General features: G+C 42.1%; 2 protein-coding genes, 2 long non-coding RNA genes and 2 pseudogenes across 7 annotated transcripts; 3 read left to right on the top strand and 3 right to left on the bottom strand.

Annotated features, from left to right (window-relative positions):
- Window positions 1–5809: 5809 nt before the first annotated feature.
- On the bottom strand, window positions 5810–9324 carry LOC128596614 (histo-blood group ABO system transferase-like). The gene is made up of 3 exons (XM_053606177.1): window positions 8399–9324; window positions 8121–8130; window positions 5810–5971 (listed from the first exon to the last, which is right to left on the bottom strand). The coding sequence occupies exons 1-3, from the start codon at window positions 9322–9324 to the stop codon at window positions 5810–5812; spliced, it is 1098 nt and encodes a 365-aa protein (XP_053462152.1).
- A 4001-nt stretch (window positions 9325–13325) lies between these two features.
- LOC128596613 (histo-blood group ABO system transferase-like) lies at window positions 13326–15415 on the bottom strand. The gene is made up of 2 exons (XM_053606175.1): window positions 15356–15415; window positions 13326–14162 (listed from the first exon to the last, which is right to left on the bottom strand). Exons 1-2 carry the CDS (start codon window positions 15413–15415, stop codon window positions 13326–13328), a joined length of 897 nt encoding a protein of 298 aa, XP_053462150.1.
- A 344-nt stretch (window positions 15416–15759) lies between these two features.
- On the top strand, window positions 15760–19354 carry LOC128596612 (histo-blood group ABO system transferase-like; annotated as a pseudogene).
- A 9386-nt stretch (window positions 19355–28740) lies between these two features.
- Window positions 28741–64316, bottom strand: LOC128596013 (uncharacterized). 4 transcript variants are annotated; one of them, XR_008383042.1, is made up of 7 exons: window positions 64206–64316; window positions 62118–62225; window positions 58625–58751; window positions 57655–58435; window positions 55459–57466; window positions 49852–50076; window positions 28741–34406 (listed from the first exon to the last, which is right to left on the bottom strand). It is a non-coding gene; the product is annotated as an uncharacterized LOC128596013 (long non-coding RNA). The 4 variants fall into 4 exon arrangements; XR_008383041.1 differs by lacking the exon at window positions 49852–50076; XR_008383044.1 differs by lacking the exon at window positions 49852–50076 and having other exon boundaries at window positions 57117–57466.
- LOC128596012 (syntaxin-2-like) lies at window positions 50071–55465 on the top strand (annotated as a pseudogene).
- A 246-nt stretch (window positions 64317–64562) lies between the features above and the next one.
- Window positions 64563–67944, top strand: LOC128596014 (uncharacterized). Its single transcript, XR_008383045.1, has 2 exons — window positions 64563–64699; window positions 66169–67944. It is a non-coding gene; the product is annotated as an uncharacterized LOC128596014 (long non-coding RNA).
- The last annotated feature ends 4145 nt before the right edge of the window (window positions 67945–72089 follow it).

Raw genomic sequence — 72089 nt, 5'->3', positions numbered from 1 at the left:
GTACCTGTGAATCTTCCTGGGGTCACCAGAAACCAGAGTGTCCCTTTTCCCTGGGGTTACCAGAGGCCAGAGTGCCCTAGATCCTGCCAGGGACCTCATGAGAGGTCAGGGTAGCAGTGATGGGAGTTGGGGCAACAGGGATCAACTCGGTCTCATACCAGTATTAGTGGGCTGGTGTGCTGAATCTAATTCAGCATCAGAGCAGGTGCTCCAGTGTGGAAGACAGAGACCAAGAAGTGTGGAGTATGATTTACCCTGGCCTCCTCCTTTTAGACGGCCTCCACAGAGGACACCAGTTTACCCCTTCCCACATCATAGGTCAGGGCTACCAGACACTGCCTCCTCCAGGGACCACTCTAGGGCTCCAGTCCTGGAGCAGGCACACCTTGCATGTGGCTGTCTAGAAAGGCACTAGTCAGCATGTGTCACCAGCTGGGCCTGGAAGGTTTCTGAGGGGGAGACCTGGTACCCAGGTGCTGCCCCACAACATCCCTCCCTGGCAGGCAGTTTCCCTTTTACATTCCATTTCTCCAATTACAGACAGCAGAACCTTTCTCAGGTCAGCCAGGTGACAGTGATGGGGAGTCAGGATTTGAACTCAGGCTGTCCGATTCCAGAGTTATTGACCACCTGGCTGCGGAGGTTCTTGCATTAACGTTTTTTTAATTGTCTGCAGGCTACTTGGTGCCATGGCACACCTTTTATGAGCGTGTGCATTGTCCATGCATCCAAAGACATGGGACAGAGAGAACCAACTGTCAGCGTAAACACTTCAGGCATTTCTTTGCTAAGTGAGTCTTGTACAAACTGCACAGCTGTCCATGATCTAGGTACAGGACAGATCACTTAAGTGCAGAAGTACCAAGGACACCAACATCTCTGGTCATCATTCTATAGACTCACTTTCAGGATCCTGACTGAAATTGCCAATTTGCCAATATTCAAGTGCTCACTCCACCAGGATAGTATATGGTTTTTTATGTTTAGAATTTTAAACTTTTCTCTCTCAGAATATTTTATAGTAGGGGCTGACAAATTACAGTCTGTGGGCCAAACATGCTTTAGTCGGTTGTCGTGGTGCCAATGAGCTTAGAATGGCTTAGAAATTCTTAAAGTTTGTAGAAAATGAAAAGAGAAAAAGAAAAACAGAGATGAATGCACAACAGGGACCATCTGTAATCTGCAAAGCCAATAATACAGGGTGTCCATAAAGTTTGTGTGCAATTTACACTGATAAACTATTTTAAATTGCACACGAACTTTATGTCCACCCTGTATTTACTATTTGCCCCTTTACAGAAAAATTCACCAACACCTCTTTCATAGTTTTCAGGGTAAATGTCTTACATGGCATTTGTCAATTTGTTCCTGAGTATTGTGTAAGTTTTATGCTGTTGTAAATGAAATCTTTAAAATTTTGGTTTTCAATCATCCATTGCTGGGAAAATCATAAAACATTAGAGAAAATCAACAAACCTGAAAGTGAATTTCTAAGAGATTATAAAAGATATTTAAAAATTGATAAACCTCCAGCAAGTTTGATAAAGAAATTAAAAGGAAAAACTCAGGAATAAAAAGGGGATCATCACTATTGTTCTGACAAATACTGAAAGGATCACAGGTTACTTATAAACACCTCTGCATGATTAAAACTGCTTATCCGGATGGTTATCCTGGAGAAATCTGTTAAACTTGCAAGGGCAATATTTTACTAGTGTTATACAACTCTTTCAGATAGGAAAAGATCACAGCCCACAGCAACCTCAAACTCTTGGGCTTAAGCAATCCTCTTGCTTCAGCCTCCCAAGTAGCTGGGACTACAAGCACCTGCCACAATGCCTGGCTATTTTTTGGTTGCAGTTGTCATTGCTGTTTGGCAGGCCTGGGCTGTATTCAAACCCGCCAGCTCCGGTGTATGTGGCTGGCGCCCTAACCACTGAGCTACAGGTGCCAAGGCTGAAGTCTGGCTCTTAGGTGCACAAACATTTAACATATTTGTATCTTCTCAATGAATCAACTCTTTTATTATTAGGACATGTCTCCATAGTAATTAATAATCCCATCTTTGAATCTAATTCAACTGATTTTACTTTCAGTACATCATATTTCAGAGTTCAGATACTATAATAACTCAAGAGATAAAACAAAATAATAAGGGTCAACCCAACAGGATGAACAAAAATCTACCACACATATCAATACTTTCAATAAATGTGAATGGCTTGACCTCCCCACTGAAGAGACATAGGCTGGCTGAGTGGATAAAAAAATACAAACCGAGTATCTGCTGTCCCCAGGAAATACATGTAACCCTTAAGGACTTATTTAGACTCAAGGTGAAAAGATCAAAAACAATATCCCAAACAAACGTAAACTAAAAGAAAGCTGGTATAGCAATTCTTATATCAGAAGATAACATTATACTTTAAATCAACAAAAGAAAAGAAAGGTAAAGAAGGTCACTATATAATGGCAAAGAGAACAATTCAGTAAGAAGACCTAAAAATCATAATTATTTATGCACCCATCAGAGGAGTGCCCAGATTCTTACGACAGTCTTTGCTTGAACTAATCAAAACAATAAACAGCAGCACAGTAGTCACTGGGGACTTCAACATCCCACTGACAGAACTGGGCAGATCCTCCAAACAGAAAATAAGTAGAGAAACCATGGACTTAAAACAGAACTTGAGAACAAATGGACTTAACAGACATTTACGGGACATTCTATCCCAAGCTGCTGAATGTATATTCTTGTCATTAGCTCATGGAACATTCTCTAAGATTAATCACATCCTGGACCAACAAACATATCTCAACAAATTTAAAAAAAGAAGAAATTATACCGTGTATCTTCCCAGACCACAGTGGAATAAAACTAGAAATCAATGCTGATATAAACACTCATTTGTACACAAAATTATGGAAACTAAACAACCTATTGATGACTAATAGTGGTTCAATGAGAAGATAGAAATAAAAAAATTCTTTGAACTAAATGACAATGGGGGCACAAGTTATCAAAATCTGTGGGATACAGCAAAGGCCATCCTAAGAGGACAGAAAGATCACCAATCAGCAACCTAATGAATCATCTCAAGGAACGAGAAAAGAAAAGGCCATCCAGAAGAAGAAAAGAAATAACCAAGATCAGGGCAGAACTAAATGAAATTGAGAACAAAAGAACTATTCAAAAGATTAATGAAGAAAGAAATGTTTTTTTGAGAAGATAAAATTGACAAGCCTCTTGCCAGGTTAACTACAAACAGAAAAGAAAGGATTCTAATAAGCTCAATCATACAAGAAAAAGGAGAAACTGTAACTGATATCATGGAAATACAGAACATCATCTCAGAATACTTTTTAAAACTTTATGCTTTTAAACTTGAAAATGTGAAAGAAATGGACAACTTCTTGGAAACACTCAAACTTCTAGGCTGAGTCAGGAAGAACCAGATCACCTGAACAGACTGATTTCAAGCACCAAAGCTAAAGCAGCAATAAAAAAATTTTCCAACTAAAAAAAGGCCCGGAATAGACAGTTGTATGTCCAAATTGTATTAAACCTACAAAGAGGATCTTTATCCTTTACTGCAGAAATTACTCCATAACATTGAGATGGAAGGAATCCTCCCCAAGTCATTCCACGAAGCCATATCACCTTGATAACAAAGACAGGGGAAAAAAAACCAACTACAGAATATGACTATGAATATAGATGCAAAAATTTTCATTAAAATCTTAGCAAACTGAATTCAGCTGCACATCAAAAAAATACCTCACCATGACCAAGTGAGCTTCATTTAAGGGTTGGAAAGGATGGTTTAACAAATGCAAATTTATAAATGTAATTCACCACGTTAATAGACCATATGATCTCTGTTGGCTGAAAGCAACCATATCAGAGATCCTGAGCCCAAACCACCCAGCCTAGCTGCTTCCGAAACTGCATGAGATGGTCGATGATAATGTTTTATGCTGTGTTACACAGCCGCAGATAAACACTACAGGTAACCTCCCCAAGATCATGCTGCTGATAAATGGTGGAGCTGAACTTTTAACTTGGGTTTGTGAGAGGTCAGAGCACAGGGCTGACCACGTTGCCATGGTGACCCCACAGCATCTACTCTGCTCAGCCTGGGCCTGTGGTGAACCTTAGCTGAGTCTAGGGGTTCCCTCTGGCCTGTATTGGACTCAGAGTGGGCCGAGAACTGACCCTTTGACTTCTGAGGCATCTTTCACTCATCCCCAGGATGGGAAATTTTCCCTATTTAACATTTTTCTGAATTATCTCTGTAAGCATCTGTGAAGAGCTCATTTGAGGTATGAGTTGTGACCTACAACTTGAACTAGCAGTCTAGACTTCTTTTTTAGACCAAACTTTTCTGTAAAAGGTCAGAGAGTAAATATTTTACAGTGTATATATATATCTATATATATGTATTTATTTATTTTGAGACAGAGTCTCACTCTGTTGCTCTCAGTAGAGTATTGTGGCATCATAGCTTACAGCAACTTCAAACTCTTGGGCTTGAGTAATCCTCTTGCCTCAGCCTCCCAAGTAGCTGGGATTACAGGCACCTACCACTACACCCAGCTAATTTTTGTTTTTGTTTTTGTTTTGCAGTTTTTGGCTGGGGCTGGGTTTGAACCCACTACCTCCGGTTCGAGCCACAGGCACTGCCCCAATTTTTGTATTTTTTTTTTTATTGTTGGGGATTCATTGAGGGTACAATAAGCCAGTTACACTGATTGCAATTGTTAGGTAAAGTCCCTCTTGCAATCATGTCTTGCCCCCATAAAGTGTGACACACACTAAGGCCCCACCCCCCTCCCTCCATCCCTCCAATTTTTGTATTTTTAATAGAGACAGGGTCTTGCTCTTGCTCAGGCTGGTCTTGACCTTCTGAGCTCAAGCTCACCACCTGCCTCAGTCTCCCAGAGTGCTAGGACTACAGGCACAAGCCACTGCGCTGGCCATAATATCGTTTTTGAAAAATGCCATCTTGACACAATTTTGAGGCCCTGGCCCCTTCTTAAGCTATTGGTTCACTCTATGCTGTATACTCATTGTAATTGTCCTATACCAGTGGTTCTCAACTTGTGGGTCGCGACCATCAGGAACTGTATTAAAGGGCTGCGGCATTAGGAAGGTTGAGAACCACTGCCCTGGACAATCAGGGACAGCCCATGAGCCCTAGAGCCTGCAGAAATATTCAAAACTGCCGACCCTGAGGCTGCTTGTCCTTGCCTAACCCTTTGCCCACCCCGCGACCCACATAAAGGCTCTTGTCCACAGCTCATGGTCTGTCTCTCCGTCTTCCTCCTGACCAGCTGTGCCCTCAGGTAATGCCCTGCAGCCCCAGGGAACTGTGAGGAGAAAGATGGAAACCAGAAGACTCAGCTCATCCCTGTTTCTCTGCATATGGCCTGACTGTCCCTCCCCTTCCCCCACCATTCACAAGGTTAACCTGCAGGGCCATATGGTTTTGGTCACAACCACTCAACTGCGTTGTTGTAGTGAAACTGTCCTTACAAACTGACAAAAGGGTACAAGGTGAGGACTAGGGTAAGGGCCCACAGAAAGTTGGCCTCCTTGGGAAGTGGCAGAAAATGGCAGATGCCCCCAGGAGACTAAAAGGGTTTGTGGAGAGCCTACTTAGGTCATCTTCAGAGTCCCCTCAATCACGGGCATGACCTTTCAGGCTCTGGGACGGAGAGAGGGCTTTCTTTCTGTGGCTGTTGACATCTTTCTAACCTCTCAGGCTGGTGAATCTTAGGGTGAGGCACCTGTTGTTTAATTGAATCCTCATTTCACGGACGAGGAAACAGTCTCAGAAAGATAAACTGGCTTGCTCTGGTTCCACCTGACTCCAGCCCCCACACTCTCAGTGGTCACGTGTGTCACGTGTCCATCATCCGTGACGTCCTGCCAGGCAGAGCTGAGCTGCAGTGCTTTGCTAGAATCAGCCTGGTGAGGGATGGGAAAGACAGTGTCGGGTGTGGTCAGGATTCCAGCTTTCAACATGAAAAAAGAAGGAAGATGGAGCTCAAGTCAGGACAGGGACACGAGTGGCAAAGATTCATTCCTACAATGGGATCCCATTCCAAGGTGATTCCATAACCTATGGCCTCAGGGAGCTCGTTCCTTGGTGTGTTCCTGGCTGGTGGTGACAATGTCCAAGGAGAGAGTAAGATGAGAACTGGAGGACCCTCCTGGGTGGGTCCTGAGCTCATGGTAGGACTTCCCAATCCCCTCAGAAGGGCAATCAGAACTCTGATCCACTCACTGCTCTTCTGTTCCTGAGATTTATTACTAACATGATTTTGGCATAACAGTGAAAAATGCATACTGAACATTAGAACTGTCTTCTTCCAAAATTAAAACATCCCCTTCATACTACATCCTCTGGGTATATCTATATGCTTGCAAATGACAGGATTTCATTGTTTTTTATGGATCAAATATTCCATCGTGTATCTACATGTATATCACATTTTATTTTGTTTTGTTTTATTTATTTATTTATTTTTTGAGCTAAAGTCTCACTCTGTTCCCCTAGGTAGAATGCCATGGTGTCATCGTAGCTCACAGCAATCTCAAACTCTTGGGCTCAACCAAGAGTTGAGCCCTCAGCCTTTTGCCTCAGCCTCCTGAATAGCTGGGACTACAGGTGCCCACCACAACACCTGGCTAGTTTCTCTATTTTCAGTAGAGATGGGGTTCTTTCTGTTGCTCAGGCTGGTTTCGAACTCATGAGCTCAAGGGATCCACCCACCTCAGCCTCCCAGAATGCTACATATACCACATTTTAAAAAATTCATCTATCCATTCTCGCCAAAGAGAAATGACATGTATTTGAGGTGAAAGACATGCTCATGGCTCTGACTACAACGTATTTATGTATTGAAACATCATATTACACCCCATAAATGCATAAAATTATGTTGTGTCGATTAAAAGCAAAATAAAACTTATAAAAAAGTTCAAAAATCTTCACGGGAAACACAGTGAAGGTGTGGAATGAGAACCTATCTTGTTCTAGATAAAGACTACATTTTAAACAGCACATGAGGATTTCCAATGGGAGATTTCCATACTTTACAATAACCACCACAGAAGAGTGATGTTTACAAACCAACAGATAAAACCAGAAACAACACAGCACACCACCTGTGTTCCTCTGCGGCTGATGGCAGTGAGGCCTCCGTTGGGACAGAGGGCTGAAAGTTTGGAGAGGCCAGCTCTGGGACACCCTGAACCCTGAAGCCATGGCCATGGGGTAGAGGGTGGACTGGGGCAGGACAAGGATGGCAGGATCTGTTCTGCTGCCTTGGCCAGCAATCAGGCCTCTGTGAGTCCCACCAGGGTAGTTTCATTTTTCATTAGGGAGAAAACATTTCCCCAGATTGTTTTTGTGTAAAAATGACTGCTCAACATGGACATGGAAAAACACACAAGTTAGAACTGGAGCCTTTTAAACGTGGAAAAGGTCCAAGTAATTATGAAAATTCTCTATGCACAGAAGAAAATTAAAGGTTACTAATGTGTGACTTCCTTCCTGCTTTTGCAAATGAGATAGAGAGTGGGGGGAGAAACTGAGCCAATAAAATACAGGATTTCTGGCCACCAAATGGTCTTGCCAAAGGGCACAGAAATCATTTCCAAGGGGAAAAAAAAGAGACAGGCTTTCATGACATAAGCAAACTTCCTATTATCATCTAGAAATAATTTTCTTCCGGTTGACAGGGAACTGACAATTCACAAAGAAATTGAAATTGGGCTGGAAGCAATCAGTGGGAGTGTGGTATTGGGGGAACCTTCCTTGCTCCCAGGGGACAGACAAGACCCAGAGCACCAAGAAAGTGTCCTGATTTGCCATCACACTCTTCTCTTGCCTGTACACTAAAGGGACCTTTCAACTTATACAAAGACTCTGAAAAGAAATTTGGCTTAAAACTGAAGTTTTCATGTGTTTGCTTGGCCAAGGGCCAAGGCAGGTCCTTTCGTGACTGTGTCATAGGAGGCGAAAGACTGTATGTCCAGGAGCTGTGTGTCCTTACTCTAGAATAGACCTCATCACTGATCCCCTACATTAGGACAGGTTGAGAGCACTCACCTCATGCGTCCTAAAACACATTAGGAGAAGCTCAAGGTAGTGGCAGTTCAGGAACTTCAGCCTGGGCCCAGGATGCCAGGAATCAGGCCTGCCTAAATGTGTATATGTGTGTGTGTGTGTTGGGGGTGGTGCTAGGCCTAATTCAGTTGGGGTTAGTGGGAATGGTGGTGTGTGCGCCAGGCCTAAGCAAATTTTCTCAACCAGACAGGAAAACAAAGTAGAGTAGTATACCTTTGCTGTGGTTCCGATTTAGAATACCAGATTTCTGAACGTTTCACCATAGCTCTTCTTCAAGCTCTTCCTGGACATACCCATCATTTGTTGCCAGTTGCTTGGTGATTCGGAGCATCCACAGATCCTCAATCATTCTCTCCTCATCCACAAGCAAGGTCAGCAGCTGCTTATCCCACATGTACTCAGGAGAGAGGACCTTGGTGGGTTTGCGGTGAAGCAGGTACTTGTTCAAGTAACTCTCGTCATGCCACCTGGCCTTGATGTCATTGGCTTGGTCAATCATCATCGCCTGGTGACAGGCCTTGGCCAGCCTGTAAACCTCTAGCACTGACCCCCCAAATAAGGCTCCCGTGTAGTAAAAGTCCCCCTCGTCCTCAGGAATGTAGGCCTGTGACTGAGGCCGGCGTTCATATGCAAAGCTTTCCCGCTGCAACCCGAGGTAGCCAGGATGGAGGGTCCCAAAGAGGGACGAGAGGATCTCCACACCCACGTGGTCATTGAACTTCACATCCACATCTGAGCACACCAGGTAATCCACCTCCCTGAGGAAGCGCTGCTGGGAAAAGTTGCTGATCACTTCCATGTGGCAGGCATAGCTCTGGGCCTCAAGGATGACCATCTGCCTTCCCTCACGGGGCTTAATGAGTGGCACGTGATCCGGTTGGTTCGTGAAGATGTAGTACTTCAGCCTGTGCCCCACCATGAAGTGTGCCTCTGCGGTCTCTAGGAACAGTTTCAGGAAATGCATATACTCTTCAAGGGCAAACACAGTTAATCCAATGGTGGCATTCTCAAGCCAGAACTGCTCATCGAGTATGTCGATGTTGAAGGTTCCCTCCCACACAATGGGAGCCAACCAAGGGGTGACAACAAGGACATCTATCTTAGAGGCCAGGAGCAGCTCCGGCTGGGGATACACCATCCTCGCCACGTTCACAGCTTGTAGGTGGTCAAGTTCTCTCACAGGCATGCCTGCCCTGGCTAGAATGCTTTCTAGCTGCTGGTTTTTCAAGTTCAAGAAAGTATAGCTCAAGAAGGCCACGGTGAGAGTCAGCAGGAAAAGAAAGGTTACACCATGAAGCGAGTAGAATTTTGATTTCCCAGGAAGATTCTGCACCACCTTGGCCATGGCTCTTTGCATCTCCTCCACACTGTGAGGACAACCCTTTGGACTGAGGCCAAATGTGAGGCTCTGTGGCAAGTAAGCTGCCCAGCCTAGTTGTCCCGAAGTCTCTCAAGCTCCCCAAGACCAATGTTAGTACCAGGGGCCACTTGGGCCCAGTAGAGGAAGACTTGGCATCTCAACAGAATGCTGATAAATTCAATTTTGGTTTGAGATGCTGTTAAGGTCACTAGGTGGCAAGATTCAGTCAACAGACAGCTAGAACTGAAGGACCAATGTGCACAGGAGAGAGGTCAGGGTTCCTGAAACAGGCTCAGGAGACTGGTTCAAGGGAGGCCATTGAGCAAGTCATAGGCAGACATTGTGATGAAAGCAGGGCAGGCCAGGAGCCATGGGCAGGGAGGGGGGCTTGTGTCTTTCCGTGACAGTCACTAGATATGAGACCTTTAACAGAGAATGACATTTCCTAGAAAAAACCAACTGTCTTCAGGGTCCCATCCAGATAGGCTGATTCAGAAAGCCTGATTGGGAACCATGGTGGAGGAGACAGATGTATGGATGTTTGTTTTCCTTTATTCTCCCAATGGTCACTTAAAATCCACTGAGCATTTATGTTTCAGGCATTAGTCCTTACAATGTTAGGATTGGGCTGCTAAGCTTGGTGTTCATTACCTTGGCAATTCTCAGCTCAAGCCTATACTCTTGATGTGTATGTGTCTGTTTTTAGGCCAGTATCATATCGTTTGATTACTATAATGTTGTAATATAATTTGAAAGTCTCCAACCTTGTTTTTCTTTCCCATTTATTACTTTACCTAATGGGGATCTTTCATGTTTTCATGTTCCACAAATGGTGCTCAGTAAACTGGGTATCACTTTGCCCACATGCCAAAGAATGAAGCTGAATCTTTAGCTTTACTTCATGTGAAAAAAATTAACTCAAAATGGATCAAATACTTATACCTTAAGAGCTAAATATCTTAGAAGAAAACACAGGGTGAAGCTTTATGGTATTGGGTTTAAGCCAGGAATTTCTGGATGACATTTAAAGAATAAGCAACAGAATTAAAAATTGAATTGAATTACATCAAAACGAGAAACTTTTCTCTATGGAAGGACACATCAAGAGAGTAAAAAGGGCCTGGCGCGGTGGTTCACACCTGTAATCCTACACTCTGGGAGGCCGAGGCAAGTGGATTCCTTGAGCTTAGGAATTCAAGACCAGCCCGAGCATGAGTGAGACCCTGTCCCTACTAAAAATAGAAAAACTAACTTGACATGGTGGCAGACACCCACAGTCCCAGCTACTTGGGAGGGTAAGACAAGAGGATTGCTTGAGCCTCAGAGTTGGAGGTTGCTGTGAGCTATGATGACGCCAGAACATTCTAGCCTGGGGCAACAAAGAGAGACTCTGTCTCAAAAAAAAAAAAAAATGAACCCTAATGTAATCTGCGTGTTTTAGTTAATAACGTATTACTATTAGCTAATTAACTGATAACAAATGAACCACAGTAATGCAAGAGGTTAATTACAGGTGAGATAGAGTGCATGGGGATCGGTGAAGGGAACAGTCATGTAAATTTCATATACTTTCCACACATTTTCCTGTAAACCAGTGAGCTATAATAGGAAGTCTATTTTAAAAAATAAGAAACCAGAAATTACACAGACAGCTCTTTTATTTTCAGTTGAGTTGAAGGGCCAGGCAGTGTCTATGGGGTCTCTGGCAGGACAGGAAGCACAAAGATTGAGAGGCTGTCTCTGGGACATCCTTTAACACTGAACCTGCGGCCTCAAGGTAGTGCGTGGCCTGGGAAGGCAGGCCCTGGACTACAGCACATGTTTTGCTGCCACAGTTGGTCCACTGCGAGCCCCACAAGGATATTTTCATTTTATATTAGAGAAATAACATCCCCTCCCCAGTTTGCTTGTGTAAAAATGGTTGGTTAAAACTGACAGAAAAACAAGCAATTCCTAATCAGAGGTTTAAGCTGGAAGGCTCCCTGAAATTAGGAAAATTTATCAACTATGGAAAGGAAATAGAGGTTGCTGCCACAGGTTTCTTTTACAGGGCCAAGAAAATGCTGGAGTCTGGGCCTTATTAGAAATCAAGTATGGGACATGTTTTTATGACAATTAAAAGCTTCTTTTATCATCTACAAATACTTTTTTTCAGCTGACAGGACATGGACAAATCACTAATAAGTTGGAACTAGGCCGAGCAATCAGCCAGGGCTGAGAAAGGGGAGGCAGACATATAAAAAAATGCTCATCATCCTTAATCATCAGAGAAATGCAAATCAAAACTACTTTGAGATATCATCTAACTCCAGTAAGATTAGCCCATATCACAAAATCCCAAGACCAGAGATGTTGGCGTGGCTGTGGAGAAAAGGGAACACTTCTACACCGCTGGTGGGAATGCAAATTAATACATTCCTTTCAGAAACATGTTTGGAGACCACTTAGTGATTTAAAAATAGACCTGCCATTCAATCCTATAATTCCTCTACTAGGTATAGAGGAAAAATCACATTATAACAAAGATATTCGTACCAGAATGTTTATTGCAGCCCAATTCATAATTGCTAAGTCATGGAAAAAACCCAAGTGCCCATGGATCCACGAATGGATTAATAAATTGTGGTATATGTACACCTTGGAATAGTATGCAGCCTTAAAGAAAGATGGAGACTTTACCTCTTTCATGTTTACATGGATGGAGCTGGAACATATTCTTCTTAGTAAAGTATCTCAAGAATGGAAGAAAAAGTATCCAATGTACTCGGCCCTACTATGAAACTAATTTATAGCTTTCATATGAAAGCTATAAACCAGTTATAACCTAAGAATATGGGGAATGGGGAGAGGGAGAGGAGGGGAGGGGGGAGGATGGGCAGAGGGAGGGTGATTGGTGGGATTACACCTGCGGTGCATCTTACAAGAATACATGTGAAACTTAGTAAATGTAGAATATAAATGTCTTAACACAATAACTAAGAAAATGCCAGGAAGGCTATGTTAACCAGTGTGATGAAAATATGTCAAATGGTATATAAAACCAGTGTATGGTGCCCCATGCAATTATGATTGCATTAATGTACACAGCTATGATTTAATAATAAACTAAAAAAAAGAAAGGGGAGGGAGGCCTGCTCTGTAATCAGTGAACAGCTGCTCCCAGAGCACAGCTGCTCCCAGTGAACAGCTCCCAGAGCACAGCTTCTCCCAGTGCATTGCTGATGATGTTTGAAGATAGACAGCCAACCACCAGAAAAGAATGCCTTCACTTGGAAACACAATCTTTCAACTTTTTCAAGAAATCTGAAAATGAGAATATGTGTTTATCTGCTTGTCCAGGGGTCTAGAGGACCTGCCTGTCATGGAAGGCAGGTAACTCTGTGTCTAAGAGGCTCATTCTTTCTTCCGGAAAATATCTCATCTCTGATCTGCAGTATGTCAGGACAAGCTACCACCAATGACCTCATCCACCCTGAGGGAGGTTAGGAGCACCCAGTGATGAGCGCAAGGTGGTGGCTACTCAGGAACTTGCACCTGTGCTGCGGGATCTGGCCTGCCTACCTGTGTGTAGGGGGTGGTAACTGGGTAGGGAGATAGAGCTGGGGCTGCTTAAACATGGGGCAATGGTGGGAGGTATCAGCAGTTTTTCTCCATCAAAAAGGAAAAAGAGGAGTGATATCCTTCCTTGTCAAACTGACTAAATCAGGATAGCATGCTAAGAGGAAGACTAGGGCTGACTGGCTGTCACCCATCTCTCAACACTTTCTGGAAACTTGTCTGATCAGCCCATATATTCTGGAGGTACTTTACTATGATCATAGTCTACTTCACTTTATGTTGGTGGGCAAGCCCATCTTCTGCTGATAGGACAGTCCCTGCAGCTGCTCCTTATCCCATCTGTACTCAGGAGAGAGGACCTTAGTGGGTTTGTGGTGAAGCAGGTACTTGTTCAAATGGCTCTCGTCATGCCACTTGGCCTCGATGTCATTGGCTTGGTCAATCATCATCTCCTGGTGACAGGCCTTGGTCAGCCTGTAAACCTCCAGCACTGACCCCCCAAATAAGGCTCCCGAGTAGTAAAAGTCCCCCTTGTCCTCAGGAATGTAGGCCTGTGACTGAGGTCGACATTCATATGCAAAACTGTCCCGCCAATACTTGAGGTAGCCAGGATGGAGGGTCCCAAAGAGGGACGAGAGGATCTCCACACCCACGTGGTCACTGAACTTCACGTCCACATCTGAGCACACCAGGTGATCCACCTCCCTGAGGAAGCGCTGCTGGGAAAAGTTGCTGATCACTTCCATGCGCGTCATGGAGATGTCCTGCAAGGAGGCATGACTCTGGACCTTGAGGATGACCATCTGCCTTCCTTCACGGAGCGGGATGCGAGGAACATAGTCAGATTGGTCAGTGAAGATGTAATAGTTCACCCTGTGTCCCACCATGAAGTACTTCTCTTCAGTCTCCAGGAATACCCTCAGGAAAAATGTGTATTTCTTCAGGGCAAACACCGCCAACCCGATGGTGGCATTCTGGAGCCGGAACTGCTCATTGAGTAAGTCAGTGTTGAAGGTCAGCCAAGGGGTCATAAGGAGGACATCTTGTCTGGAGGGCTTTAGCATGTCTGGCTGGGGATACACTGTCCTTGGTAATTTTTTGAGTTGCTACTGGCTGTAGAGTTTTCCAACAGCTTTGCTTGTCCCGGCTAGCATGCTTTTCAGGTTCTGGTTCTGTGGGTTCAGGTAACTATAACCACAGAAGGACAAGATGAGAGTTATTAGAAGAAAGTCCCCGTGACAAAGGAAGTGGTATTGCCTGGACAATGTCCACAGCAGCCTGGCCATGGCCCCACTTCTGGCTGACGCAGCTTTCATCCTTTAGATGCTGTTAGGGCACCTGTTTTCCCCTCAACCTTCTGCCTACAGTGGCCTCTTCTGGACAGGGTGAGGCAGAATGCATGGACCATGAGGTGCCTGGGTCCACTCTCTTCTTCCTGATCCCTCACCCCAGTGTGAGGGCACGTGACAGCAGGCCATCCTGGGTTTCCACATGGAGGAAAACTCCAGAGCTCGTAGAAACCCAATAAATTCAGTTTTGGTTTGAAGGCATGTAAAACAATCAGGTGGCAGGATTCACTTAACACACAGCTAGAACTTCTGGGCTATAATGTTGGAGGGAAGTCAGGGTTCCTGAAACAGCTTCAAGAGACTAAATCAAGGTAGGCCACTGAGCAAGTCTCAGTGATTGTGATGAAAGCCAGGCAGGACAGGAGCCACCAGGGGGTCTGGTCATGTGGTTGGAGGGCTGTGGTGCTCTGGCCTCTTACTTGCTATGAAACTTTTATCAGAGCACAGTTTCCTGGAAAATCCATAACGTCAGGACTATCTGTAACCAGTTCCATAAGCAAGAAAATATTTAAAAAAAAATTTTGTAGTTCTCTTATGTTTCATTCCCAGCCTAGTAAGAATTGCTGACCAGAACTTTGTAACTTTGTGTCTCACTGAAACATTCCCTTTTGAGTTTCTGTCCCACAAATGGAGGAAACTCCTTGAGATGACTACAGAGCCTCACATCACCTGTTTGTCCAGAAAAGACAAAAGATGGCCACTACAGATTGTGCCCCAAAACCCACTATGCACAAGACTGAAAAAAAAATGACCAATGTTAACCGCTAGTTCATTATAATACTAAAATTCCTGCCCTGGGAGGGACTTATCCACCGTTTTTTGTTCATGAGATGTATGTAATAGCATGATTTCTCACTGAGCTTGTGTACCCTGCACTCCACGCCAAACATGCAATGATGTTCACTCCCCTCATGCATTATTCATTTTCTTCTGCATAAAAACCCTCTGACCCTGTGGGTGGGAGAAGCGCATTTGAGACCGTCCATGCCTCCCTCTTCCAGCAGATGCATCTCCTGAAATAAATCCTTTCCTCCTTTACAATCCTCGTTGTCTCAGGAATTACCTTTCTGTAACACAACCCACCCACCCTGATGAGGCTTCAAGCCTGATCTGGGGACCATGACAGAAAAGACAGAAGATCATTGTTACGGTTGTCTGTTGTTTCCCTAATAATCACTTAAAATTCTACTGAGAATTTACTTAGTAGGTACCAGGCCTTACACTGTGGTTAGAATCGGTCTCCTGACCCTGATGTGCATTACCTTACTGACTGCTCAGAAAAAGCCTGGGCATGGATGCTGTATGATCACTGTACAGATGGAGAAACAGACTCAGGGAGCGGGGTGACTGGCCCATGGCTACCTGCCAGGTAAGAAGTACTGAAGCCAACTAATCAGCCAGACTCCAAGAGTGGGCTCTTGGACTCCATATGCTCAAAGCCACGCTGCACTTGTTTATTCTTTAGGACTTCCTTTTGGCAGGCTTTTTTTTTTTTTTTTTTTTTGAAATAGAGTCTGTCACCTTGGGTAGAGTGCCGTGGCATAATCGCTCACATCAACCTCATATTCTTGGGCTCAAGTGATCTCTTGCCTCAGCCTCCCAAGTAGCTGAGACTAGAGGCACCCCCACAACAACTGGCTAGTTTTTCTATTTTTAGTAGAGATGTGGTCTCATTCTTGCTCAGGCTGGTCTTAAACTCCTGAGCTCAAGTGATCCAACTGCCATGGCCTCCCAGAGTGCTAGGATTATAGACATGAGCTCCTGTGCCTGGCTGTGGGACTGTTTTCTAACTCAGATTCCTTTGGTACTCTGCCTTAGGCCTCCATGTCAGCATATCCTCAGAGCCTTCAAGATGGGAAAGAAAGCTGACCCAGTGCCTTTTATGGTCTCAGGGTCATCTCTGATGCTCCCTGCCTTGGAGTCCTGAGCATTTCCAAGCATGTGCCTCCTGGGAAATGAAGCTTCTGACACAGACTCCCCCCCCCCCCACTGTGGGGTCCAATAACAGATAAAACAGAGTCCCACAAGGAGTAGGAAGCACCTGCCACCTGCACGTGAAGCCATTCTTTGATGCCTTGTTTCTGCCCTCCCACAGAAGCTGGTGGCTGAAATTTTGACATTTTCCCAACATGTTGATCTGATGTGCATGCCAGAAATTTGCAAACATCCTTAGCACAAATGGACAAATGTCACCTCCAGACCACAGAGAGACAAAGACACTCCCTTAAAAGATACTCATGGGAATACACTCCTGTTCCTCCCACTATGCTCAGAACTGCCATGAGAAGTTTTCAGAGCCATGGACGACCCATGTCTCCAGAAGGCAGGCACAAGGGGGAACAGAGAAGTTATGAGCACCAGTCAGCCTTGTGGCACAGGTGCTTCTCTTCAGCCATGGGACACTTTTTCACCTGCCATCGGTCCCACAGTGGTGCAGGAGGGAGAGGCTATGCTTTACAGAAGATACCTTGGAATTGCTGGGGATGGTAGGAGGAGGTGTATGAGATGCAAAGCAGTAAGCCCTAAGTCAACAAAGGTGCTGGCTCAGTGCTGCTTCACTTTCTTGAGGGATTCATCTGAAGGATGGCAGATGTGGGCTTGTAAGGAAGAAAACAGAAGGATCCTCACTGGTGAAAGAACAGGGATAAGGGAAACCTCAAAGACTGCACAAATGAGATGAAGGGTCAGAACACATGGAGGCCTAGAGTCCAATCCTGGAGTCTGGCAGCCTGGGCAGCCTCAGCACTTTCCAGCTGGACGTGGGTTGTGGGCTGCCCATGCAGCTCTCTGAGGCTGTCCCCCATTTTCACAATGGGGGCTATGTAGCATGGATCCCCAGTCTGTGGCGAGGACTGAGGAAGATGATTCACAGTAAGCTTAGCAGCCTAGTCCTAACAACAGTGTAAGCCCTGAAAGCTCACTAGTAAATGCTCAGCAGATCTCAAGTGATTGTGACGGGAACGGGAAGCCTTGCTCTGTACATTGCCTCTTTCCTTCACCACAATACCCAGATCAGGCCTGAAGGATGGTCACGTCTAGTGTCCACTTTATGGATGTTTTTTTTTTCAGGAAATTCAGTGCTTAGATCATGTTTTTCAACCTTTAAAAAAAAATCTCACAACACATTCGAACTTATAGTTAAACTGGAGTGGCACACTTAAATTATGTTGATTCAAAAAAAGTGTAAAAAAACATGTACTGTGGTTTGAACTTGTTTGAAAAGAATTTTATGAATGATATGTAAAATGTGTTTGTGGCACACCTATGATCCTCTCACGGCACCCCAGTGTACTGCAGCATACCAGTTGAAAATCACTGGCTTCGATCATGGTCTCACAGCTAATGGGTGTCAAGGGCAGGCCAGAGCACAAGCCCTCTGACCACCTGCTCAGGCCCCCTGCTGGTTTCCTGCTCTGTCCTGCTTTCATCACAATCTCTGCACTTGGTCTGCCTTGAGCCAGTCTCCTATGCCTGTTCCCAGAGACCTGACCTCTCTCCTGAACACCAGTCCTTAAGTTCTAGTTGTCTGTTGATAAAGTGCTGCCCCTGGTGACATTGACAAGCCTGAAACTGGAACTGATTTTACCACAGTCCACCAGGACGTGGATCTTTCTACCTGGAGTATCCCCAAGCCCAGATACACCCCACCACAGGAGCCAGCATTTGTGGAGCCTATGCCGCTGGAGTAGTGGGCAAGCAGTGGGGTGCAGACCCCTCAGGGTCCAGGAGTTCAGCCTTACCCTGCCCTGGGGAGACCGCTGAGCACAGAGGGTTGATGAGGGGTGAGTGGCCTTGCAGTGTGAAGGAGAGAAAAGGGAGCATCCACTGGTCCTGGAGGCATGGCCCAACCACTGAAGGTGTTGTCTGGAAAACAAAAATGCTCCTTGCTACCTGTGACCTTATTTCTGCTTGCGGGTCTCATCTTGTGCTTCTGTGGTTATAGTTACCTGAACCCACAGAACCAGAACCCGAAAAGCATGCTAGCTGGGACAAGCAAAGCTGTTGGAAAACTCCACAGCCAGCAGCGACTCAAAAAATTACCAAGGACAGTGTATCCCCAGCCAGACGTGCTAAAGCCCTCCAGACAAGATGTCCTCCTTATGACCCCTTGGCTGGCTCCCATTGTGTGGGAGGGGACCTTCAACACTGACTTACTCAATGAGCAGTTCCGGCTCCAGAATGCCACCATCGGGTTGGCGGTGTTTGCCCTGAAGAAATACACATTTTTCCTGAGAGTATTCCTGGAGACTGCAGAGAAGTACTTCATGGTGGGACACAGGGTGAACTATTACATCTTCACTGACCAACCTGACCATGTTCCTCGCATCCTGCTCCGTGAAGGAAGGCAGATGGTCATCCTCAAGGCCCAGAGTCATGCCTCCTTGCAGGACATCTCCATGAGGCGCATGGAAGTGATCAGCAACTTTTCCCAGCAGCGCTTCCTCGGGGAGGTGGATTACCTGGTGTGCTCAGATGTGGACGTGAAGTTCAGTGACCACGTGGGTGTGGAGATCCTCTCGTCCCTCTTTGGGACCCTCCATCCTGGCTACCTCAAGTATCGGCGGGACAGCTTTGCATATGAACGACGGCCTCAGTCACAGGCCTACATTCCTGAGGACGAGGGGGACTTTTACTACTCAGGAGCCTTATTTGGGGGGTCAGTGCTGGAGGTTTACAGGCTGACCAAGGCCTGTCACCAGGCAATGATGATTGATCAAGCCAATGATATCGAGGCCAAGTGGCATGACGAGAGCCATTTGAACAAGTACCTGCTTCACCACAAACCCACTAAGGTCCTCTCTCCTGAGTACAGATGGGATAAGGAGCAGCTGCAGGGACTGTTCTATCAGCAGGAGATGGGCTTGTCCTCCAACACAAAGCAAAGGGGATTTCTGGTCTTTGTCAAGAAGCTCGAGGAAATACAGACTGGGGAGGGACATATCTATTAAGGGTTCAGAGAGGGGTGATGAGCCCTAGTCTTCCTTGTGTTGTGCTATCCTGATTTAAAATCAGTTTGACAAGAAAGGATATCACTCCTCTCTTTCTTTTCTGGTGGAGAAAAACTGCTGATGTCTCCGGCTGTTGCCCCACGTTTAGGCAGCCCCCTATCTCCCTACCCAGTCAGCAGCCCCGACACATAGGTAGGCAGGCCAGATCCTGAGGCTCACATGCCAGTGCTTGAGCTGTCACTGAAAGCGTGCGAGAGCTTTAAACAGTGGGTTCCTTTGAAAGACACACCACTAACAAACACAGAGCCACAAAAACAGACTAGGGTATAGGCCATGTTAGAGTATTCAGAGTTTACTGAAAGATACAGAAAAGCTCTACAAAAGTTAAGACAAAGCTTAACAGTAGAGGGGTGGGGGAAACGGCCTACCAACCTCTGCTCCAACATTTACTTCTTATATACCTAAAGCTACCCTTTTCTAGTGTAATAGTCTTTCTTAATTTCATAGTCCCCGCCACCCCCTCTCTACCCTCCCATACATCCTTCATAGCCAGTGTTCCTGGGAAGCATCAGAGTCCCCTACCTTGGTCCTGGATGGCACTCGAGATAAGACCCTAGTGCAAGATCATCACCTGTTGTGGATTCTAAAATCAGTGTCAGACGCAGCATTAATTCACTGTGCAGGAGACACAACTCCCCCACCCTTTCATAACCTACTCTCTCAGCCAGCACTGGTGCCTTCTGCCTCCTTGCTTAGATAAGTCCCTTCCTATGTTTCTAACTATTTACCTCAGGGCCTTACCCTGCTATTTAGAGAGTCCCTCTGAATAATAGACAGGGGCTGCTTTTAGCTTTTCAGAGACCCCCTTTCACCACCACCGTGGTCACTGTGTGCTCCTAACATCCCTCAGCCAGCCTTGGCATATGAGGGTTCAACATCTTGGCAAAAACCAGCGCTATAAAACATATCTGTAGGTAAAGAAACAAATACTATGATAAAAATAGTTTTATGTCTGAATTACAGGCATATCATAGATTATAGTACATGTTCAATACTACAAAATGGCAATGTATTAAAACATGAATTCCACTTGACAAGGAAGCAAATTAGTGCCTGGGTAATTCCTCTATTTATTATTTATTGAGCTAATAACAAAGAAATAAGGCAGGAGGCTTTAAAACCCTCATTGTAGAATTGGGCCAATCAGATATGCCAGGCAGTTCTAACTCATGATATAAAAAGCCCTCTGGAGCACTCAGATGGGATTTTTCTTAAGTGTACACTGGTGCTTAACACCAGGATGCCATTATGGGGTGGGTTTATTACCAAAGAGGGTCCAGTCGCCTGTCACTGTCAGCCAATATACAGAGATGGGGATAGGTCCACTTTGTCAGGAGGCTGGGATTCTGGAGAACAGTGAGAGTAGCCTCTCTAAAACTGTTCTGTTCTATCATTTCCAAAATCATAGTTTTATACATAAAAATTCAAAGCAAAGACCATACCAACTCCTATTCCAAATAATAACTGGCTTAATTCAGTGACTTATTACAACATTTTAATTCAAAAGTTTACCTCTTAAATCAATCCATCTAAACGATTCAAGATAGGCATCTTTAGGGTGGGAGCAAAATTTATAAAAACAGTAAGTGAAAGGTGGTGTACCCAGGGAGGAGACCAGGAGAGGCTCAGGCCAAGTTTAATGAAGGGGGACTGAGACTTACCTGGGCAAAGATGGCAGCTGCACTGAGAGTGGTGGGGGCTTGTTTTTATACTGGGCATAGGCGGAGGGAGATTCCACAGGTTGTTGGAAGGCTTTAGTGGGTGGAACTCTTGGGGCAGGGCCAGGTAAGCCTTTTGTTCTGGGAGGGGAGGTGGGCAAAGGGTTTAGCCCCCTAACAATAAGAACAGGCCACAGGAGGTAAAGGTCACTTAGGACCTAAACCAACCAGACCAGCTGCATCAGGTTGGCCCTAGCCTCACTAACTCCATGTTATCCTTACTACATGTGCTTTCACAAGGAGGTGAAAGAAAACTATAAATCACTGATGATAGAAATTTTGGATGGCACAAACAAATGAAAAGACATCCCATGCTCATAGATTGGAAGAATTAATATCATTAAACTGACCATTCTGCCCAAAGAAATCTACAGGTTCACTGCAATCCCTATCAAAACGCCAACATCAATTTCACAGAATTAGAGAAAACAATTCTAAATTCTTATGGAACCAAAGCCAGATGCCAGATAGTCAAAGCCATCCTAAGCAAAAAGAACAAAGCTAGAGACATCACATTGCTCACTTCGAATTATACTTTGAGGCAGCCGTTCTCAACCTGTTGGGGGTTGAATGACCCTTTCACAGGGATTGCCTAAGACCATCCTGCATATCAGATATTTACATTACAATTCATAACAGTAGCAAAATTACAGTTATGAAGTAGCAATGAAAATAATTTTGTGGTTGGAGATCACCACAACATGAGGAACTGTATTAAAGGGTCACAACATTAGGAAGGTTGAGAACCACTGCTTTAAGGGTATCATAACCAAAACATCACGGTAGTAGTATAAAAATAGACCTACATAAAGGAAACAGAATAGAGAACCCTAAAATGAAGTCACATACTTACAGCTGACTCGTCTTTGACAAAAGTGACAGGAACATATGCTGGGGAAAGGGTACCCTTTTCAATAAATGGTATTAATTACTGGAATGTGGGACCTTGGGTGGAGGGTCCAAGACCAGTTGAGTTAGTTCCTTGGTCTGGGTGAGTCCGTTCTTGGAGTTCAGGACCGGGAAGATATCTCAAAAACTAGCCCTAGGTCCCAAGTAGGTGATGTTCTTATATGGACAGTTATGCAAGGCTCCTGGGTAAAGAAGCAAACAGAGGGAACAGTGATTATTATCAAGCAAATGAGGAAACAATGGTGGATTATCATTATCTTAGTTAAGCCTGCTTCTTCACAGAGTTCCATGGGCCCTTACTCTAGTCTTCGCCTTGTACCCCTTTGTCAATTTGTAAGGACAGTTTCACTACAACAACACAGTTGAGTAGCTATGACCAAAACCATATGGCCTCATGGGTTAACCCCATGAGTGGTGGGGAAAGGGGATGAACGTTCAGGCCATATGCAGAGAAACAGGGAAGAGCTGAGTCTTCTGGTTTCTATCTTCCTCCTCACAGTTCCCTGGAGCTGCAGGGCATTACCTGAGAGCACAGCCAGTCAGGAGGGAGAGGGAGAAGCAGACCATGAGCTGTGGACAAGTGCCTTTATGCAGGTCCCGTGGTGGGCAAAGGGTTAGGCAAGGACAAGCAGCCTTAGGATTGGCCAGTTTGGATAATTTCCACAGGCTCTAGAGCTCAGGGGCCATCCCTCATTATCTAGGGCAGCAGTTCTCAACCTGTGAGTCACGACCCCTTTGTAACAATGAAAATACATTGCAGCACTAGGAAGGTTGAGAACCACTTGTCTAGGGCAATTAAGGTGAGTATATAGAGTGAGCCAATAGCTCAAGCAGGGGTCAGGGCTTCAAAATTGTGTCAAGATGGCTTTTTTTTTTTCTTTCCTTTCCTTTTTGAGACTGAGTCTCATTTTGTCACCCTTGGTAGAATGCCATGGTGTCATAGCTCACAGCAACTTTAAACACTTGGGCTCAAGCAATCCTCTTGCCTCAGCCTTCCTGATTAGCTGGGACTACAGGCGTCTGCCACAATGCTTGGCTATTTTTAGAGGTGGTCTTGCTCTTATTCAGGCTGGTCTCAAACTACTGAGCTGAAGCACTTCATCCACCTTGGCCTCTCAGAGTGCTGGGATTACAGGCATGAGCCACCATACCCGGCAAGACAGCATTTTGCAAAAACCATATTATACTGAAATATTTACTATCTGGCCTTTTACAGAAAAGTTTGCTGACCCATAGTCTAAAAAGGAAGTTTAGATATCTAGTTCAAGTTATAGTTCCCAACTTATACCTCAAATGAGCTCCTCGCAAATGCTTACAGAGATGGATAATTCAGAAATGTTAAATAGGGAAAGTTTCCCATCCTGGGGATAAGAGAAAGACGCCTCAGAAGTCATGGGGTCAATTCTCAGCCCCCTCTCAGTTCTACAGGCCAGAGTGAACCCCAAGACTCAGCTGAGGTTTACCACAGGTCCAGGCTGAGCAGGGTAGATGCTGTGGGCTCACCATGGCAATGGAGCCCAGTGCTCTGACCTCTCATAAACCCAAGTTCAAATTTCAGCTCCTCCATTTATCAGCAGCATGATATTGGGCAGGTTACGTGTAGGGTTTATCTGTGGCTACATAACATACTGTACCAAAATGTATCAGCATAAAACATCATCGACCATCTCATGCAGTTTCTAAGGATCGGGAATCAGGAGCAGCTGGGCTGGATGGTTTGGGCTCAGGATCTCTCCCAAGGTTCCATTCAACCAGCCATGGCTCCAGAAGGGCGGGAGACTCCACTTCCAAGCTCATTCCTGGGTGCTTGCTGGGTCTCAGTCCCACACTGGCTGTTGGGCAGAGGTCTTTGTTCCTTACCCCATGGGCCTTGTAATAGAGTGGTCACCCCTCTGCCCATAAATATGGAAGTGTAAAATTGACAGTGGGAATATGTGACAGAGGGAATAGAAGAAAAAAAAAACAAAACCAACACAAAAGTTTTCTGTCTCTTTAAAACTTCCCCCACTCTTTTTGGGAACTTACAGCTGCATTACTCCCTCAGGCCTGTGGTCAGGAGGGGGAGGGGAATGTCTTTTATTCCTTGTGTTATAGGAGATGGCTCAGCTGAACTGTCCAGGATCCAAGTCCTGGGCAGGGGAAAGTTGGATGGGCCTCTCAGGTGGGTGGGGTATTAGAGATAAAAAGGAGCTACAGGGAAGTAGGAGAAAAGACTGGCCTCCTAAATAAGACAGTTTAGGGCCCAGCAACACGGTTGAATTCCGGCAACCTCATGACTCCATGGATCAAATATGTCCTGCTCTCTACAAAATGCAGTTTCCAGCTTGTGACATGAAGCAGCGTATGGTCACAGTTACAGGACACAGGGAACAGCAAAGATTGCAAACATCAGAAGACCAGAAAACACCATCATACGATTGTCAGGAAAATGAGTGGTAGCAATAAGAAGAAAAGAAAAAATGGGCATACGTGGCAGCTGAGATAATCTGTGACCAATGAGAAGTAGGCAAGGATGCCTGCAGACCTGGGGGAGCAGTGAAAAGTTTTACAGAAATTACCAGAGGAGGTAGGATGAGATAATTTGCTTGTGTACTACTTTTGTGTGGGGTCTGCTCTCAATCATGGGGGTGCGGGTGGGGTGTGGGTGTGTGTGTGCTCTTTTCCAATCTCTCTGAAAAAGTCTATGCTTATCTGTACTTAAAGTAAAATGTACTCTTGCTGGGCATGGTGGCTCACACCTGTAATCCTAATACTCTGGGAGGCCGAAGCAGGCGGATTGCTTGAGCCAGCAGTATAAGACCACTCTGAGCAAGAGAGAAATCCTGTCTCTGAAATTATCCAGGCATGGTAGTGGATGCCTGTAGTCTTACCTACTCAAGAGGCTGGGGCAAGAGGATCACCTAAGCCCAAGAATTTGAGGTTGCTGTGAGCTATGACACCATGGCATTCTACCCAGGGCAACAGACTGAGACTATTTCAAAATAATTTTAAAAGTACTCTTTTCTGTAATTTAAACAAAGTGTGCTCTTTTCCCACTGCATTTGAGTCCTGACTGCTTTATTTCCACCTCACTTGGTACCCCACTTTCACTTTGACTCAGTGAAACTTGCTAGTTCTGCTGAGGCCAAGGAGGGCAGCTGATCCCAGAGAACCCTGATGGTCTCTGATGAACTCTGATGAACTCTGATGAGTCTCTGATGCAGAGTTTGTATCGCACATGGTCTGTTTATGTATATTCTTGGTCTGACTATGAAAGTCAAACCCATCTTGGGTTTATGCTCACTAAAGGAAAAAGACAAGATTGTGGAAGAGATGGGACTAGATCTACTGGGAATGAAGAAGGACCCCCCAAGAATTCATTCCCTTAAAAGTGAGCAAGAAGCTACTGGCAGAATCCAGTTGGTTGGTAAAATGGAAGCATTGTCAGCCTTGAAGTAAACCTGTATGTTTTCAAATCCTACAACTGTCCTGCCAAAGATGGACCCAGAGCCCAGAAGGTGGTAGCCACCTGTTGTACTCATTTGCCACCTGGAAGAAAGACTCAGACCCCATTTCAGGTATAAATCAGATGGTGATTTATTACACCTGCACAGGCAGGTCACTGCCCAAAGGGCAAACGGCCCCAAAGAGAAAAGCAGGCTGTCTTTTAAACCATTTTTGTGCTGTTGTGGCAAGCCCTGCAAAAACAGAAGCAGAACATGGCGGTTGGTTGGCTCAGGGGGTAGCTCAGGGCGGGGTTACAGTCGGGGGGCTGGTTGGCTCAGAGGGTTTCATTGTGGCAGCTGGCATGAGGACAAACTTGGCTTGGAAAATTTTGCTTGAGTAAGCTTTCCACCATTGTTTAGTTATTGCTAGGGGGTTTGGGGTAAGTTCTACCATTGTTTTACCTGTGGCTAAGAGTTTTTGGGAACTCGGGGAACTTCCTTGTCCTGAAACCTGTTCTCAGAATTAACCCAAGGTGGGGGTTTTAGACATGCGGGGACTCAGGCTGAGACAGTTAGGGGCCTTTAGGGGTCCTTTGGCTGGGTACTACACACCCAGCCTTGAGGCCTGGTCCAGGGAATGTAGGTGGGTCTGATGTTCAAGGGATCCCAGTTAGGTCCAGATCCCCATACTTTACTCCAGGACTTGAACTGATGCAAAATACAGTTTTCTGGATTAATTTTTAACCTGTCTGTCCTGGCCCCCACCCCATGATTTTTAGCTCCACATTCTGGGTTGGTATTGCATGTAGCATCAATATAGGTGGGGGTAGAATGTGACCAGGATGCAAAGGTGACAGAGTTGGGGAAAAGTAACAATTTTAATATTTCTAAGATAGAGCTGACTGACGATTCATAGGAAGAGGAGGTTTCTTCTCATAGACCCAAACCCAGAGGCACTGGGTTCAGCCCCAGCATTTTCTCAAGCACCTCCTCACCTCCTTCCTGCCCCAACCTTGGCAAGTGTTCAGTCCTCTGTTTGTTACAGGGAAATTAGGGAGCCATTGTTATCCAGATCCTCCTCTCAGCACTGTGGGCTGGGTTCTCCCTGAAGACTGAATTGAATGACCTAGGAGAATGTTTCATCCTTGTCGATGATGAATGAGGTGATCCTGGGGTACAGGAACACAGTTGTAGGCCCAAGACATGTGTTGGACCTCCCTCTGCCCTCCTAATCATGCTGTCTAACTGGGTCTTTACAAGCTGGTACTAACAAAACACCTGAAGCTCAGCTCTGCCTGTGCAGGGTCTGTGTGCTGTGCCAGGCCTGCCAGGACATTGTGGGTGATGGTGAGGACATGTCATGCATGTAGCCACTGAGAGTGTGGGGACATGTGGGTTAAGGCTAGAAGTAAAAAGAAATAAAAACAGTCAAGCAATTGTTAAGGAACACAAAAAGGCAAGAGGAGCCTGTTTCCTTAACCTTGAAAGCTGAAGACAGCGAAAAAGGCCAGAATACTTGACCTGTTTGAAACAGTTTGATAAGTCATATTAGGAAATGTCCATTTGGGCCTGTCGGAAAAGATCAGTAGTTTAGAGTAGAAAGTAGTTGAGGGCTGGGTGGGGTGGTTCTTGCCTGTTATCCTAGCACTCTGGGAGGCCCCTGTGGGTTGACTGCTTGAGCTCAGGAACTTGAGACCAGCCCTAGCAAGAGTGAGACTCCACCTCTACTAAAAAGACAAAAACTAGTTGGGTGTGGTGGTGGGCACCTATAGTCCCAACTACTTTGGAAGGTGAGATAAGAGGATCACTTGAGCCCAAGAGTTTGAGGTTTCTGGGGGCTATGACACCATGGCACTCAACCCCAGGGTGGCAGAGACTCTGTCTCAAAAAAGAAAAAAATAAAATACAGTAATTAACATTTACCCCCCCCCCAGGTTAATGTGTGCTCTTTTTTAAGGTCAATTTTAACATAATCCTCTTATCCACCTCCCTATACTTTGTTTCCTCAGGCTTTGATGTTGACACAAGGCTACCCTGGTTGTGTCATGAGTATGGTCAAAGTTCCTCTCCTACCCTCAGATTATCTTATTTGAAATGTTAATAAGAACACAATAAAAATCCCATGAGGTTTTAGGTTGGGGCACCATTTCCTTGCTACCTCTTGGCAAGTAAAGTGGCTTGCCTCTCTGAGCCTCATAAGTTATTTCTTTTAAAATAAGTGTAAGAGTTTATTTTTCATGCCATCCACGTTGCTATTTCACCCCTAGGAGCAGAACAATAGGGACTGGAGTCAGGCAGAACCAGGCGGGATATGTCAAGGCCCTATTGCTACTAGCTACATGATAATGGACAAGCTAGTTTATCTTTCTGAGGCTGTTTCCTCATCTGTAAAATGAGGATACAATTAAAACAATATATGCATCAGCCCAGGGTTCACTGGCCTGGGAGGTTAGAATGGTGTTAACAGCCACAGAAAAAAAAGACTTCCTCTGGCTCTAGCTGCAGAATCTCCCTCCAGCACCTAGAAGACCACTCCAGTGATTAAAAGGTGACTCTGGAGGTGACCTGGGTGAGCTCATCATAAGCCTTTTCAGTCTGCTGGTGGCATTTATGACTGTCATTTTTTGGAGAAGGCTGGAAATTTCTGCAAGATTGCTCTTCATGGATGCTGAGCATGAAGGCTTAGGCTGCTCCTGTGTTCTGCTACTGAGAGCAGGACCCCTGCCTGGTCTTGGTCTCCCAGGAAGGGAGAAAGTGCATGGAGATGCTTGTCCTGAGGGAATTCTGGGGTCATGGAATGAGCTTGGGTTCTCAAATTATCACTTTCAGGATCTTCCACCTTTGGCAAGTGACAGGACACTGGAAAGCCTACTTCTCAATGCATCAAATGGAGTAATTTTATGTACCAGCATGCTAGTTGTGAGGCTAAAATACAGAGACAAGGTTAGGTTGTGTGACTGTAAGAAACTAAGGTTGACTTCTTTCCTCGAGCGTAGAGCAGTGTCAGGATCCAGTAAGTATGGCCCACAAAAAAGGAGGGCAAGAATAAGTAACATCTATTTTTTTCCAAGTCTGACTGGTACAAATTAAGATCACATATAAATAAACTTGGAACTTGGTAAGGGGTCTTGGGCTTAGTCCTGGCTCTTCTCTAACCTGTTGGGTGAACTAAGGCATTTTATTGTTTGCTTGTTGCAAATCTTGATTTTGCATCTGCTAAGTGCTGTGTGCTCTGCGAGACTTAACATTAAATGTATACATCATAGTACAAGGTACAAAATTTTATTGAGAAGTTCAAAATAAAATTTGAACAGATGAAAGACTAAATAATGCTCTTGTATGGGGAGAATTGGCATCACAGGGATGTTAACTTTTCCAAAATTAATTTTTATTCCGATGAAAACCAATTTATAGTTTATCTATGTACACAGAAAATCCTAAGAAATCTAAAAAAAAAAAGACTACCAGCAATAGAGAATGAATCAAACAGCATACAAGATCAATATATAAAAAACAATTGTATATTCTATATACTACCAGTAAACAACTGAACACTAAAATTAAAAGACACCATTTACAACAGCATGAAAAAAACCTTAGAAAACAATTAAAAGAAATTCAGCAAATACCATTTAAGACCAATGTACCAAAAACTACAGAACAGGGGCTGGCAAACTTTTACTGTAAAGGACCAGCCAGGAAATACAGGCTTTTCAGTTTATACATGGTTGCCATCACACATTCTTCTGTTTTGTTTTTACAACCTTAAAAAAAAAAGAAAAAAAAAAGTTGACACCAGTCTAATCTCACCAGCATTACAATAACAGGCTGTGAGCCAAATTTAGCCCCTGGGCTATACTTTGTGGAACCCTGCTACAAAGTGCCTGAGAGAGGAGTTTTTAAAAGTTCTATATATAGAAAAAGTAGGACCATACTCATGGACTGGAAAAGTTAATATTGACAGTTGTTAATTTCAACTAGGACACTGAAAGCTGGTCTTCAGGATTCCTTGAGAACTTGGTGCCCTTGGAACATAATGCTTGTAACCCAGGTTAGATCCAGCACCCACCCAGTGCCCATCAGGCACTGGGGAGATTGCTCACAGCTGCATGGTTTGCGACAAGGTTCATATTGAAGAGAAATGCCTGATAGGGATGGGCTGACAATTGGTGGTCCCTGCCCTACATCTTTTAATGAAATTGTGGGCCAGTGTGGTCAGCAACTGATTTATGAATTGAGCCAAAGAAGGGCTCCTAGTAGGCAGCACCTGTGTTCACTGTGGATGCCTGATGGTACTAAGTACCCTGTGGAATATCAAAAAATGGTAACATATGGTGCCTGTGTCAGGAGGAGGCACCACAGTTTGGTGCTTAAATGCATGAGTTCTGGAATCAGACAGCCTGGGTTCAAGTTCTGAGTGGGCCAATTTCCTGTGTGTGATCTGAAGGTTCTAGGGCTTCAGTGCTGTCTCACTACATTTGTAAAGATAAGTGGTGATGAATTGCCGGCCTGCCAGGAAAGGCTGTGTTGTGGTGTAATGTCCATATCTCTACTTCAGAAAACTTAGGGCTGAGTCCAGCTAGGGATCCTTGAGATATTTGCCTTTTTAGGGCGAAAAGGTGCACCTGGGTCCAGGAACCGACGAGGTCCCTGGACGAAGTGGGAGTTGCAAGCCTTGACCTACCAGCATGGAGGGGGCGGGTAGTTGCGGGGATTAACTGGTGTCTGTGCTGGTTGCCTGGAAAGAGGAGGCTGAGGTAAATTCACCTTCTGGTGCTGAGGTGCCCATAGACATGGTACCCGGGGAGGTGAGAGTCACGCAGGCTCTCAGAATTCAGTCTTGAGCAGTCCCACTACACCGCCAGAACTGTCTGATGCCAAACACCTGCAACTGGCAGTGGGCAAGTGAGGAAGCACTATAAGTCTTGCTGGGGCTTAGGCCAGTGAGGGACTCTGTCCTGGGGCCTTTGGAGCTCATTCCTCATGGCTGTCGCTGGTATGCCCTTAGCTGGTGTGCTTTTTCTCTGTCTCATGTTCCAATGACGTGTCACATGCAGCAGGCTGAACAGCGCAGTTTGCCACAAATGAGAGGGAAGTGAGGAGCTCTTTAAATTTTGCACTACACTCCCAGGACCCGACAGCACATGGTATGCCCTTTATAGCCAACTTTCTCAGCAAGCCTCACACTCACCCTGCCCTGGCCCCTCGCTACACTGTTGAAAACCCCGCCTACCCTGTTCCTCTTCTGTCTGGGATCACCCCACTGTCCCCTGTGTCTTTGACATTTTCACTGGAAGTTCCACCTGGATCCTGTGCCTTACTCCTGGTATTACACCCTGAAAGGTAGTGTCCCCCCAGGTGACCTCAGCACCCCCTGTGAGGTCCTGAGGGGACTCTCTAAAGAAGACACTGCTGTCTGCTGGTACTTCAAAGGGTGTAGCCACTTGGGAAGGGTAAAGATCCCTCCCCCAAGGCACAAATTAACTCTCCTCCTTTGTCACCTAATCAGGCCGTCCTGTCTCTGTGAGGCCTCAGCCTTCAGATCTTTGTTCAACAAAGAGTGGGGTGACACAAAGGAAAGGGATATTGAAGGTGGAAGATGATTAGTGTCGAAAAGGCAGGATTATGAGGAAAAAATGCCCCCCAAACAGTAGGAGCACACCAGGAGTATCTGGACCCCGAACAACCAATGGAGTCATCACATGCAGCCTCTACACAGAACCCAGAACACGGCTTCGGTATGACACCACAGAGACCTTCTGTGAGCTCACTCACCAAAGGTCACACCATCACCAGCCCAGTCCTGCCTGCAGGAGATCACTTGCCCCTTTTGTAGAAGTGACCCAGCCATATTTTCCTTCCTGCTGTCAGAGAGGTTGAGAAAGGAAGAGCTTGATGAAGGCCATTAGCTCGCTCTCTAGCCTCACTGATGTCAAAGATGACAACTTGGAGAAAAAAACTTCCCTATGTTCTGTCAGAGAAATTCTCCACTCACACCGGCCAGTTGTAGGCTCTGTAAACAAACGTTCAGTGCCACTGCTGCTGCTATTGCCACTGTTGTGGGATGAAGGAGCACGTCCCCCACCTCCTACCTTTCTCATACAGCGATGGCTAAAGGCCTTGGGCTCAGCGAGTGCTGAATGTTAAGGGAACACCAAGATGTGGAGGATAAAAATAAGGCCCCTTCAGGCATCAGTGCTGCTCAGCCTGCCTGTTCGTTATCCCTGCCTGCTGTGGAGACTGCAGCTACCTTGCCACTGACCACTTTTTCCTTGCAGGTTCCGGATACCACCAAATTAGCAGTCACTAACATAGCTGACCTGTCAGGCCACCAGCCCTAACTGCCCCTATACATATCCTGTAGCAGAAAAGAGATGCACAGATCCTGACTCTCCCTTTGCTGTTTCTCACTTTGAACTCCAACCTATATGTAGTGTTCCACTTAACAAAAATAGAGCCCCTATTAAGTGGTATTTCACTTAGTAATAAGATAGGAGACCCTTTCCGTTCCAGTCCCTCAGTCACAACTGCAGGATCTTCCACTTTGGCCTTACCACACATCCTAGAACTTTTTCCTTCTCCTTAAAGCCCACCTCCAGTGTAGGCCTCGGCTCCTAAATAGTCACACACACCTGGGTGTGTTGACTTTCCTCTGTTTTTCTTACAGACCTGTCCTCAAGTCCCTTCCTCCACTACTCCAGTGTTCACCAGCCAATGCACCATGGCTTCTGCGGTCACTTCCACCACCCCAGTCAGCCCATCTGCAGACTGGGTTTTCCAGCATGCTTTGAACATTGTTACAACCCATATGGATGCCACTCTGCCCTCTGAGCTTTCATCTTCATGTCTCCACCAGGAGCCAGTGTGAGCTTCCTCCTATTTAACCAGGCTCATCCCAGTGTGAAGCAGGTATCCCCTGCAAAGGCCACAGTCTCGACCAGCCCACCCACTGTTATGGTCAGCAGCCCTAACTAAATTTTCAACCTTAACCTTTTGAGCCAGGAAACACCTGTCAGCTGCAATCTAGGGGTCCTAATGGGCCTTGACCTGGAGCCACTCTCCACAATGCCCTATCTGTTCTGGCCTACGGGAATAGGTGCTGCTCTTCAGACTCCGCATCCACCTGCCTTTGACTGTGATGATGCTCATTCCCCAGTCTTTTTCATCTTTGGCCTTACTGTATCTCCCCGAGCTTTAACAGCTCTTTCCCTTAGAAAAACCTGGAAGCCTCTGAAATCCCTCTATATTTTACCTCTACTACAGCTATGGAAACCAATGGCAACACAACCCCCTTCAGTCAGCTTCTGGGAATTTGACACCTTATATACACCCTTGACATCCCTACCAACACCCAGGTGCAGCCTATGGTGGCACCTGGTTGTTGTCTCCATCAGTGCAGCCATTCTTTATTGTCACTGAGTGCCATCAGCACAGCATTGAGGACCATTCCTCACCTCTTGCCAATGCTAATCCATACCCATTTGCCTTTGTGGGATCTGCAACCCTGTGTATATCCCAGATGCCACCTCCATGTCTAGAGCACTCAGCTTTGGGGCAAAATGGAGAGGGGACACGTAGTACCCACAGCTCATGAGAGGGTAAGCTTAGATCTGAGCACCAGGGTCCTGTTGGCCCACAGCACCCCTGTTGCAATCAGAGAGGCCAGCATTGCTGAGAGCGAATGTCCTGGGAAACATTTTCCTTCTTGCCTATAGTCAGAGCTCTTGGTGCCAGCCCAGCCAAAACACACCTGCTACCGAGGGAAGAGGCAGCATCAGTAAGCAGGAACATGTTCCAGAAGACACATCTCTTCTCACTTATGTTCTGATCCCCTGGACCCGTCCAGCCAGAGCACATCTGTTGCAGTGGGAGAGGCCAGTGCCACAGCTGTGCTAGAGGTATCTACTTCTCTTCCTGCCTCTAGTCAGAACACCTGGGCCACATCAGACCAAAGTACATCTGTTGCAGTTGAAGGGGGCAGCACTGAATCTGTGCCTGGAGGCTTTGTGTTCCTATCCAGGTCAGAGCACCTGAGTCACACTTGTCCAGAGCACACAGGTTGCAGTGGGAGGAATGAAAGCCGTAACTGTGTTTGGAGAGTCTTTTCTTCCTGCATATGGTCTGGGCACGTGGAGCCCTCCTGGGCCAGAGCAAACATGTTACTATTGGAGAAACCTGCACCACTGAGAAGAAACACATGCCATGAAATACTTCTGTTCCTTCCATCAGATACATGGTGCCCACCTGTGCTGTTTGAGGGCTGGCATCAAATCTGTGATCAGAGATGCTACTGGCAGAGCACCTTGGTCACGAAGTCCAGAGTGCAGGGGACACAACAGGAGGAGGCTATGGGACACTTCTGTTCCCACTATCATTCAGAGCAGTCGAGGTGCTCATGGTCAGAGCACATCTGTTACAGTGTCACAGGAGCATATCTGTTAACAGAGTTACTTGTAGGAAGATGCTTCTATTCCTGCATTCACTCAGACAACCTGGGCCCTAGACAGAGTCTTCCCTTTGACTTGGAGTGGTGAACAACAAACCCTCAGCACTTTTTTAGCTGCTGTCTTTCAGGACAAATGTTCCTCTGGCATGAGGATGGCAAGCAGTGGTTTTGCCTTGGGGCACCTTGATCTCATGCCCAGGGTTTCTTTGGAGACAGAAGTGTTGCATGACCAAACCACTCATATTCTTCTAGTGAAAGAAACAATATCTCAGCAACTATAAGCAAAAGTTACACAGAAATGGTGGGAAACCACTAATTGCCACAAATGGAAAGAGGCTCAGCCCCTGCTAGTTATATTAACCTGCCCTCTCTCATCCTAGAGCAAGCTGGAGGCCCAACACCTCAGGGTGTTTGTGTCTATTTCAAAGGGTATGCGTAAGGTTTTAGATGAGGCTGAGCAGAAGTCAACACACTGGTCTTGAGATAGTGGTCTACTGTGGAGAGAAGAGAAAGATTAGTAAGTATCCACCATGGCATGCCTGGCTTTGCCAGTTTTCCTCTAGTCTCAGACTGGTATACCCCCGCTGCATGTGGCTGTTCCCTTTTCTCCTGCCTATTTATGTCAATGAGCCCTTTTATTTCTTACCCACATTTTATATATACACAGGGTGGTCATAAAGTTTGTGTGCAATTTAAAATTTAAAACTATTTTAAATTGCACACAAACTTTATGGCCACTCTGTATCTCTCTCTCTCTCTCATACACACACACACAGCCTTGTTTTTATTCATTGATCCTCTCTGTTCATGTGTCTTGGCTGTTCGACCTGCATGTGTGATGATGTGTTGAGGCAGGCTTAGCTTTTCAAAACTCTGTGGTTCAGCAAATGGGACGTGGCACAGCCACGTTTTGCAACTGCACATCCTGACACCTGAAATCTCTTATTTTAAATGGAAGAGACAGGGCAGCATCCATAGCTCAGTGGGTAAGGCACTGGCCACATACACCCAGGTTGGTGGGTTCAAACCTGGCCGGGGCCAGCTAAACAGTAATGGCAACAAAAAAATAGCTGGGCATACTGGCAGGTGCCTGTAGTCCCAGCTATATGGGAGGCTGAGGCAAGAGAATCGCTTAAGCTCAAGAGATTGAGGTTGCTGTGAGCTGTGATGCCATGGCACTCTACTGAGAAGCCATAGTAGACTCTGTCTCAAACACCAAAAAAAAATGGAAGGGACAGCCACCATGAGAAAATAGAGTTCGGAGGGGGAAGGGATAGGTGATTCTCCATTGCCTCCTCCCTCTGTGCTCCTTTCCCATCACTCTAGACTTCGATGTAGGCCAGCTCACCCTGATATGTGTTAAGAAAACATGCTTGACAATTTTGTTTTTCTTTTTTTTTCCTCTGGAGATAGTGTCTCACTCTATCACCCAGGCTAGAGTGCAGTGTGACAATCAAAGCTCCCTGTGCCCTCAAACTTCTAGGCTGAAATGATCCTCCTGCCTCAGCCTCTTGAGTAGCTGGAACTACAGGTATGAGCCACCATGCCTGGATTTTTTTTTTTTTTTTTTTTTGTAGATGTGGGTGTGGATGTGTGTGTGGGGGGTGGGGTGGTTCAAACTCCTAGCCTCAGGTGATCATCCAGCTTCGGTCTCCCAAAATTCTGGGATTACAGGCATGAGCCAGCATGCCTGGCCCAATTTTAGTCTTTTAAAAGTAATTAAATGTTTCATTTGGGTCTTTCTCAGTCATAGAGACTTATGAAAATCATCCTCACACACTCATGCCCCAATTGGAAAGTATGGGCATGGCATATTGGCTCTTGGGCCTAGAGGAACAATGGAAGAAAAGCTTTGTACTTACTGAAAATTTTAAGTCTAGGACATCATATATTATAGAGAAGTGTTTTCATGCTCCATTTAAAAAATCATAAAATATCCCCCTTTCAAGGAAATATCTGGATAAAGTCTATTCAGAAAAATAATTGTTCTGGCTTTATTGTAAACCCCTAAAATAGCAGATCACAATACTTATAATTTCACCTAGATCAGGCTGACTGTCGAGTTCTGCTATGTTTCCACAAAATTTAATTCCTGAAAATACAATCTTTTCTAATATAATTCATAATCCAGGAGAGCCACCTGAAGCTGGGTGGGGGTAAAAGAAAACATAAGCTTTTCTTTTAGCTTGTAGTTATTACTTTACTAAATATTTATTTATATTCTACACTAGATATTGTACACTGAGTTGAAAGATATCTTACCCTAAAGGAATTTATGATATAGTAATAGTGATGGATGAATATATCAAGATTGAAACTGGAGGGGTAATAATTAGGGTACAGAAGCTGGTGAAAAGGACATAAAACTAAGATTAATATAAATTCTTCAGAAATTAATAAAACTAGACCAACAGCAATTTACAAAATTATAATAGTAAACTCTTTTCTATTAATAATTACTTTAATATAAATAGATTAAACTCCCCAAAAGACAAACTAGCTGAATGAAGAAAGAATTATTTTACTACATGCTGTCTGCAAGAGACTTAGATTTAAGTACACACACAGTCTGAAAGTGAAGGGATGGAAAAAGATACTTCACATAAATAATAACCAGAAGAGAGTATAGGTGGCTATACTTACAATAGACTAAATAGATTTTAAGTCAAAAACTACCAGAAGAGACAAAGGCGGACATTATATAATAATGAAAGGGTTGATTAACTAAGAACATATAACAATTATACATATATATTAACCCAACATAAGATCACATAAATATATAAAGTAAACACTGACAGAACTGACATGAGAAAAAGGAAGCTCTACAATAATAGTAGGAGACTCTAATATCCAACTTTCTTTTTTTTTTTTTTTATTAAATCATAGCTGTGTACATTGATATAATCATGGGGCATCATTCACTAGCTTCACAGACCATTTACCAAGTTTCACATATACCCTTGTAAGATGCACCGCTGGTGTAATCCCACCTAATATCCAACTTTCAATAATGAATAAAACATTCAGACAGAAGATCAATTAGGAAATAAGACTTAAACAGCCCTAAAGATCAATGGACCTAACAGAAATACACAGAGTATTTTACCTAACGGCAACAGAATACACATTCTTAAGCAGACACAAAATATTATCCAGGATAGATTACATGCTAGGCCACACAACAATTTCTAACAAATTTAAGATTATGATAGTACCAAGTATCTTCTTTGACTCCAGTGGAATGAAATGAGGAATTAAAACCAGAAGGAAAACTGGAAAATTCACAAATAATGTGGAAATTCAACACCAAAGAGGAGGGTACACATTCAAACTAATTTTATGAGGATATAGTTTCCCTGACACCAAGGCTAAACAAAGACAGCATAAGAAAAGAAAACTATCAGCCAATAACTTTGATGAACACAGATGCATTAAATCCTTAACAAAATACAAGCAAATAGAATTTAATAGCATGAACAAGTGGGATTTATCCCTGGGATGTTAGGGTAATTCAACACATGAAAATCAATTAAATCAAAAATAAATTAATGTGATTTACCACATTAACACAATGAGGGATAAAAACCACATGATTGTCTCAATATATGGAGGAAAAGCATTTGACAATATTCAGCACCCTTTCATAAGAAAAAAATTTTTAACAAATTAGGTTAGAAGGAATGTATCTCAACACACTAAAGACTAACAGAAAAGTCCACAGATACCATACGGTAGACAGTGAAAGATTGAAATCTTTTCCTCTAAGATCAGGAACAAGGCAAGGATGCCTGCTCTTACCACTTCTTTTCAACTTCATACTTCAGAGCCCTAGCTAGAGCAAGTAGGCAAGTAAAAGAAATGAAAGACATCTAAATTAGAAAGGAAAATGTAAAACTATCCGTTAGTGAATGACATGATCTCATATAGAGAAAATCCCAAAGAATCCATAAGAAAACTGTGAGAACTCATTAATTCAGTAAAGTTACAATATACAAAGTCAACAAAAAAAAGTCAGTTTCATTTTTTTTTAGAGACAGAGTCTCACTTTATCAACCTTGGTAGAGTACCATGGCATCATAGCTCACAGCAACCTCCAAGTCCCGGGCTCAAGCGATTCTCCTGCCTCCGCCTCCCAAGTAGCTGGGACTATAGGCACCCGCCACAACACCTGGCTATTTTTTTTTTTTTTTTTTTGGTTGCAGCCATCATTGTTGTTTGTCGGGCCCGGGCTGGATTCAAACCTGCCAGCTCAGGTGTATGTGGCTGGCGCCTTAGCCACTTGAGCCACAGGCGCCGAGCCAGCATCAAATAACTTATAAAGGAAAACCCATCAAGACAATAACAGACTTCTCAGCAAAAAACCTTGTAAGCCAGAAGGGACTGGGGCCCTATCTTCAGTTGACTTAAATAGAACAACTGCCAACCTAGAATTTTGAATCTTGCAAAAGTAAGTTTCACAATTGACAGAGAAATTAAATCTTTTCTAGACAAGTAAACATTAAGGGACTTTGTCACAACTAGATATGCCCTGCATAAAATACTCAGAACAGCAGTATACAAAAATCAGCATGACAGATACTCTAAAATCACCTCAAAACCCAAACTCACAAATCTTATAAAATAATAGAACATGAGGTAAAACAAAGCAACAAGGGACTACCCAACAGGATGAGCAGACCAAAATCCCACATATCAATGCTATCAATGAACATTAACAGACTGAATGTTCCTCTGAAAAGATACAGGCTAGTTGAATGGATGAAAAAATACAGCCTGACTATCTACTGTCTCCAGGAAACACATCTACAACACAGACACCCAGAGACTCAACATGAAAGGATGGAAAAAAAATTTCACATGAATGGAAAACAAAGAGAGCAGGTGTAGTCATTCTCATATCAGATAAAATTGACTTTATGCAAACAAAGGTAAGAAGAGATATATAGGGTCATTATATAATGGTAAAAAGGGAAATTCAAGAAGAAGATGTAATAGTCCTAAATATTACACAGAAGCTCTTAGATACATAAAGCAAATTTTACTAAAGCTAAGCAAAGAAAGAAATATCATCATTATAATCACCAGGGACCTCAAGACCCCACTGTTAGAGCTCAGCAAATTATCACAGTAGAAAATAAACAATGGCCTTAAACCAACCTCTAAATCAGACATTTACAGAACATTCTACTTCAAAACTAAAGAATACACATTCTTCTCAGCAACACATGAGAATTTTCCAAGATTGGTTTATATTTTAAGCCATAAAACAGGTTTCAACAAGTTAAAAAAATTGAAATCATACTATGTACCTTCTCAGACCACAGTAGACTAAAATTAGAAATCAATCACATGAAAAACACTCAAATCTACACAAAGTGACGGAAATTATATCACCTGCCTCTGAGTAGTTATTGGGTCAAAAATGAAATTAAGATGGAAATAAAAATTTTTTTGAACTGAATGACAAAGGAGACACAAGTTACCAAATCTATGGAATACAGCAAAAGCATTACTCGGGAAAATTCATAGCCTTAAATTCCTACGTGAAAAAGAAAGATCACAAATTAACAAACTAACATCATGCCTTGTAACTACAAAAGGAAGAACAAAGAAAAGCCAAATCCAGCAGAAGAAAAGAAATAATGAAGGTCAGAGCAGAATTAAATGAATTGAGAAAAAATACAAAGAATTATTTTTCAAAAGTTAGTTCTTTGAAAAGTTAAAATCTACAAGTCTCTTGCCAGTTTAACCAAGAACAGAGGAGAAAGGACCCTAATAAGCTCAATTAGAAATGAAAAAGGTGACATTATAACTGATACTGCAGAGATAAAAAAATCATCCACGAATACTAAATAAATCTCTATGAGCATAAACTAGAGAATGTAGAGAAAAGGGACAAGTTCCTGGAAACATACAACCTCCTAAGCGTCAGCCAGGAAGAAACAGAACTCTTGAACAGACCAATAATGAGCAGTGAGACTGAAACAGTAATAAAAAACCTCCCAAAAAAAGCAAAAAAAGGCCTGGCCAGATGGATTCAGAGCTAAATTCTATCTGATCTAAAAAGAAGAGCTGGTAACCATAATACAGAAATTATTCCATAAAATTGAGAAGGAGAAAATCCTCCCCAATTCATTCTACAAAGCCAGTATTACCTTGATACAAAATCCTTGAAAGGATACAACAACAAAAAAGAAAACTATAGACTAGTATCCCTTTGAAGAAAAATGCAAAATCCTCAATGATATAATAGCAAATCAAATTCAACAGCATCTAAAAAATAATCCACCATGACCAACTGGGCTTCATCTCAGGGATGCAAGAATGTGATTCACTACATAAACAAAAGCAAAAACCAAGATCATATCATCATCTCACTAGATGCAGAAAAAGTATTTGACAACATGTAGCATTTTTTCATGACAGAAAAACCCTCAACAGACTATACATTAGAAGGAACATTTCTCAAAATTATAAAAGCCATCTATGACAAACCCATAGCCAAATCATACTGAATGGGGAAAAGTTTAAAATATTCTACCTAAGAACTGAAACAAGAGAAGGATGTCCACTGTTACTACTTCTATTAAACATAGTGCTGTAAGTCCTAGCCAGAGCAATCAAGCAAGAGAAAGAAATATAGAATATCTGAATTGGCAAAGAGGAGGTGAAACTACCACTCTTCATTGAGGATATGATTTTATATCTAGAAAACCCCAAAGATTCCATAAGAGTGTCCTGGAATTGACAAATTCTGCAAAGTGTCAGGATATAAAACCAATGTACATAAATCAGGAGCATTTCTATGTAACAATAACAGCCAAGCCAAGAATTGAATCAAAGACTCAATATCATTCACAATAGTGACAAAGATAATAAAATGGGAATAAACTTAACCAAGGATGTGAAAGGGCTCTACAAAGATAACTACAAAACACCAAGGAAAGAAATCATGCCCATGGATAGGTAGAATCTACATTGTTAAAATAACTATACTACCCAGAGTGATTTACAAATTCAATGCAATATCCATCAAATTACCAATGTGCTATTTCACAGATCTAGAAAAAACTAATTCTATATTTTGTTGAAACCAGAAAAGCCTGAATGGCCAAGGCAATCTTAAGCAAAATGAATAAACTTGGAGGCATCACATTACCAGACTTCAAATTTTTTAACCAAAACAGCATGATATGTATACGTATTGGTACAAAAATCAGAGACATAGATGAATAGAACAGAACAAAGAACACAGATGTAAAACCCTCTCCCTACAACCAAGGGATCTTCAACAAAACAGACAATAATGCACTTTGGGGACAAGAAGCCCTATTCAATAAATGGTTCTGAGAAAATTAGATCACCACATGACTACCTCTCACCACTTAGGAAAATTAATTCTAGATGGATAAAAGCCTTAAATCTAAGGCATTAAACCATAAAAATTTTAGAGGAAAATGCAGAGAAACCTCTTCTGGATATTAGCCTAGGCAAAGAATTTATACTGGACATCATGGCAACACCAAAATTAATAAATGGAATTTGATTAAACGAAAAAGTTTCTGCACAGCTAAGGCAATAATCAACAGAGCAAATAGGCAACCTACAGAATGGGAGAAAATATTTGTAAGTTACACATGTGATAAAGGGCTAATAACCAGAATTTACAAAACATTCAAGCAAATCAGCAAGAAATAAAACTAATGACCCTATTTAAAAATGGGCAAAAAATATGAACAGAAGTTTATCAAAAGAAGAAAGGCAAATTACCAATAAACAAATGAAAAAGTACTCAATAGTATTAATCATCACAGAAATGCAAAATAAACCCCAATGAGATATGACCTTATCCCAGTTAGAGTGGCTTTTATTCAAAAATCCAAAAATAGGCTTGGCACCTATAGCTCAGTGGCTAGGGTGCCAGCCACATACAATGGGGCTGGCAGGTTCAAACCCGGCCCAGGTCTGCCAAACAACAATGGCTAGAACAAAAAAATTGTCAGGCTTTGTGGTGGGCGCCTGTAGTTCCAGCTACTTGGGAGGCTGAGGCAAGAGAATCACTTAAGCTCAAGAGTTTGAGATTGCTGTGAGCTGTGACACCACAACACTCTACTGAGGGCAACATAGTGAGACTCTGTCTCAAAAAAATAATAATAAAAAAAAAATAAAGTCCAAAAACAACAGATTCTGGCATGGGTGCAGAGAGAAAGGAATGCTAATACACTGTTGGTGGGACTGCAATTAGCATGACCTTTTTGGAAAACAATGTAGAGATCAAACAAAACACTAAAAGAAGACCTACCATTTGATCCAGCAACTCCACTATTAGGTTATCTACTCAAAGGAAAATAAGCCTTTTTATCATTATCAAAAAGACATGTGTGCTGGCTCAGCGCCCGTAGCATAGTGGTTACAGTGCCAGCCACATATACCGAGGCTGGGGGGTTCGAACCCAGCCCAGGCCAGCTGAACAATAATGACAACTGCAACAAAAATAGCCAGGCACTGTGGCGGTGCCTATAGTCCCAGCTACTTGGGAGGCTGAGGCAAGAGACTCACTTGAGCCTAAGAGTTGGAGGTTGCTGTGAGCTGTGATGCCACAGCACTCTACCAAGGGTGACTATCTCAAAAAAAAAAAAAAAAGAAAAGAAAAGACACATGTGCACAAATGTTTATTACAGCACAATTCACAACTGCAAAGGTGTGGAAACAACCCAAGTACCCATCAATTCATGAATCAATTAATGAAATGTGGTATATGTATACCATGGAGTACTACTCAGCCATAAAAAAGATGAATTAATACCATTTGAAATAATCTGGTTGGAACTGGAGACCATTCTCCTAAGTATCTCAAGAACAGAGAAAGAAAACACCACATGTACTACTATGGAATTGGAACTAACCGATGAGCACACATGTGCACAGAGGGAAGTAAAACTCGGTGGCAATCAATGAGGGGGAAGGGGATAAACGGAGGGCAGAAACCTACCTAATGAGTATAATGAACACTATTTGGGTGATGAGCAAGCATTACAAAAGCAACCCCATATAACCTAAAACATGTGTACCCCCTTAATATTTTGAAGTTAAAAAAGTTAAAATGGACCAAAGACTTTAATAGACATTTTACCAAAGAATACATATGGATGAAAAGATGCTCAATGCCACTACTTGTCAGGGAAACGCAAATCTAAACCATGATGAGATATCATCTTATACTTTCCAGGATCGCCATTATTACTATTATTTTTTTTTTTTTTTTGAGACAGAGTCTCAAGCTGTCACCCTGGGTAGAGTACTGTGGCATCATAGCTCACAGCAACCTCCAACTCTTGGGTTCAAGTGATCCTCTTGCCTCAGTTTTTCTGTTTTTAGTAGAGTCTTGCTTTTGCTTAGGCTGGTCTTGAATTCGTGAGCTTAAGCTATCCACCCGCCTCAGATTCCCTCAGATTATAGGCGTGATCCAGGATGGCTATTATTAAAAAATAAATAAAAATAAAAAACAAGGGTTGACAAGGATGTTGAGAAGTTGAAACTCTATACACAGTTGTTGGAATTGCAAAATGGTGCAGTGACTGTGGAAAACAGCAGGGAGGTTCCTTAAAAAAACTATAACCCACCAGGCTCACTTCTAGGTATTTATCCTAAAGAATTGAAACCAGAATTGAAGAGATCAGCATTCCTATGTTAGCTGCAGCACTGTTTACAACACCCAAGATGTGGAAACAACTTAAAAGTCCAGTGATAAGTGAATAAAGAAAATGTGGTATATATATATATATACAATGGTATATTAGTTTCAAAAAAGAAGGAAATTCTGTCACATGCTACAATGTGGATAAGCCTTGTGGACACCATGCTAAATGAAATAGGACAGTCACAGAAGAACAAACACTGCACAATTCCATTTATATAAAGTATCTAAAAAAGTCAAGTGTGTATGACTAAAGAGTAGAGAGGTGGTTGCAGGGACTAGGGGAGGGAAAGGGAGCATTGCTGTGCGATGCATGTAAAGTTTCCATTAAGCAAAAGGAGTGTGAGAAATCCAGTGTACATTACACCCATAGTTCACAATACTGCATTGTACACTTAAAATTTTGTCCAAGGGGTAGATCTCATATTAATTATTCTTGTTAAAATAAAACAAAATTTAAAACAGAACATCTACCCAAAAAACTATATAGCTAACATCATATTTAATGCTAATGCTAGAAGCTTTCCTGCTAAGAGCAGGTGACCTCTTTAACCACTCCTTTTAAACACAGTACTGCAAGTCCTTGTTAATGTAATAGGGCAAGCAATGGAAATAAAAGGTATCCAATCAAGAAGGAACAAATAAAACCATCTTTGTTCACAGATAACATGATTTTCTGTGTAGAAAATCTGAAAGAATTAACAAAAATCTTGAAATAAGACATAGTGAGGCTGCAGGATCCAAGAATAATAATACACATATACAAAGGTGAATTTCTTTCCTATTAAGCAACAATGAACAAGTGAAATTTGAAATTAAAATCACAATACCGTTTATATTCACACCTCTAGAAATTAACCACTTAGGTTATAAAGCTAACAAAATATGTACAAGATTTGTATGAGGAAAACTGTAAAACTCTGATGAAAGAAATAAAAAAAGAATGAAATAAATGAAAAGATATTCCATGGATAGGCTTGGTGCCTGTAGCACAGTGGTTAGGGCGCCAGCCACATGCACCAAGGCTGGTGGGTTCAAACCCGGCCCAGGCCAGCTAAACAACAATGACAAGTGCAACAAAAAAATAGCAGGCATTGTGTGGGCACCTGTAGTCCCAGTTACTTGGCGTCTGAGGCAAGAGAATCGCTTAAGCCCAGGAGTTTGAGGTTGCTGTGAGCTATGACACCATAGCATTCTACACAGGGCAATAGCTTGAGACTCTGTCTCAAAAAAAAAAAAGAAAGAAAAGATATTCCATGGATATACTCCCTATTGCCAAAACATCACTTCTTTCAAACTTGAGCTACAGATTCAATGCAATACCAAACAAAATCTCAGCAAGTTATATGCTGGCTGTTGAGGCTCAGACAACTAATACTGAAGTAGAAAAACATAAGAACACAGACACGACCCTATTTCAAGACTTACTATAGAGCTATAGGAAACAAGATAGTACAGTATTGGTGAAAGAATAGACAAATAGCCCAAAGATAGACCCATGTGAATATAGACAACTGATTCTTCACAGAGAAACCAAGGCAACACAACGGTGCTGAAACAACTGGACATCCATATACAGAGAAGAAGGATCAGCATCTAGATACAGAATTTACGTCCTTCACAAAAATTAACTGAAAATGTATCATAGATGTAAATGTAAAGGAAAATTATAAATCCCCTAAATTTTCTATAAATCCTTCTATAAACTAGGAGAAAACTTCAATAACCCTGGGTTTGACAATGACTTTTTAGTTGCAACACCAAAGGCACAGACCATGAAAGAAAGAACTGATAAGCTGGAATTCACTAAAATTAAAAACTACTGTTTTGTAAAAGGCGTAAAAGAATGAAAAGACAAGCCATGAAAGAAATACATACAGGATAAAAGACTGACATCCAAAATATACAAAGACCTCTGAAAACTCAGTAATAAGAAAGCAAATGCCCCAATTAAAAAAAAAAAAAGTCTTCACAGACAACTCACTAAAGGTTATACTGTACCCAGGCAGCAAACAAACCTACAAAAAGATACTCAACATTACATTATTTGGGGGATTGCAAATTAAAACCACAATGAGATACTATTACACACCTGAAAGAATGGTAAAAATTCAGAACACTGTGAATACCAAATGCTGGCAAGAATGTGGAACAACAGGAACTCTCTTTCATTGTAATGGAGAATGCAGCAACTTTTGGAGATAGTTTGGCAGTTTCTTAAAAAACTGAACACGCCCTTACCACACAAGCCAGCAATTGTGCTCACTGGTATCTACTGAAATGAGTTGAAAACTTACAGAGAAACCTACATGCAGATGTTCATAGTCGCTTTAGTCATAACTGTCAAACCTTGGAAGCAACAAAAATGTCCTTCAATAAGTGAATGGGTAAGAGAACTGTGCACCTATACAATAGAATATTATTCTGTGTTAAAAATAAATCAGCTATCAAGCCATGTAGGAAACTTAAATGCCTATTACTGAATGAAAGAAGCTAACCTGGAATAGCTGCATACGGTGCAATTCCAACTACATGGCACGCTGGAATAGGCAAAACTATGGGGACAGTGAAAATATCAGTATTAAAAATATCAGCAAATGTCATGGGATGGGGAGGGAGGGATGAACAGGCAGAGGCCAGAGGATTTTTAGGGCAGTGGAACTGTTCTATATGGTAACTATAATGGCGGATACATGTCATCACACGTATGTCAAAACCCAAAAAATGTACCCAAAAGAGTGAATCCTAATGTAAACAGATGCACCAGTCTGAAGCAGAATGTTGATAGTGGAGGCAGCTGTGCATGTGTGGAGCCAAGAGATATATGGAAACTCTTTGTACACTCTGTTCAATTTTGCTTTGAATCTAACACTGTTCTAAAAAATAAGGTCTATTTAATAAAACTTAAATTAAGAAAACAATTCCATATACAATCACATGAAAAAGAATAAAATACTTAGAAATAAATGTAACAAAAAGTGCAAAACTAATACTTTGAAAAACTTCTCCCATTTTTAAATTTATCTAAATAAATTAAAAAAAAAACAAAACATGTTCATGAATCGGAAGATTTCACATTTTTAAGATGACAATACCCTTCAAATTTATCTGCAATTCTTATCAAAATCCCAAAATCCCAGCTGACCTATTTTTAGAAAGTTACAAGCTGATTCTAAAATTCATATGGAATTGCAAGGAACCCAGAACAACCAAAGCAACTGTAGAAAGAAAAGGAAAGTGGAGAAATCACACTTCTCAATTTCAAAACTTACTGCAAAGCAGCAGAAGCCAATGCATATGTTACCTGAACATGAACAGATACTGACCATTGGAATAGAAATGAGAGTCCAGAGATAAACCTATACATCTACAGTCAACTTATTTTCTACAAAGATGCCAAGACAATTCAATGAAGAAAGAATAGTCTTTTAAAGAAGGAGTGCTTGGATGACCGGATAAGCAATAGAATGAAGTTGTATTAAAACTTCATATTAATATACAAAAAGTAACTCAAAGTGTATCAAAGTCTTTAATGTAAATGTTAAACTATAAAATTCTTAGAAGAAAACAGAAAGCTGAATCATCATGACTTTGGATTTGGCAAAGGAATCTTAGGTATGACACCAAAAGAACATGGAACAGATTAAAGAACAGATAAATAGGACTTTATTAATATTTAAAACTGCTTCAAAGAACACCATCAAGAAATTGAAAAGACACTCCATAGAATGAGATTTAATATTTGCAACTAGATATCTCATAAGTGACTCATTCTTAGACTGTATATTAAAAACTCTTACGACTTGATAATAAAAAGACAAATTACCCAATTTAAAAATGGGCACATATATACACAACAATTATGTACCTATAATAATTAAAAAGATAAATCCAAAGAATCTTGATAGACATTTCTCCAAAAAATAAAAATAAACAGATGGCTAATAAGCATATAAAAGGATGCTCCACAGCATTAATCTCTAGGGAAGTGAAGATCAAAACCACAATTTACATAATAGTACAGGTAGATATAGATATGAAAAAATTAGAACCTCATACACTGCTGCTAGAAATGCAAAATGATACAGCTACTTTAGAAAACAGCTGGTAGTTCTTCAAATGATTACAAATAGTTACCACATGACTCACAAATTCCACTCCTAAATATATTTCCAAGAGAAATAAACCCATGTCTATGCAAAATCTTGTTTATTGATTGTAGCATGAATAATAGCAGTTATTCATAATATTCAAAAGGAACAAACAATCCAAGTGTTCACAGTAGGTGAATGGATAAACAGAATATGATATACCCATGCAATGGAATATTATTCAGACTTAAAAAGAATGGAATGCTGATACCTGCCTCAACATCAAGGAACCTTGAAAACATTACTGTAACTGAAAGAAGCTAATCACAAAAGACTACATATTATATAATTCTATTCATATTAAACGTCCACAATATGGAAATGTGTAGATACAGAAAGTAAATTTGTGGTTGCTTAGGGCTGGGGATAATTTGGGGGATATTGTGGCAATAGATAAAGAGCAGAGTGTTTCTTTTTAAGGTGAGGAAAATATTATAAAATTGACAGTGATGATGATTGCATATATCTGTGAATATAGTTAAAATCATTGAATTTTAAATGACACTTTAAATGGCTTAATTGTATAGTAGCTGTATCTCAATAAAGATGTTTTGAAAAATAGAGTGATGTCAGTAGCATGGTAACATAAGCTCCAAGCCTTTGTTCCTCAATGGAAACACTAAATAAAAAACTACAAATGGATTAAAATTTACAGCAACCACTCTAGTGTCCAATAAAGAAAAATCTATATTCAAAATGGTAGAAAATCGTATGGATGTTTTTTGTATGCCCAATTCTCAACAAAATCACAAGGCTTACAAATGAACAGTAAAATATGGCTGATTAAAGGAAAAGACGGGTCAGAAATGGTTTCTGGGGAAGCACAGACATTGGATTTACTAGACAAAACATTAAAAGAACTGTTACATATAATCAAAGAGCTAAAGGAAATGTTTATGAAGAACTAAAGAAAGTCAGAAAAATGAAAATATCAACGAAAGACAGAAATCATTAAAAAGAACCAAACAGAAATTATGGAGTTGAAAAATATAATACATGAGCTGAAAGATTCACTAGAAGTGTTGAACAGCAAACTTACACAGGCAGAAGAAAAAAATCAGAGCAAGGCAGAGAGGTACAGAGGTTATTTGAAGAAATTAGAGCCATACCCTTCCCAGATTTGAGAGAGACAAATATAAGGAGCTCAATGAACTTCAAGAAGGACTAACCCCAAAGAGACCCACACCAAGAAACATTATAAGTAATCTGTCAAAAGGCAGAAACAGAATGTTGAAAGCAGCAAGACAGAAGCCACATGTCAGATACAAGGGATTCTCACTAAAATTATGAGCAGATTTCTCAACAGAAATCTGGCAAGCCAGAAGGCATTGGAGAAAATATACCAAAAAAAAAGAAAAAGAAAGAATGAAACTTCAACTGAGAATTCTGTATCTTTGAAAATCAGGGAGAAATTAAGACATTCCCAGATGAACAAAAGCAAAGGGAGTTTATGGGAAGTCTTTCAAGTTGAAATAAAAAGATATTAGACAGTAACTTGAAGCTATATGAAAATGTAAAGTTCTCTGGTAAAGGTATAGGTAAATATATGAACAAACAAAAATATTTCTGTAATTTTGTAAACCCACTTTATGGATGATTTCTTCCTTCAGGTTGAGGAGATGAGAAACAGTATCAGCAAAATACGTCAATATGTTCAGGAAGTAAAGAAAAACCATAGCATCATTCTTTCTGCACTAAATCCAGAAGGAAACCTAAACCTATAACTTCACTATATAATTTGAAGTAGGCAATATGATGCTTCCACCTTTGTTCTTTCTGCTTAGAATAGCTTTGGCTATTTTTTGATTCGGTAAGAATTTAGAATTGTTTTTTCTAATTCTGTGAAAAATGATATTGATATTTTGATAGGTATTGCACTGAACCTGTAGATTTCTTTGGGCAGTAAGGTCAGTTTAATGATATTAATTCTTCCAATCATGAGCATGGGATGTCTTTTCACTCATTTGTGCAATCCACAATTTCTATCATCAGTGTTTTATAGTTTTCTTTGTAAAGGTCTTTCACCTCCTTGGTTAACTATATTCCTAGGTATTTTGTTCTTTTTGTATCTATTGTAATTGGGATTACCTTCTTGATTTGGTTCTCCATTAGATCGTCATTGCTGTATAGGAATGCTACTGATTGGCAGAGGGCCAGGGCCATGGTAGCGCCAGCTCAACTTGTGGGTGGTGGACCAGGGACCAGGAGGCAGCAACAGGGGCCAGAGAACCCCAGGTGCAGCGAAGCAGGCCTAAGGGGCAGGGCAGTCAACCAGCTGGCAAGGATGCAGGACCGGCTGTTGGATCTGATGGCCTATAGGCAAAACGATGAGGATGGAGACACAATTATTGTTTCTGAAGAAACCCGCTTTATAGATGATTTCTTCCTTCAGGTTGAGGAGATGAGAAACAGTATCAGCAAAATACGTCAATATGTTCAGGAAGTAAAGAAAAACCATAGCATCATTTTCTTTCTGCACTAAATCCAGAAGGAAACCTAAAAGACGACCTTGAAGATCTGAATAAAGAAAACAGCTCATCAAATTCAAGCCAAGTTAAAGTCTATTGAACAAAATGTTGATCAGGATGAAAGTGGGAACCCAACTTCTGTATATCTTCAGATAAAAAGAACCCATCACTTGGTGCTGTCTGAGATGTTTGTGGAGACCATGGCAGAGAAAACTGAAGCACAGAGTCTGTTTTGGGAGTGCAGCAAAGGGTAATTTCAGCATCAGCTGGAAATCACTGGGAAGACCACCACGGACGAGGAGCTGGAGGAGATGCTGAAGAGCGGGAGGACTTGCATCTTCACAAACAACATCATCTCAGATGCACAAATTACTAGACAAGCTCTCAATGAGATTGAATCTCATCACAAGGACATCATGAAGCTAGAGACCAGAATCTGTGAGCTGCATCACATGTTCATGGATATGGCCATGTTCATGGAGACCCAGGGTGAAACGAACCAGTAACATAGAAAGAAAACATTTATGAATGCCATAGACTATGTAGAACATGCTAAGGAAGAAATGAAAAAAGCTATTAAATATTGTGACAAAGTAAGAAAAATAATGACATGGATTATTATTTTGGGGATTATGTTGTTTGTTATCATTAGAATTAGCCCAGCAACAACATTGCCATAGCAACTATAACCCAGGAACTGTTTACCCTTGGAGCCTGAGACCATACCTGCAACAAAATCAACATCCTGTCCCTTCATGAACAATCTTCAACACTGTGGCATGGCATTGGGTGCTGACTTCCTAATTAATGAATTCAAGGAGAAAGCACAACAGAATATCCCGTCCAGTGAAAACACTGAGAGCAGAATGGATGTGATGAGTGAACTCAAAAGTCCTAGGACTCTAAATAACATACCACAAAACTTTAACAATGTGAAACTTGTTTCTATGGCCATAAAATAAGGAATTATTAAAATTTTCCATTTTTAAAACATCTCCATATTAAAAATGTATGTAAAGGTTTATTAGGAATACTTTATTGTATGAGGCTACTGGATTTCAAATCTAAGACTTTCTTTCCTGCCCTTCTCACACCTAATATATGCTAATTAAGAGAATTTTTTGTACTAAGTTTAACTGGTACTTATTTGAAGAAATAATTTTTATCACACAGCTATTTTGCAAAATTTCTATAATTTTAAATGTTTACAAATTGTTTAATATGTTAGCATCTTAATTTCCCCCCCATTTTATATACTAAATATTGCCTTTCAGATGAAATAGGAAGCTTTAAGATAATAGAACCATTTTTGAAAGTTGTTAATAAATTTGCCATTGCCAGAGAAAACAATGGTTACAAAGCCCTGCAAAAATCCCCAAGTGCCTTCTGTTAATATTGACTAATAAAGTTGAAATGTGCCTGAAACCCTCCAGAAAAGTCTTGATTTATTTAGCTCCGTCCTGGGCTGTTACCAAGGATAATAAATAATTGGTCACTGCACACACATACACAAACACAAAATAAATAAAATAAACAATACTGATTTGTGTACATTGATTTTGTATCCCAAAACTTTACTGAATTCATTTATCAAATCTAAGAACTTTTTTGGCAGAGTCTTTAGAATTTTCCAGATATAAGATCTCATATAATTAGCAAATAAAAATAATTTGACTTCCTCTTTTCTAATTTGGATGCCTTTTATTTGTTTCCTTTGCCTGATTGCTCTAGCCAGGACTTCCAGTACTATGTTGGATTAAGAGTGGTGAAACTGAGCATCCTTGTCTCACTCTAGTTCTTAGAGGGACTGCTTTCCCCTTATACTCATTCAATATCATGCTGGCTGTGACTCTGTCACATGTGGCCTTTATTAAAGAATATTACTTTCATGACTAAATTAGGTTTTTATCTTTAAGTAATGGTGAATTTTATCAAATGCTTTTTCTGCATCAATTGAGATAATCATATGATGTTTGTCCTTAATTCTGTTGATGTAATATATCACATTTATTGATTTCTATATATTTAACCATCCTTGCATTCCTGATATAAAGTCCACTTGATCATGGCACATTATCTTTTTTCTGTGTTGTTGGATTCAGTTTCTAGTATTTTGTCTGATTTTTGCATCTTTGTTCATCAGGGATACTGGTCTATACAAGCAGTCCCTGGGTTATGAATGAGATAGGTCCAATAGGTTTGTTCTTAAGTTGAATTTGTATGCAAGTTGGCACAGGTACATTTCCCTGTTACCTGTCATATGTCTATCAGATGTCTGTAATTCAGAGACTGCCTATATTGTTCTTTCTTTGTTGTATTTCATCTGGTTTCGGTATCAAGGTGATACAGGCTTCATAGAATAAGTTAGGGAGAATTCTCTCCTCAATTTTTTGGAACAGTTTCAGGAGAACTAGAATTAGTTTTTCTTTGTACAATTGACAGAATTCATCTGGTAATACATCTGGTCTTTTCTTTGTTGGGATATTCTTGTAGTATTGATTTAATCTTACTACTCATTATTGGACTTTTCAGGTTTTCCATTTCTTTCTGTCTCAATCTTGGGAAGTTGTGTGTTTCTTAGAATTTATCCATTTCCTCTCGTTTCCTAGTTTGTGAGTGTATAGTTGTTCATAACAGTCTTTGATGATCTTTTATACTTTTGGGGTACCCTTTGTTGTCTCCTTTTTCCCTTCTGATTTTGTTTACTTGGAACTTTTCTTGGTAAATTTTAACTATTTTGGACTAGTTTGAACCCCTCTGGATCTCTTTGGGCTGGTTTTAATGGTTTGGACTTATTTGGACCAGTTAGGACAGGTTTCAACCAGTTTGGACCTAATTTTGACTGGTTCTGATCAGCTTAGGCTAGTTTTAACTGGTTGAGACCAGTTAAGAATAGTGTTAGTTTTGACTGGCTTTAACTGATGTAGACTGGGTTGAATCAGTTTGGACTGGTTTTAACTGGTTTAGATCCAGCTGGACTGGTCTTAACTGGTTTCAGCTGGTTTTAACTGGTTCAGTCTGGTTCTGACTGGTTTAGTTTTGGTTTGACTGGTTTTAACCAGTTTGGAGTAATTCTGACTGATTAGACTGATTTTAACCAGCTTAGATAGCTTTGGACTGGTTTTAACTGGATTAGACTAGTTTTAATCAGTTTATACTGATTTAGACTGATTTGGACTGGTTTCTACCAGTTTGGATTAAATAGACATTTCTCCTAGGAAAGCATACATCATGGCCAATATGCACATAAAAAGATGTTTAACAATAGCAGTCATCAGGGAAATGCAAATCAAAACTAAAATGATGTGCCATTTTATACTCACTAGTATAGCTATAATCAAAAACTCAGGTAGTATCAAGTGTTGGCAAGAACATGGAAAAATTGGAACCCCCAAACACTATTGGTGGGACTATAGACAGAATGGTGTGGCCACATCAGAAGACAATCTGTTAGTTCCTCAAACTGTTAAAAAATATATAGTTACCCAATAATTCTACTTCAAGACATGTACCCAAGGTAAATGAAAACATATCTCCACATGAAAACTTTACATAAATGTTTACAGCATTATTCATAATGGCCAAAAGGCAGAGACAATCCAAATGCCCATCAAGTGATGAATGGATAAACAAATGTGGTATACCCATATGGAGTATTCCATGCCAGAATGTGGATAAACTTTGATAACATTATGATAAATGAAAGCAGTCACAAATGACTACATAGTACACGGTTCCATTCATATGAAATGTCCAAAACAGGGGATCCAAGGAAACTGAAAGCACAGAAGTGGCTTCCTAGAGCTTAGCGGGTTAGAGGATAGAGGCTGGGAGCTCAATAGCAGGGGCTTCTTTTTGAGGTGATCAAAGGTTCTAAAATTGACTATGGTAATGGTTGTACATAGATGTGAATGTACTGTAAATTACTGAATTATACACTTTAAATGGGTAAATTATATGGGTATCTGAACTATATCCAATAAATCTGTAGAAAAAAATTACCAATATCATGACTAAAAATGCGTTATGAATGCAAATCTGAAAGATGGTAAAAGAATAATAAAAGCCGATGCAGATCTGAAAGATGGAAAAAGAATAACAAAAGCCAAAAAAACCAAAAAAACTTTCCAGAAAGAAAACTGCAGGTCCAAATGTCTTTACTGGTGAATTCTATAAAACATAAGGAATATATTTCACTAGGGTTATTCACACTCTTTCAGAAAACAGAGGAAAAGGCAATTTTTCCTAACTCATTCTCATATGGCTGGAATTACCCTAATATCAAAACTTACCAAGAAAAGGATACAATATATTAATAAAGCTCATGAAATTATTTCAGAACATCTTAGGAAATTATATTCAACCAAATATAAAAGGATGATCTACCAAGACCAAGTGGGGTTTGTCCCAGAAACGCAAGGTTGATTTAATATCCAATAATGAATACTATGTATAATTTACTATATTAAGAGAATAAACATAAAAGTCATATGATCATCTCAATAGCTTTGGGAAAAATAATTGAAAAAATGTTAACACCCCTTTCAAAAAATCAGCAGAAAAGATTTGGAGAGAATTGCATGTAGTGTGATTTAGCTAATCTTCTAAACCCTTCAGTTAGCAGTATACCAACCAGAAAAGGTTATCCATTGTCTCCACTTATATGAAACATTTTACTGGAGACCGCAGTAAGTATAAAAGGTAAGAAATAAAATCATACAAATTAAAAAAAGAAATAAGTGCCTTTACACCTAGCAGACATGATTGTATATGTAGGAAATACTATCTGTTGTACAAAGAAACAAGAAGTAAATTTGCCAAGGTGCTAGTATATAAGGTAAATATAAAAAGACAATTGTTTTTTTCTGTATCTTATCACATACCGATACAGATATATGTGTGTGTGTATATAAATATGTATATATATACATATATACACATGCGCACACATAGACATATTAACATATATCATGATGCTGGACTGAAAAGGTTAATATTGGTAAATTATTGATTTCAACCAAGACCTGAAAGCTGGTCTATGAAGTTATTACAAAAGACATATTGCTTTTTATGGGTTGCAAGGCTTTTTTTTTCTTTTTGCAGTTTTTAGCTAGGGCTGGGTTTGAATCTGCCACCTCTGGTATATGAGGCTGGCACCCTACTCCTTGAGCCATAGGCATTACTCCGAGTTTTAAGACTTTTAAGCCAAGAGAGATACTACACTCACCTCACATGTATCTCATGTCCTTACTCTGGGAGAAAATAACCATATACAGCTCTGTAGTCACCTACAAGGCTCAGTTAGAAGAGAAATACCCAACGTTGCTGTGCTGATGTTTGTTAGTCTCTGCCAATGTAGAAGGTAAGAAAAAATAAATAAATAAAAGGCATGCAGATTCAAACAGAAGTAAAACTGACTTCATTCAGAGGTACCTGATTCACAGAAAATACTGTATGTATGGAGAAAACCCAAAGGCATCCATGAAGATACTATCAATAATAAAAAGTGAATTAAGAAAGCTTCAGGCTACAAAATGTGTGTGTGTACAAGTACTGTGTGTATGTGTGTATGTGTAGAAAGAGAGAGAGAGAGGAGGGAGAGAGAGGTCTTAACAATTAAGTTTGCAAACACATCCCAGAAAAAGCTACATACCTACAGCTCTGATGGTAATTCCAGAAAAAGAGCTCCAAAATTGCTTTGAAGAGTGGACTAAGTGCTGGTGCTGGTGCATATTTTCCCAAGAGGAGTACTACGAAGATGACCACAATGATATTCAGCAATGGGGTATGTAGCACTTTTTCTAGGATGGGTTCACACAGACCTCATATGTGTATATATGTGTGTGTGCATTTTCCGTGCACTGCCAGTAAACTCTCGAACACTTAACTTAAAAGACATCAGTTAAATTATTTGAAAATCTCACAATATGCTTAAGAATCAATTAACAAAAGCTAAGCAAGACTATACATAGAAAACTCTAAAGCAGTAGCTGCAAGCTTTCTCTGGAAATGGCCAGGATAGTAAAGGATATGGGAAGGCTTTGCACTTCAGAGATGGTCTCTGTCATATACTTCTCAGGGGTCTTTTTGTTGTTTTTAGTTTGTTATGACCCATTAAAGATGTTGACATCATTCTTAGCTCACTGGCCTCATAAAAATAGGCTCTAGAGCAAATTTGGCCCCCAAGGCCCATAATTTGCTGATCCTTGCTATAAAACATTGTCGAGTGCCTGTGGCTCAGTTGGTAAGGCGCTGGCCCCATATACAGAGGGTGGCGGGTTCAAACCCGGCCCCGGCTGAACTGCAACCAAAAAATAGCTGGGTGTTGTGGCGGGCGCCTGTAGTCCCAGCTACTTGGGAGGCTGAGGCAAGAGAATTGCTTAAGCCCAGGAGTTGGAGGTTGCTGTGAGCTGTGTGATGCCATGGCACTCTACAGAGGGCCATAAAGTGAGACTCTGTCTCTACAAAAAAAAAAAAAAAAATTGTTGAGTGAAAATCAAAAGGATCAAAATACACGGAGATTCATCTAATGCAGTAGAGTGGAAATGTTAATATTGGTTAAGTTGTCAGTCTTGGCCAGGACCCTGAAATCTGGTCTATGGAATTATTACAAGATGCTGGTACCCTCAGGGCACAGGGATTTTAAGCCGGGGAGCATCTTGCGCCCGCGTGCTGTGCCGTCCCCTGCCCCGGCACAGACAGCTGCGCGCTTGGCTGCAAGGTCGATTTGAAAAGAAACGTCCTATGGGAAACGTCAACCAGCAGTCCCTGGCCCACATCTTCTGTGGACACTGGTGTCCAGCATAGCCCTTATGAGTTGAGCTAAAGAAGACCTTCTAGTAAGTAGTGGCTATATTCACTATGGGTGTGCCCCAGGATAAGTACCCTAAAGCCTGTAAGGAACGGGATACGCTCCCACACGGTAAGGAGACACCACCGTTCAGGTGGTTACATTCGGGAGCTCTGGAACCGGACAGCCCAGGTCAAATCCTGGCAGAGCCATTACCACCTGAGGCCAGCTGAGCTGAGGAAGGTTCTGAGGTTTAAATGTTGCAGGAAGCAGCATCCAGGAAGGTCTGAGCACCTGGTCCCCACGTCCGACATCTTCACAGCCCAGGTGCTGACTGTGCGTTCATACCTGTCCACGACAACCACGGAGAAGTCCCGCCTGCCTCCGCGACTTGGAGAGGCGCTGCAGTTACTTGGAGGGGACGCCATCAGGACTCCCGTGCTACCTGCATTAAGAGTGAAGAGAGGGTAAGCCCGGTCCTCTGGGGGGGCTGCTTCAAAGGAGAAAGCTGGGCAGGGGGCCTTCGGCAGCGTGGCCCTGGGGTCTCCTCCCCGCCTCAGCACAGGCGGCAGCCGTCCCCAGGCTGCCCACCCCCTCCCCGCCTGCCCCTTTCTCCGTCTGCCAGTTCCCTACCCTGGGAGGATCTGGACTGCTCCTGCCTCAGGCTCTGGGCAGGGTATGGGTCTCTCCAGCGACCCCAGGGGAAAGGGCTGGCACACGGGTTGCTGCAGCCCTGCCCGGGACAGGTGCCACGCAAGCTTCCACAGTCCTGTACCATCTCCGCTCAAGGCGGCTCACTGGGTGCCAAACGCCCGCAACCAAGCGAACCAAGGCCCGCGTGGCTCGAGCGTCCGGTTGGAGTTGGGCCGTTGGACCTCGCCCTTTGGCCTCCGTTGACATTCCTTCATGCCCCTGGCTCGCGCTCCCTTCCTCCGCCACGTGCTCACCTGCCCGGGGCTGAAACAGGCCGGGTGTGCTTCCCCTCAGAGGGGCCCGGGCCAGGACTCTGCTCTGAGTCCTCCAGTCCACTCCAAGGACCCGACAGAACAGACAGCTCTTGGTGGGGACAACTTCCTCAGCAAGCTTCATGCCCGCCCACCCGCCTCCCGAAGCTTCAGTCTGGATCACCTCACCGTCCAGTACCTCTTCTCACCATTCCTTTACCACAATCCTGCGCTTTACCCTGAGACTGGACATCACCTCTAGAAAGCAGCATCTGATCCTGCAGGCTGAGTTCTCCTTTCTGGGGTCCTTCCCTTGTGTCCTGGCAGAAAATTCAAATGAAGACGGTGTTGTCTGCTGGTAACTCTCTAAGGTGTACAGACACTCAGGACAGTTGACATCTTTCATCCTGGCTGCAAACTGACTGTCTTCCTTTGCCATCTGATCCTCTCCTCTACGAGGCTCTCCTCTCCTTTAGGAGACACCAGAAAGGGATAGTGAAGGTGGAGGAAAATTGGATAGTTCCCTACTCCCCACCCATGGCAGTGTGAGTGGCCATCAGTATCCACCTGCAGACAACAGTAGTCCTAACTTCCTTCCCATGTAGCCTTGGGCCTCTGAAGGAAAACCCCTGTTCCCTGTTCCAACCACCAGAAAATACCTTGAATAAGAAAGTGAAGGGGTATTAGATGAGCTCATTCATCAAGGATCATGCTGTCACCTGCTCCTGCAACCCTAGAGGAGGATTCCTGCCTCTTTGGAGGAATAATTCAGTGGTCCAGTTCCCTCTGAAGACAGAGAAGATGGGGAGGAAAAGTTGCATATATGCTGTCAAATAGAAACTCTCCACCCAGGCCTGCCAGTTGTAGATTTTATAAACAAAACCCAACGTCCCTGCTGCTGCTGCCTCTGCCATTGTTTTGAAGTCAAGGTGAACTGCTCGACCTCCTAAGCTTTTTTTTGTGTGTAGTCATTAGAGAAGAGCTTACGCTTGGAAAAGAAGGCAGAGTGCCCGTGGAACCACAAATTTCTGGAAGATAAAGCCGAGGCTCCTTCAGACAACAGTGCCACTCCCCCTGCCCCTCTATTATCCCATCCTTAGCCATTTCACCTTGCAGATTTTAGATACTCCTACAGTATCAGTCACTGACTTGGCTGTCCTGTCTTCTAGAACCCCAATCCCTTCTGCACATATACAAACCCCCATACCATATATAGATCATGAAAGAAAGCGTCCAAAGCTTTTTTTTTTTTGCTGTTCCAGCTGTCTTTTTCCCTAAGTTCCATGTCATTTGGGGAGTTTCACTTACATTTCCCTTTCAGTCCCTCATCTGTAGCTCTCTACTTGAGACCTCATCACATCACCTATGTAGTGGAAGGTCCGGGGTCACTGTGTATATCTCAGATGCCACGTCCACGTCTAGAGCACTCAGTTTGGGGCAGAATGGTGAGGGGACACCCAGCACCACAGCTCACGATGGAGGAAGCTTAGATCTGAGCACCAGGGTACTGTTGGCACAGCATCCCTACCGCAATCAGAGAGGCCAACGTTGCTGAGAGCACTTGTCCTGGGAAGCATTTTCCTTCTTGCCTATAGTCAGAGCTCCTGGTGCCAGCCCAGCCAAAACACACCTGCTACCACTGGAAGAGGCAGCATCAGTAAGCAGGAACACACTGCAGAAGACACATCTGTCCTTCCTTCTGTTCCAATCACCTGGGATGTGTCCAGGTGGCAAAGGCTGTGCTGGAGATACCTAATTCTCTTCCTATCTTTAGTCAGACCCCAGCTGGGACATGTCAGACCAGGGTACATCTATAACAATCAAAGGAGCCAGAACCGCACCTGTGCTCAAAGAGCCTCTAGTCAGAGCACCTGTTACTATTAGAGGCTCTTGCACCACTCAGAAAACATGCATAGCAGGGGATACTTCTGCCCCCGCCTTCAATCAGACACTTGGGACCCATCTTTCCAGAGCTCATCCATTGGTATTATAGGGGAAGTACTATATTTAGACCTCCGGTTGAAGACACATACATGGAGCCAGCTGAGCACAGCATATCTGGCTTAGGCCAGATATCCCAGACATGTGTTAGACGACACTTGACAGTTTTATCCTTTCCAACTGCTTACACTTGTCATGTGTCTGTTTATTTTTCATTTAGACTTGGGCCAGTCATCCTCATACATACACACCTTAACCGGAAAGGACAGGTGTGGCTTCCAGGCTCTTAGGCCTGTAGAAACTAGGGAAGCAGCAGCTTCTGCTCACTCTGTGACTACCGAAAATGTTTAAATCTAGATAGAACATTACTTAGAAGCCATTAGCATGCTGCTTTTAAAAAGTAAGAAAAAGATATTTTGAGGAAATCTCTGAATGGGACCTGTTTGGAAACTAACCAGTCTGGCTCTACTCTAACCCCTTAAAATACCAAATCAAGTGTTAAAATTTCAGCCAAATCTGGCTGACAATAGTCTTCACTAGACTTACTTTCTGAAATAAATGTTTTTCTAAGGTATTTCACAGACCAGGAGAACCATCTGAAGATGATGAAAGTGAAGCATACAAACATTTCCCTCAGTTCTTTATATATTATTTTATAATATATTTATGACTCTACACTATAGTCTTTCCCAGGCCCTAGTCACATTGACTTGAAAGATATCTCTTGCCCCAGCAGAATTTACAATGCAATGTGAGAGATAAATTAATTAATAAATTAACATAACAAATGAAAAGAATCATGGGAGGGGTTTGGCAGCAGGTAAGAAGAACAAAAAACTAAGTCCAGGGGAGACAAAATTTGAATTGTGCCATAAATTAGAGGAAGAAACAATGTGGAGAAGGGCTATGTCCAAGATCAAGGAAATAGCCTGTGAAAATCAGAGAAGGAAGAGAAACAGTGGGACACCAGGAAGCTGGTCAGGTGTGAGTAGAAACAGTGGGACACCAGGAAGCTGGTCAGGTGTGAGTAGAAACAGTGGGACACCAGGAAGCTGGTCAGGTGTGAGTAGAAACTGACACCAAAGTGGCAGATGTGGCTGTGGCATTTGGCAAGAATACATTATGGACATACCTACATACCACGATGGGGCATTTGTCTATTATCCTGAACATATGGGAATCACAAAAAGATTATAAGCAAAAAAGAGTGACAAGATTATATGTATACTTTAGAAACATCCCCAAGGGCAATGTGAGAGGAAAAGATTAAATGGATAACACAGCACAGGCAAAGTCACTCTGTGCAACAACTCAAATGAAGGTGAGACAATGAGCTCCTGGTCTAGAGGAGTTGACGGTGGGTAACAGAGATGGGAACAGAAGAGGAAGGGAAGTAAGTAATGCCAAGACAAGGGCTGTTATGGCCATGTGGCTCAGATATATGGAGGAGGCTGGTTTGGGCAAAAATATAGTAAATTCAATTTTTATTTATTTATTTATTTATTTATAGACAGAGTCTCACTCTATCACCCTGGGTAGAGTGCAGTGGTGGCACCATAGCTCACAGCAACCTCAAACTCTTGAGTTCAAGTGATCCTCTGGCCTCAGCCTCCCAAGTAGCTGGGACTATAGGCACCTACCAGAATGCCTGGCTAGTTTTTGTATTTTTTTAGTAAAGATGGAGTCTTGCTCTTGCTCAGGCTGGTTTCGAACTCCTAAGCTCAGACAATCCACCCTTGTTGGCTTCCCAGCGTGCTAGGACTACAGACGTGAGCCACTGCACAGGCCGGTAAGTTAAATTTTTAATTGTGAACATCCATGTACTATTCAAAAGGCCATTTACTCACTTATGTATCAACCTAACATTCCAAACATCGAGGATGTGGTCAGGACAATTTTAAGAAGTAATATCAATTACCAAACAGGTAATTTCCTGCCTTAATGGTGATTATATCCTAGTTGGAAAGAACATAAGCAGCAAACATCATACAGAAGTAAATTATTTTGTAGATTAGATGGTACCAACTGCTATAAAGAATACAGCAGTTCATGGGAAATTTTGAGTTTGGGAGTAGGGAGAAATGAGGGTTTCAATTTTTATACAGGATGGACAGAATAAGCCTCACCAGGATTAAGCAAAGTCTAGGTAGGCAGTTGGGTGAACCACACAGACATCTGAAGGGAAATCGATCCAATGGTGGGAATACTGACCGCAAAGGCCCCGAGGAAGGCTGCCTGGTGTCCTCAAGGAATAGAGATCCTGTGTTTCTCTCCTTCCTTTCACCTGACCACAGTGCTCAACTTCCAATCCTAGAGAATCTAGGAGAAACAGAATGTTGAATTATGCCGTAAGAGTTATTACCTAGGTGAAATTGCAGGGTGGGCTCTGGGGAAAAAGTAAAAGTGCAAAAGAATCAAAGGACTTGGAAGAGTGCAGCACGAAGAATAACAGCTCCCTAAATACATCCTAATCCCTGGGACCTATGAATGTTACATTACACACCAAAAGGGAATTAAATTTACAAATGGAGTTAAGGTTGCTACTCAAGTGAATTTGCATGGGGACATTATCTTAGAGTATGTGAGTAGCCCTACTTTTATGTAGAAAAAGAAGTACAAGAGAAAGCCAGAAGAAGGGGTCCCTGAGCCAAGAAATCAAGGCACCTCTAGAATCTGGAACAGGCAAAGAAACTGATTCAATCCCCTGAGGTTGAAAGGGTAGAGCTGCAAGTTCCAACCCTTTAATCCTGCCCTGGTCTTTAAGAAGACCAACCCTCATCCTGAAGCTGCCCAGATGCTGCCAGCCATCAGTCAATTCATCACATACAAAAAGGTATCACTTTGGAGATTCCAAGGATTTTTGGAATTGTATGACAGGAAACTGGAGTGGAAGACCAAATATGGTATATATTTCACAATGTTACAAACATCCAGTGTGCTTCAGAGTGTTTAAAAATGCTGGACATTTTAGAAGGGAATAGCCTATAATGGTGAACTTACAGAGGCAAAGGACCAGGCTGACAGACTTCTGCTCTATCAAAAAAGCCTGGAGATACAAAATGGATGAACATCTTTGCAGAATTGCAAACTAATTCTGATAAGGCCAAAAACTTGCTGTTGCTAGTAAGTAAAATCTTAACTATTCCAACTCAAATGCCTTTGTTGGTAGGATATTTAGCTTGATGTCATCACATTGGACTGAAACTGGGAATCAGCCTAACATGGACTTACCAACGGGGCTGCACTTTTTAGTCAATGTTTGACTGTATTCAGTTTTAACATTACAGAAATGAAAAAGAATGCCATAAAGGCCATAGACAGTTCAGAGAAGCTTTACTGGAAAAGAAACCAAAAAGAGTAAAGACTTCCTAAATATATTATGGGATGAAAACATACATATCTTTTTAAGATAGTCAATGTCTGCTTAATTAGTCCCATTGTATCTACATTCTTCTAAAAATCTTACACTTGTAGCAGGAAGAGGAGGGCCAGATGGAGATAATCACTCGAACACCAAGATACAGAGAAAGAGGGCGGCGCCTGTGGCTCAAGGAGTAGGGCGCTGGTCCCATATGCCAGAGGTGCTGGGTTCAAACCCAGCCCTGGCCAAAAAAAAAAAAAAAAAATGCTTTAAAGATACGGAGAAAGGACTTTATTTCAGCCTGCGGAGCCACAGAAGACTAGAGCTCCCATACTGGCTCAGTCTTTCCCCTTTTATCTCGAGTCAAGAGTTCCTCCTCCAAGGGTATCCTGCTCATTGGTCTGTTTGAATCAAGCTGGAGAAGGCTGCTCTAGCTTTTTTGCTTTTACAGAAACCGAAGCAAACGTTAGTTTTCAGGTCCCTGGAAGTTAAGTTTCTACAAATTCTTAAGAGGTGAGTGACCTTGGGGAGGACCTTGCAGATGTGTCCTTATGGACACCTGAGAAGACCTCTGTTCTCTCAGACCTCACTTTCCTCTCTCACACTTATGGAACTTAAATACAGCCTACAAAATTTAAATACCTAATAAAAAATTAAAAGAAACTGCTTACCAGAGGACGGAAACATTTTTTCCACACAGATGTGTTTAGTCTTACTGTTATTGTTACTAATTGCCACTATTAATTAGTCCTATTAACGTTTTATTAAATAACATTCCTGTAACAGAAAAGTAAACGCTACAGAAAGACAATTTCAAACACCTATTTTTCATATTTTAGAGTTAATATAGTAACGCATTTTAGTATATACTATCATGGTTTTGTCTTGTCTGGTGCTGCACTGTCCTGGATCGGCGCTCTGAAAAGCTGATCACCTACTTGGGATGAGTGTCGCATCCGCCACGATCCGGCCCGCAACGCTCAGATACGCCGGGCAGGATCCGGCAGCCGGTGGGCAAGTACCTGCGCCTGCGCAGCTCCACAACCAACGTGACCGCTCAGAAGTCTCCGGGCGCAAGGTGGGCGGTTTTTGTAGGCGGGGCAACGCGTGTTCGTTGGTGTTACGGCTCCGGACTACATTTCCCAGAGGTGACTGCGAACAGGCTAATTTAGCTGAAACTACATTTCCCAGAGGTCACCCGGTCAAACTGGACTTCCGCCCCCTTTTTAACGCTTGTGAGAGTTGGCGCGCTGGCCATTAGAGACAGGGTTCTGCAGACTCCGAGCAGCTGCAGTGCGTAATTTGGGTTTCTGTGAAGGAAAACAGTGCAGGGAGTAGGGGAGCATCTCTGCAGACGCCAGTGGGCGCGGAACGGACCCTGAAGGGCGGTGAACGTGGGCGTAGATCAGGCGCGCGAGGAACCCAGGCTCTGGTGTGTGCGAGAGTAACGCGGCCAGCTGTGCGCCTCTGTGCGTGTGACAGGGCCGGTATGCCCCCGCGAGGACCGGGTGCATGGCCTCCGTATGAGCGTGGGTTATTAACATTTATTCATACTTTGGTGTGCACCATCTCCTTTTCTTGTTAGCATAGGGGAGGGTTCTGTTTTGTATCTGCAGAATAGAATCACACTAGTTGATTATGTAAAGGAGTAAAAAACTTTTCAATTCTTAGTTTATAAAAGGAAACTATAGATGTCATACCTTGTGCCTGCGGCAGAAAGAAAGGGGAGTACCAGTAAGCCCCTTCTTGTCTGAAAAAACTTTAAGTATTTACCTTTCAAGGATTACAACAATGTTATCTAACAATTATCAATGCAGGAAAAAGGGCTTCCAAGGATCTGTTATGCAAATCACTTTCCTAGTGACTATCATATCATATAGTCACATATCATAGAATAAGATGATTTTAATTATAAACATTTTCATCAATCTCTTTATTGCACAGAAAGAACAGAATTCAGCCTTTTGCTAATGTTCTAAATTTTGCATCAGAGAATCTTTCCTGCTATTTATTTAAAAGGAAGAGTTGCATTCTTAGGGCAAGGCTCTAAATTTTTTAGCTAGAAAGCATGCTAGAGAAACATATATTGGAAGTAAAAAGTGAGAACTTTCTTTTTAAAAAAACGAAGGTCATATGATGGTCTTCACATAATAACTTGATTATACTAGTCCCCCTGCTTACCAGTAGTTTCGCTTTCTGAGGTTTTAGTTAACCTCAGGCAACCTTGGTCCGAAAATATGTGAGTACAGTACAATAAAATATTTTGAGAGAGAAAAAGACCTCATTCACATAGCTTTTATTACAGCGTACTGTTGTAATAGTTCTATTTTATTGTTATTATCTCTTACTGTGCCTAATTTATAAATTAAACTTTATAATAGGTATGTACATATAGGAAAAAACATAGTATATAAGAGGATTCAGTCAGGCATCCACTAGGGATCTTTTTTTTGTTTGTTTTGTTTTGTAGAGACAGAGTCTCACTTTATCACCCTTGGTAGAGTACCGTAGTGTCACACAGCTCACAGCAATCTCCAACTCCTGGGCTTAGGCGATTCTCTTGCTTCAGTCTCCCAAGTATCTGGGACTACAGGCACCCGCCACGCCTGGCTATTTTTTTGTTGCAGTTTGGCCGGGCCGCGTTTGAACCTGCCACCCTGGGTATATGGGGCTGGCGCCCTACCAACTGAACCACAGGCACCGCAGGGATCTTTTTTTAAAACTTATTTTTATTGTTTATTAGAGGTTGCTCAGCCAGGCTCCCTGGGGTTTGAATTACTCTATTCTCCCCCCAAATTTTGTTGAGGGTGGTTGTATCACAGTTTGGAAGCTGAACTGGATGGGCAGGAAAGGCTGTTCATTTATGTCATTGGGAAAATTAAAGCCTCCTTTTCCTCCTAGATCTGGATTTTCTAGAGTTTGAACTTCTCTGGTAGAGGAATCTCAAGGAAGACTGATCACTTCTTACATTGCTACAGGATGGCCCATGTAAGTTGGTGGAGGGTTTTGGAAATAATTGGGATATTTTAGATTACATAGGTATTTTCCTTGATTAACCTGAAGCATTCTGCCTAAGAGAGCACCATCTAATTACCTACTTCTTGAGTCTTCCTCTATGGAGGAATGATGCCAAGTAACTGTTTCCTCCTTATGAGGTCCTCTTTTATAATTGGTGTTCATGAATTCATTAGGCAAACTACTGAGCAAGTAATGTGCTAAATCTTTGCTGAAGGGCTGTGATACAACAGTGCAGGAGTAAATCTCCATGAGAGAGTTATAATACATCGTTTCATACTTTCTGTCAAGACGCAGGAGATACATCAATATACATTTATCTGTCTTCCTTTGTAGATAGATAGATGGATAGATTTCATTTAAATTAAGACATTTTCCCTATTCATTTGGATTTATGAATCCTCTTTATGAATTTATGAATTCTCTGAAATATTTATCAATTTTATTTTGACCTTGAGTTTATTGCAGATTTAACCAAGCTCAACCTTCAGGTTTTTTTGACCTTACCTTTTGTGACTTTTCTACACTGTATGGCATTCTTGTAAACAAGATATTCCGTTTCTAAACCACATGTGATTACCTTATTAGAACAATGGAAAGATCCTTGAATGACAGCGAGGGGAGATCAAAGACAACATTGCACAGATGAGTAAGAACATGCCAGGTGGGGAATCACTCGCTGTGGAAAATAGCCCAGCTGGTCGGTCCCTGAGTTGTTTGGAAATCTTCATTCAAAAGCTTGGAGCCATTGTAGAAAAAGCCTGAGACTTGGGGAAGACACAAATATGTCATCAGCCTTTCCATAGGAACTGCATCTTGACCCATTTTAATACTCAGTCTCTTGATTTCTCTCTAATTTCTTTAGGAGCTTACTTTCTTTCCTGGGGCAGTATCTCATCTGTACTTTGACTGCTTTCAGCTCCTCTTTTGCATTTAGATTTATTTGTATATTCTGGGATCACAGTATTTGAACAGAGATAAGAACAAGAACATTCCAAGCTGATTGAACAGCACATGCAGATGCCTTGAGGTGGGAATAAGCTTTATGTGTTTCTGAAGGAATAAGTAGGGTGGGGCAGAATTGATGAAAGAACCACATGTGAAGAGTAAGAAAAAATGTAGAGCGTTGGGAGGTACTAGGTCCTATTATAGTTTTTTGTTAATGGTCAAGAATTTGGATTCTTTTCTAAAGTGACTAGAAACTATGGTCAAGTTTATGTGTTTCTAATTTTTAAATTTTAAAAGACAACCACATTAAAATATATGGCACATACTTTTGTAACCATCGCCCTGGTCAGAAGATAAAACAGTATTGTAAAACAACAGGCTTACCAAAAAGATGGAAAATGATATGAAGAATTATTATAGACCAGGCACAGTGGCTCACATCTGTAATCCTAGCACTCTCGGAGACTGAGGTGGGCAGATTGCCTGAGCTCAGGAGTTGGACTTCAGCCTGAGCAAGAGTGAGAACCTATCCCTACTAAAAAAAAAATACAAAAACTGGCTCAGCGCCTGTAGCTCAAACAGGGTGCCAGCCACATACACTGGAGCTGGCAGGTTTGAGCCCAGCCTGGGCTTGCCAAACAATGACAACTACAACTACAACCAGAAAATAGCCAGGCATTGTGGTGGGCGCCCGTAGTCCCAGCTACTTGGGAGGCTGAGACAAAAGAATTGCTTAAGCCCAAGAGTTAGACACCACGTGTTGTCTATAGTTTTTTGTACTTTTGCTACTCTGTTTGCTATCCTGTGTGTTCTTATGTGGTTATTTGGTTAAGTTCAAAAACAATGTTACCACTTTTACCATTTCCTAACTCATGATTTTAGGTCATTACTCTGGATATTTGTAAGGGTAGTGTGAATGGGGCAGGAGTAATGCAGACTGGAGGGGACAGTGGCTTGGACTAGAATGCTGGTGGTAGGGAATGGTAAGAAGGGAAGGTATTCATAATATCGTTTGAATGCAGCACTAACAACATGCTCGTGAACTATAGACAGGGAAGCGAAGAGGGAAATCAAGAAGGATCAGCAAGTTCTGGCTTGAGCAGCTGAATGGGAATACTGTTGCCTGAGATGGTAAAGAGAGGGAAAAGGCCAGTTGGAGAATAGATCTAAAGATTCCTGCTTTCCTATGTTAAGTTTTAGATGATTATTAATCATCCAATTAGAGATGCTAAGTCGGCTGTGGATATGCAAGACCACGCTCAGGGAAGGTTTAGGCTCCCCTGTAAAAAAATGTCATTTATTGGCATATGGCTAGTCTTTAACGCCACAGGACTGGATGAAGTCACATAGAGGACCAGCATAAAGAGGTATTCTGGAGGAGTCTGCACAGGAAGCTGCTGAGAAGGAGCCTCTTGCAAGGTAGAATTAATTAGAAGCAGAAAGTCGTGCCACCCAAGACAAATGAAGAAAATGTTTTGAAATAGAGGAGTGATCACCTGAGAAGTGAATTAAATTAAAAAATAAGAATTTCCTACAATACTTAGCCTTGCTAGAATTAGGGGACAGTATCTGTGGCAGCAAGGAGCAAAAGCATGACTGGTCTGGTTTGATCAGAATGGGAGAAAAGTCAGTGATGAGAGCGAGTACAACAGTCCTTTTAAGATATTTTGGTTCTAAAGAGATAGAAAAAAACAAATAAGGTCACATTCTCAAGTTCTAGGTGGACAAGAATTTGGAGGAAACTGTTCAACCCAGTACACCTTGTGTCATATCAGTCTCATATTACTTTGAGGATTTTGGGGGGGGGGTGTTAAAAATAATTTATAACGTTTTTTAATATCCCTTAATATATGGAAGTATACCATTCTTAAAAGTTTACATTTTGCCAACTGAATTAAAAACTATAGAAGAGTCGAAAGAATAATGTGATGGCCGTCTTTAAAACCTTTACCTAGATTCATTAATTCTTAATATTTTCATATTCTGTAGCTAAATATATATTTTTTTTGCTGTACCATTTAAGTTGCACAAATTGTAACACTTTATCCCTAAGTACTTCAACATGTACTAAGAATAAGGATATTATTCTCCATAGCCACATGCAAATAAAACTATTTCACCTGCAGTGCCCACGAGAGGATCATCAATTAGGCATTCAGACTAAGGATGCCTCTGGATATCTTATCTTCATCTGTTTAGGAAGCCACACAATGGGAACCCCAGCTTTCCTGCAAGGCTTCCTCAACTACTCTTTCAGTGTGAATCCTCACAGGGGTTCGTGCAGGATGTATTCACACAACCATCCAAAAGGTGAGGTGCAGAGAGACAAGATACACATCAGACAGGTTTGAGAATTGCTGTGGCTTAGAGAACCACATGTGATTCACAGAATTCAGTGCCAGTAACAGTTCCATAGATGTAGTTTCCAGGGTCCCCACGAAAGACATGCTATTTAAAAGTGATATTACATTTAAAAGCTTAGATTATGAAGTCAGGCACAGTGACTCATGCTTGTAATCCTAGCACTCTGAGAGGCTGAGGCAGGTGGATCCCTTGAGCTCGGGAGTTCAAAACCAGCCTGAGCAAGAGCGAGACCTTGTCTCTACCAAAAGTAGAAAAAACTAGCCAGGCATTGTGGTGGGCATCTGTAGTCCCAGCTACTTGGAAGACTGAGGCAAGAGGATCACTTGAATCCAGGAGTTTGAGGTTGCTGTGAGCTGGGCTGACACCATGGCACTCTAGCTTGGGCAATAGAGTGAGACTCTGTCTTAAAAAAAAAGAAAAGAAAACTCAGATTATGTAGTTTCCATCAGCTATTTATAGCTCCTTTCAGTCCGTATGCCACTTACCTGTCAGTGGTCATTTTCACAACAAACAATATGGATTAGTGAGACAATCCATCACATACTTTCTGTCATCCAAAACAGCACTGTCCAGTGGGAATATAATGTAAGCTACATATATGATTTTAAGTTTTGTGGTAGCTGCATTAGAAAAGGAAAAATGTTGGGCATGTAGTAGACCCCAACTTGGGACAGTGGTCAGCAAGGGAGATGGCGCTGGGGAAATGACAAAACTTACACCAAACTTAGTGCATGCAACCGGAAGCCTGTAAGGGCATACACGATTTCATGTGCCTGGTGGCAGCATGGAAACAATGCAGCACGTGTCTTGTTTCCCGCAATCTTTTTATTGGGTACATAACAGAGTGTACAAGCAAGAATGCACAGCAGTCAGTAGTCAGCACAAGGTTAAGAATGAGAGAGGGGAGATTACAGCCCCCAGGAAGGTTGAGTAAATGGTAGGCAAGGACATAGGGTAATGGAACATCTGAAGTGGCCAGATAACCCAGCAACCAGAATGGGGAGAGAGCAGGTCTCATCTCAGGCAGACAGCTCAGCTTCTCTAGCCTAAGCTACTAGCTGATGGTCTCCGCTGCCTGCACCGCTGATCTCCTCATGCAGATAGTCACATAGACGTTCTCCTGACTGAGCACTTGACCCTGAGTTGGAAGGTATGTGAGGAATTCAGCCTATCTACCTCCCACAGAAAAAGAAGATGGTAAAATTAAATTTAATAATATATTTTATTTCACTGTTTCCCAGACATTATCATTTCCATGTGTAATCACTATTTCTTTTCTGTGTAGAAAGTCTTTGAAACCTGGTGTACATGTTTCACTTTCAGCACATCTCAATTCAGTCCAGTCATGTAGCAAATGGCTACCATATTAGGCAATGCAAGTCTAGAGGACGGCTCCCTACTTTTTTTGTGTTTATATCTTTCTTTGTCAGTTTGCTAATCTTTGTTCTTATGGATGGATGATGAATATTTAACTTCTCAAGTGTGTTCAAGAAAAATTAATTTTTTTAAAAGATGTAAACATGATGTATCCAGACTTCTTTCATACTTTAAAAGATGATGCAGGGCAGTGCCTGTGGCTCAAAGGAGTAGGGCACCAACCCTGGCCAAAAACTGCAAAAAAAAAAGAAAGAAAAGAAAAGAAAAAAAAGATGATGCAATACATAAGGAAATGGCAGGAGTATGTAATATTGATTTATTTCACTACCGTGTCATCTTTCTAGGCAATGCCATCTTTTTTCTTTTTCTTTTTTTTGCAGTTTTTGGCTGGGGCCAGGTTTGAACCCACCACCTCCAGTATATGGGGCCAGTGCCCTACTCCTTTGAGTCATAGGCGCTGCCCTAGGCAATGCCATCATTATCCCACTTCCTTAGCATTTCTTTACATACTTGGATATAATTGATGAATAATAATTAAATAACTCTTAGGATGATGAAAACAGAACAGTGTTCTAAGGAATCATTATTTTTATACAGTGTTCTTATAGGAATTATTTTTCCTATAAGTAATCTGATTATTGTACCATAGTATTTCTTAGTTTTATAAAAGGGTTCAGTACAGTCTGCCTGTGGCTCAAGCAGCTAAGGCGCCAGCCACATAAACTTGAGCTACCAGGTTCGAATCCAGCCCAGGCCCACCAAACAACAATGGCAGCTGCAACCAAAAAATAGCCGGGCATTGTGGCAGGCGTCTGTAGTCCCAGCTACTTGGGAGGCAGAGGCAGGAGACTCGCTTGAGCCCAGGATTTGTAGGTTGCTGTGAGCTGTGATGCCACAGCACTCTACCCAGGGCAACAGCTTGAAGCTCTGTCTCAAAAAAAATAAATAAGTAAATAATAAATAAAAGGGTTCAGTAGAACCCTATCTAATTGCAAAATAGAATGACGTTTATTCTATTTTGAAAACAAATTAATGTTCCCATTTTTACTTTGGAAATGACCACAGTTCCAAAAATGCTCTTTACTTAAAGTTCCCTATATTCTTGCTAATGAAAACAA

This window comes from Nycticebus coucang, chromosome 10 (assembly GCF_027406575.1).
Source record: "Nycticebus coucang isolate mNycCou1 chromosome 10, mNycCou1.pri, whole genome shotgun sequence".
Taxonomy (NCBI): domain Eukaryota; kingdom Metazoa; phylum Chordata; class Mammalia; order Primates; family Lorisidae; genus Nycticebus; species Nycticebus coucang.
The sequence above is the reverse complement of the archived record's forward strand: the minus strand, read 5'-3'. Positions and strand labels throughout refer to the sequence as shown.

Coding starts and splice junctions, on each gene's coding strand:
- LOC128596614 (XM_053606177.1), bottom strand. CDS start 9,324: ATGCCTGTGAGAGAACTTGACCACCTACAAGCTGTGAACGTGGCGAGG.
- LOC128596613 (XM_053606175.1), bottom strand. CDS start 15,415: ATGCATCTGCTGGAAGAGGGAGGCATGGACGGTCTCAAATGCGCTTCT. Junction 14,163..15,355: donor GCGCTTCTCCCACCCACAGG/GTCAGAGGGTTT, acceptor TACAGCCAGTAG/CAACTCAAAAAATTACCAAG.